This window comes from Micropterus salmoides, unplaced genomic scaffold, assembly GCF_014851395.1.
Source record: "Micropterus salmoides isolate LMB-PRFRI ecotype aquatic unplaced genomic scaffold, ASM1485139v1 Ms_hic_scaffold_20, whole genome shotgun sequence".
NCBI classification, from domain to species: Eukaryota; Metazoa; Chordata; class Actinopteri; order Centrarchiformes; family Centrarchidae; genus Micropterus; species Micropterus salmoides.
The window spans coordinates 6,892,890-6,964,978 of record NW_024041151.1 but is presented as its reverse complement, the minus strand read 5'-3'; the positions used below and the strand labels follow the sequence as shown (position 1 = coordinate 6,964,978).

At 39.5% G+C, this 72,089-nt stretch overlaps 3 protein-coding genes across 6 annotated transcripts; 2 read left to right on the top strand and 1 right to left on the bottom strand.

The window, feature by feature from the left end:
• The first annotated feature begins 21,724 nt into the window (after positions 1–21,724).
• Positions 21,725–44,121, top strand: LOC119914995 (ceramide transfer protein). Of its 3 annotated transcripts, none has more exons than XM_038734538.1 (18): positions 21,725–22,428; positions 24,235–24,369; positions 32,814–32,930; positions 35,569–35,676; positions 35,840–35,978; positions 37,064–37,141; positions 37,471–37,628; positions 37,870–37,962; positions 38,045–38,131; positions 38,301–38,393; positions 38,565–38,636; positions 39,793–39,888; positions 40,145–40,277; positions 40,375–40,445; positions 40,578–40,706; positions 40,829–40,958; positions 41,975–42,111; positions 42,204–44,121. In XM_038734538.1, exons 1-17 carry the CDS (start codon positions 22,318–22,320, stop codon positions 42,100–42,102), a joined length of 1,878 nt encoding a protein of 625 aa, XP_038590466.1. In that variant the 5' UTR covers positions 21,725–22,317; the 3' UTR covers positions 42,103–42,111; positions 42,204–44,121. The 3 variants fall into 3 exon arrangements, with proteins under 3 accessions (XP_038590466.1, XP_038590465.1, XP_038590464.1); XM_038734536.1 differs by lacking the exon at positions 38,565–38,636 and adding an exon at positions 33,096–33,161 and having other exon boundaries at positions 21,727–22,428; XM_038734537.1 differs by lacking the exon at positions 38,565–38,636 and having other exon boundaries at positions 21,726–22,428.
• Positions 44,122–44,176: 55 nt separating this feature from the next.
• LOC119914994 (3-hydroxy-3-methylglutaryl-coenzyme A reductase-like) lies at positions 44,177–54,725 on the bottom strand. Of its 2 annotated transcripts, none has more exons than XM_038734535.1 (20): positions 54,572–54,725; positions 53,940–54,122; positions 53,723–53,834; positions 53,508–53,595; positions 53,126–53,210; positions 52,898–53,003; positions 52,710–52,816; positions 52,469–52,588; positions 52,177–52,310; positions 51,877–52,079; positions 50,707–50,861; positions 50,394–50,588; positions 49,832–49,990; positions 49,588–49,745; positions 49,364–49,469; positions 49,029–49,199; positions 48,701–48,841; positions 47,322–47,480; positions 46,596–46,750; positions 44,177–45,349 (listed from the first exon to the last, which is right to left on the bottom strand). In XM_038734535.1, exons 2-20 carry the CDS (start codon positions 54,099–54,101, stop codon positions 45,235–45,237), a joined length of 2,631 nt encoding a protein of 876 aa, XP_038590463.1. In that variant the 5' UTR covers positions 54,102–54,122; positions 54,572–54,725; the 3' UTR covers positions 44,177–45,234. The 2 variants fall into 2 exon arrangements, with proteins under 2 accessions (XP_038590463.1, XP_038590462.1); XM_038734534.1 differs by having other exon boundaries at positions 50,707–50,864; positions 54,572–54,724.
• Positions 54,726–64,777: 10,052 nt separating this feature from the next.
• LOC119914778 (beta-1,3-galactosyl-O-glycosyl-glycoprotein beta-1,6-N-acetylglucosaminyltransferase 4-like) lies at positions 64,778–68,400 on the top strand. Its single transcript, XM_038734295.1, has 3 exons — positions 64,778–65,181; positions 65,325–65,387; positions 66,443–68,400. The coding sequence occupies exon 3, from the start codon at positions 66,444–66,446 to the stop codon at positions 67,746–67,748; it is 1,305 nt and encodes a 434-aa protein (XP_038590223.1). The 5' UTR covers positions 64,778–65,181; positions 65,325–65,387; position 66,443; the 3' UTR covers positions 67,749–68,400.
• The last annotated feature ends 3,689 nt before the right edge of the window (positions 68,401–72,089 follow it).

Here is a 72,089-nt window from a genome sequence, read left to right as displayed (position 1 = left end):
ATATAACAGCAGCAAAATATGCACTGAAGCTCACAGAAAAGACCTCACATGTAATGTAGTGTATTCCCTGTCATGATGTGAGTTACTCTCTCTCTCTCCCTCTCTCTCTCTCTCTCTCCCTCTCTCTCTCTCAGCCACCTATACACACACACAAGGGTGTAGGAGGTGGACCATGGCATCCTATATTGTACTCCATAATTTGTCATCTTCTATTAAGATAGAGGATAATAGATGGATACTGACAGTGATGTTAATTGCTTTCCCCCTCCTTGTCAGCCAGAGGTTGAGTGGAGAGACAGTAGGAGAGGAAAGAAAGAAAGAAAGTACTTCCATATTTTCCCATATCCAGACACATCTGATTACACTTTCATACTAACTGTATGGAGAGCAGTAAGTAAAGTCTGGGATGGCCTCCATTAGTAACCCAATGCAATCTCTCATTCAACCTTCAACCTTTGTTTCATCAGTCTTTCTGGAAGCGCATACTTGAGGTTTACTTTCCAAACCGGCATCCACTGCATGACAGTAACAGCTGCCAGGTTGTCAACCATTGTGAGATGGCGCTGCACGTGCTTTGGTGTGTTTACTCACGTGCAGGCACTTGTTTTAAAGACAATGACTGTGGGGTGAAATGTTACTCCATATATTACGAGGACTGAGGTTACAGGACAGAGCGCTTTGACAGTCTGGTCTTCTGCCATCACCACATCTGGACCGATTAAAGTTTTTTAAAAAATTAAGCAAGTTCATGGGGTTTAGTATTTATATGTTAAAACCGATGAGAATCAACCGAGAGGTTTGTTAATCCTCTTGAAAAAGTTAAAAGTATACACAATAGAATTCAAATTTGTGTTTGATTTTAAATGCTGTTCCCTCACCTCACATTATTACACCTTAATCTGTAAACTGATCATACTCACTTCACAAATACAATAGCTTCAGTTAATACGATTACTGAATGTCTATGGTAACTGAATAGTCTGTTCAACAATTCAATATAATCAATTTTATGGCTAGATATTATTCCAGAAAGCTTGGTCAAGAAGGCTGCACACCTCAGGGTGAAATATGGAGCGCAGAGTGACAGCAGCACTATGAGGTATTGACCACTCCTCACAGGACGTCATGTTTGATATGTTGACAATGAGATGATACAAGAGAACCTAGGGTGAAGGTTAAAGAAGAGACTACAAATATTGATCAGTGATAGCATGGTAAACAATGTGGGGGCAGGAAACAGAGTAATATATAACATCAGGTGGGGAAGCAAGTAGAGAGCGGAGGCAATTGTTAATCCATTACTTACATTTTCCTGTCAGCCACCACCTTTTTAAAGAGGTTACAGTGGTGGTGTGTGAGTATCATAAATGGACACATGTTTGGTTGCACGCAGGTGTGTGTTTGTCTGTGTGTGTGTGTGGTGTGAGTTTCTATGCATAATTTAATCAATGCACTGAGGCCAGTGTTACAGTGCAGTGCTCTTCCAGAAATAACTTTATATGACAAGGCTAATCCTATTACAATGCCACTCAGACCCTCTTCTAACAACCTCACGGTCTGACAATGTCATATGGCACCAGCTTAGAGGAAGAAGAGGCCAAAAGAAATCTGCAGTTATATTTTGCTAGCATCGCTGACCAATTTCCTGGAGAGTGTGGACGATATTTTACTGCTGTCATCGTGGCTCAGCAAGAGCTACATGTAAAAACAGTCATCTCTGAAGAAGACAGTGCCAGTATATGATCACTGGGATCATTACCATTCATTACAATTCATACCATTCTCACTGTCCCTGGAGGAATCAATCACTGAAAATGTGATCTGAGAGATGACAGAATAAATACATCAAAGATGAAATTTACACTGTTCATAATACAGTTTACAATGATAACGGGCAAATTTACATGAAGGAATACATGGAGTGAGTGAAAAGTGAAATTAAAAGGCCATATTTCTCCTGTATTTCCAAATGTTCAACATGTTGTTCACACTCATTTAGTGAACCTCATCAGAATTTATCAGAATGGAACAATTATCTGTTTATTCAACCACCAGTTTGAGCTTGGACAAAAACACTGGTTTGATTTTTCACTTTCCACAGTCCAATTTTCACCAAATGCAAAAGGGAAGCATCTTTGAAATGCCTTTATTATGATTTATCAACAGGAATGAAATGCTCACCTGTGGGTTTGAATATGTGATCCTGGAATAAAAATCCTATACTCTGCAAGATATGCTTTAATGTGATTTAGAGCTTTAACATTCCTGCAGGTCTATCAGGAACACTCCTTTTATTTATTGCAGACCATATGGCAGTGACTGTGCTGGCAGTGAAGACACCCACACACAACAGGAAGTGGGTCATATCTCTGCAGTAATTCTCAAATCATGATTAAAGAATGCTTAGCTGTTGGACACATTACGCAGTGTTCTCTGCTCCTTTTTGTGTTTCATTCTGTTTTCAGGATGAAAATATTTCTACTAAAAGAAAGTGTGGGCAGAGGTCACTGAGGTAGTTAGAAAGTAGAAGTTAGAAGGCAATAACCTGGGAGTGTCCTTAAATGCTGGAGGGTGTGTTCAGGCCAGAAATGGAATGGATACGTGATCTACAGTATGTGCACAAGTAGCAGCTGGGCTATTCAGACTAGAAGTGCATTTCTACATGATCCACTAGTCAATGCACGATACTCCAAGAAAGCTGTATTTACAATGTCCTTCAACAGCTGAGGCAACACCATCCCATGTCTTGTCTTTTTATTGTCTTTAAATTAAGGATTTTGTCATGTAACTAATCTGATTTATAAACTCCAACACCTGTTTCCGAGAAGTGGTCTACGAAAGGAAGTATAATTTCTTTTCAACAATGTCACAGTTTTAGCAATAGTCAGAATGTACAGTGAATATACTGTATACATTAATTTTTGACAACTGCATTCATGATTCACATTTTGAAACCTGAAAATGTTGGCTGTTCAGTCATTCATTTATTCATACCGATGTCAGCATGTACCGTTCAAAGAATTCAAAGTTCTGCAGAAAATTGCAGAGGGAGCCAGTTGTGGTTATACTTTAGGACAAGGTAAAAAGCAAGGGACGGAAAGGAAAAGAGGAAGAAACTAAATCATGGCACATGGTTGGATTAAGCTTTTATGAGACTCAGAAATGCACAGCCAGACATGTGGATGATGGGAGAGAGATGGAAATATTGTGAGCTGTCTTTTTTCATTCATTTTCATTTTCTGTCATCATCTCTTTACTGACATTGATCAGAGTTGATCTGCATTACACTGAGGATCCCCCTTTCAAAAAATGAGGCGGCTTTCCCTCCCACACTAGCAAGTCTGATACAACTATAAACCATCCTATGACTCACAGCTGGGAATTCCTCGGATGGTGAATATGGCTGCTGTAGCATATCCTTGACTCAGCGCTTTCATCTGGATAGAGCTGACAGCTTAAAGGCATAAATGAATTCCTCTCTACAGTACTTCCATAACAAGCAGCCACTACTTTGAGCAATGCAGGAGGAAGAGAGGATACTGTTGCTAGTTTGTCAAATCCATCAGGGCTACTTTTGTTATAGTCAATGATACAGATACAGATAATGTGCTGCCAGACACACTGCAGCCATTAATGGCCCAGCACAATTTAGCAGACCTCTAGTTTCTGTAGAGTATGTGAGACACTAAAAGTAGCATCATTTTCAACTCTATAGAATATTTTTGATCCCCCCAGTTGTATCCAGTAGGTCCTAGAAATGTCTGCCACAAACTCTAAAACAAAATGTCCAAATGAACACAGTTGGATCCTACCATAAAATAACCAGTTCTGCAGCTTTGCGAGTCATGATCCACTTAACCATTTCACATCTCATTCCAACTTAGACATTTTATCTATCTATTTTCTCTGAAATCAGGTTAGAGTTAGCATCCCTCAGCTCATTAGGCTTCTTTGGTTTTGTTTTGGGGTTTTTTTAAGCAAAAAAGCTCTGATGAACTCACTAGCAGATAGACAACGACATTAGCAGCTAAAGAGTCTAAGAGTTGGTTGAGACCAATAGAGGAGCTAAAATGAGAGTGGTTATCATAATGTATTATCCCTTAGATGAGAAGCAAAAAATCTACAGATATCTTTAACCAGTCCAGTTGCCCTTGAATTAATCCTTCTTGGACAACAATGATGATTGAGAATCTACACAGACTTACAGTCCCCTCCAAAAGTATTGGAACGGTAAGGCAAATTCCTTTGTTTTTGTTGTTCACTGAAGACATTTGGGTTTAAGATCTAAAGATGAGTATGAGACATCTAGATGTGTTAAACAACTCAGGACATATCACCCTTTGTTTGAACCCACCCATTTTTCAAGTGAGCAAAAGTATTGGAACATGTGGCTGTGACTTTTAGGTTGATTGTCCAAACATTAAATATCTCTGCATGACTAGTCTAAGTTTTCATCCTTGGTTCAAACCTATAAAGACTGCATTTCCTGTTAAAGAGGATAAACCAACATGAAGACCAGAGAGCTGTCTATGGGAGAAAAGCAAGACATTGTCAAGCTGAGAAAAGAAGGAAAATCGACCAGAGCCATTGGACAAAATTTGGGCATAGCAAGCACAACAATTTGGAAAGTCCTGAAAAAGAAAGAAACTACTGGTGTACTGAGCAACAGACGTCCAACAGGACAGCCTGACAGAAATATTGTGAGAGCTGTGAAGAAAACCCCCAAAACATCAGTAAGTGACATCACCAACAACCTCTACAGTACAGGGGTGAAGGTATCACAATCCACTGTTGGAAGAAGACTCAGAGAGCAGAAAAAAAATCTTGTGGCCACACCACAAGATGCAAACCACTCATCAGCAGGAAGAATCAGAAGGCCAGATTGAAATTTGCAAAGAAGTACAGAGATGAGCTGCAAAAGATCTGCAACACAATCTTATGGACTGATGAGACCAAGATTAATCTCTAGCAAAGTGATGGAAAGGCCAAAGGGTGGAAAAAGAAAGGAACTGCTTATGATCTGAAGCACACAAGCTCATCTGTGAAGCATGCTGGAGGTAATGTCATGGCTTGGATGTGCATGGCTACTTCTGGAACAGGCTCATTAATATTTATTGATGATGTAACTGATGATGGTCGCGGCAGAATGAATTCAGAAGTGGACAGAAACATTTTGTCTGCCAATTTACGGAGAAATGCATTGAAACTAATCGGGAAGAAGTTTATCATGCAGCAGGAAAATGACCCAAAGCACACTGCCAACAAAACAAAGGACTTCATCAGGGGGGAAAAGTGGAAGGTTTTAGACTGGCCAAGTCAGTCACCTGACCTTAACCCAATAGAGTTGCATTTCACGTCCTTAAGAGGAGACTGAAGGGAGAAACACTCCGAAACAAACAAGAAGCTGCGATAAAAGCCTGGAATAGCATCACAAATGAAGGATGCAAAAGTTTGGTGATGTCGATGGGTCGCAGACTTCAGGCAGTAATTGCAAGCAAGGGTTATGCCACCAAATATTAAATGTTATTTACTTTTAAATTATTTGTTCCTTTACTTTTGCTCACCTAAGAATGCTGTGGTCTAATACAAACAGTGATATGTCCTAAGTTGTTTAACACATCTAACTCTTGTCTCATACTCATCTTTTAATCTTAAACCCAAATGTCTCCAGTGAACAACAAAAACAAAAGAATTTGCCTTACCGTTCCAATACTTTTGGAGGGGACTGTATCATTGTCATGTTTATGACTTGTTCCGCTGGTGTGCATAATTGAAAACCATAATTTATAATTCAAGGAAGGTAAGCACCTTGCTTGCTTACCTTCTTAAAATGAATAAATATAATACATAAATGTTTTGTCTTTTATCCTAACATGCAAAACATCATGTAGAAAGCTGTCAATTATATACTGAAACATTCAGATGTCTCACTGTTGTCTCACTGAGTACCTAATCTAATTTATAACCAACTTCAATTTTCCATTTAGGAAACAATTTTTGAGTCGTATTTTTTAAAATACAAACATATTAGAAAGACAGTACAAAATCATCTCATTCATAGCAACAATTAGGCAAAACATTGTTCCTAGAAATTAAATGTAATGCCATTAGCAATGATTATCAATGTTTTAGAGTGGAGTGGCTATTGGTCAGAAAAGGACAATGTGGGCATTGTTGCTCTGTGCTGCTCTGTGACTCCAGAGACATACTAGAGAATAGTAATACACAGATATCCCAAAACCAGCTTATAAACAGTAACTGGATTTATGGTTTTATGACCATTCTGGTAACAATCCAGCACTGTGTGATGAAAGTGTCAGCTTCTGCGCCTGAGGCTATTTGTCTTGGGCCTCTATATAATTTAATTAAGATTAGAACTGAAAAGGTCTATCTGCAGACTGAAGAAAAGCCTGTACAGCATATCTTAGTATCTCCAAGCTTGTATTGAGTGAGCATAGCAAACAGTCAGAGACATGTACATATACGTATATACATATATACATATATATATATGTATATATATATATATATATATATATACATACTGTACATACGCTGAACATGCATCATTAAGTAACGGAAGCTGTGGGGTTTTAAATTACTCTGTCTTCTTTAATTTTTTTCTGTATTACAGCGCATGCAATGCAAATGCAGACATCATTTTCAGTAACTCCAACTAAGAAGTCCTCCTCTCGGCTTCTAAACTGTCAGCCGCCCTCTAAAGGTTAAGAGGCATCTCCAGTACACACTCCTGTGACTGATTCAATCAATGTCGATGGGAGAGAATTAGTATGCAAGTCATGTTGGGCATAAAAGCATTAATGAGAGGAGTCAAAGCTAAGATTATTGTTATATTACATTTCTTTTTTCATTTGGTTTCCTTCAAGACCAGTGTGCTGTCAAGACTTGCACACAGGCATCTTAACCACTGTTATTTATTAATATTCACGGCCTGTTTCATCCCCAGAGACAGCAACAGTGGTAAGAACACTGCATTTCTGGGAAAAGTCTTCTAGCAGAATATAGAATGAGTGAGGGACATCTAGCTCACACCTTCAACAGTGCTCCATCGTATTTATGCAGTACTCCCCCTGTGAGCTAAAGCAGCCTCGTAAATAATTATTTACGTGACCCACATGTATGTGACCTTTCACCTCAAACTAAAATTAACTTTACAAATCAATCGTCTGTTTGACAACTTGGGAAATATGCTAATTTCCTATCAGAGTTAGATGAGAATATCAATACCACTCTCATATTTGTCTGCTAAATATAAGGTAGACAGGAGATGGTTAGCTAAGCTTGTTAGAGAGACTGTAAGCATGGGGAAACTGCTAGCCTGTCAAAAGGTAAATCGGTCTAGTGGCATCTCCAAAGCTGACTAATTAACTGTGATATTATAAGTCAATAGACCTGTTTTCACACTAGTTATAAAAATGCCAATGCCAATTTTGCCAAAGGGGTACTGATAGTGTGTATCATGACTCACTTGCACTGACTGCAAGAACGGAATAGAGCACTGTTAATGTTAGTCTCTATACAAACAAACTAAAATATGGGGCAGTGTAGAATTATAATTATAACTGTTCAGCACATTGGGCAGAAGCAGAGTCATTATTGACAGTGACCCTGAAATAGTACAAAAGCAGCCTCAGCAGAATAACAGCAAAAATAAGAAATATATATTTTTTCTACATGTGCTGTAAATGAGTTATTAGATCAGCAGCAGTGATTACAGTGTTATCAGTGAGCAAGTTGAAATCAAAGCACTTAAATATATATTTTTTGTCAGAGTAAAAATAAACAAACCGTTGATATTAACAGAGACAGAAAAGGAGGAACATTATATCTGAGGACAGAGCAGCAGTGTAGCCTACTGGTTGTTTATTTATAGTTCTGTAAAATGTTTTTTTTTTTTATATAGACTTTGAAAGTTCATGCATTTTAGCAAAACAGACTTCTTTTTTATCTCAGAAATAACTGAAGCCTTTTCTAGTCATTAAAAATGGTCTAATGTCTTGGCTTCTCACTCAGTTCAGGACAAGTGAAGCTGTTCTGAAGACAGAAGGTGGCCCTACATCTCCTGTGTAAGTGAACAGTTTGAATCAGCTTTGCCTGCTTGAAGTTTTTTTGCAACGATATCCATAGAGAGTTTTATTCTTAATACTATTAATTACTTGTTTAATGAAATGTATGGGGTTGATTGTTCTTATGTAGTTTGTATGATGCTGTGGTAATATTGTTGTTACACATTCATGCCAATAAATCTAATTTGAATTGAATTGGATTTAATTGAATTATTCTATTATTCTCAGCTGTTGTACTGCTTGTTGTGTGCTGCTCTGCCGTGTATGTGGGGAGCCATTCTCACTCATGCGGATGACGACTGTAATTTGGCTAGAAAGAGAAACTGCTGAGTTGGCAAAGCCTGCCTGTCTTGGGAAGGTCAAAGCTTTCCTGTGTCGCTGACAAATGAGCTGTATTTCAGGCTGCCGCTCTCCAGCGTTCTGCTCTGTTGTCTTCAAAACAGGTATGGAGGGAGGACACACACACAAATGTTTTTCCTCCCTCCCCACTGCTTCATTCAGTGTACTGAAACATAAAAACTCTTCTTGAAAGTTGAGTTTAATGCAGAAATTGTTATAGTGTATGTTTGCATAAAAAAGAGACCACACATTTATAAACATTATATAGGCAAATTTTCAGTGCTTCATTGCTGGCACTTTGTAATCACTGATTTTGAAAAGTTAAATTATTATTAAACCTATGGACACTATATATTAAGACACATATATAATAGCTCTACTGCTCTTCTTCTACGTTTTAACTGATATACTTCACTCTTACACCATTAGAAATGTTTGTATGTAGGGCAGGTCACTTTAGTTTCAACAAGGGACAAAAACAATGGACAAATGCACTCAGCTCTTTTTACACAATCTTAACTCTCCGTAAATACTAAATTATCATTCAATGCCTCACTGAGCTTGGGTGTAGTACCCCCAATGAGTCATAGTGTGCAGGATATTTTTCTTACTACTATATGAATTGTTGGATTTCTGTAAATAACATCATAGAGTATGGTCTAGACGTGCTGTTTTATGAAAAGTGCTGTGACATAACTGTTGTTGTGATTTGGCGCTATATAAATAAAATTGAACTGAATTGAATTGATTTGATGAAACATTGACTGGATATGATATTATGCACCTTCAAATGGAGAGCAACAAACAAACTGGCCATAATATAAATAAAAAAAAATTAAAGAGCCTCAGAGCCACGGTCACAGTATGACTGTCATCCACAATAACATTTGATAAACAAACAATTTGCATTACAGTAATAGCATCGCCAGCTTACAAGCATGTTTTGAATGCACAGATTGGGACACGTTTTATAGTTCCTACACTGATTTAAATGAACTTACACAAACAGTGTCCTCTTAAACATCTTTCTGTGTAGACAGTAATATTCCCTGTATAAACATCACGGTATTCCCCAACAACAAACCATGAGTCAGCTATAATCATGTATAAGGATAAAGTGGAACACAAGTATAGTAGGCCTAGTGGGGATCTTCGTGCAGCTTGGAGGGGAATCAAAGCAATGTCCTCAGTTACTCAGGGAAGCAGCGATAGCAGGAAACCTATAAAAATTTGTGGGAAACATTTCCATTTTGGAAAACATGACTTCTCTGTAAATATTTCTTGTTTGAGAGAGTCTCTATTTTCTCATAACGATGTCACCATCAGTTGACCGTATGAAAAAGGTCAACAGCAGGAAGGCCCCTGGACCTGATCTTGTCCGTGGGCGGACACTGCTCTATTGTGCTGACCAGCTGATCTTCCAAATGTCACAGTGTTGTAATTCCCACAATCTGGAAATCTTTCAAAGTCATTCCAGTTCCTAAGATCAACAAACCAGGGCTACTAAATGATTTTAGGCCTGTTGATTTAACATCACATTACGAGAAATTTGTTAAAAACCCGGTGCTATCATCGGTAGAGGGAAGGTTTGATCCCCTGCTATTTGTCTATCTAGCGGGGGGGGGAGTAGAGGATGCGAAGCATTTTATCCTGAAAAGTCTATATAAGCATTTAGATAAACCAGAATCCCATGCTAGGCTTCTGTTTGCAGACTTTTCTTCTGCATTTAACATATGCAACCACATATTTTAATAGACAAGCTGCTGTGTGATTTTAACTTGCCTTATGGATTTTAAATTTCTTAACTGGTAGAGAGCAAAGGGTCTTTATAAATGGTCATTTTTCAGACCCCTTATTCCTCTCTACAGGATCACCTTCAAGGGTGCGTACTTTCATCCCTTCTTTTTATTATGTTCACAAATGGCTGCAGAAGCACCCAGGAGAGCAGCTATTTGGTGAAGTTTTCCAGTGACACTGTGTTGTTGTCACTCCTCCAAGTTCCAGTTTCTGACCACTGGAATGCTCTGACCGACTTTATCTCATGGTGTGATAACTATTTCCTAGACTTAAATGTATCTAAAACCAAAGAATTAATTATTGACTTTGGGCGTAAATAGAGATGCTGTTTCAGAGAGCATCATACATAATGAAAAGGTGGAAATTGTCTCATCATATAAATACTATTTTTGATGGCCATCTTAAGTTTGATACAAACAGTGCCTCCATTGTCTTTTATTGAGAGTCTTTCTTTTATCTGTTGGTTCCACAATCTGACAAGTAAAGACATGAACAGCCTTAATGCCTTCTGTGACCAACAAATAGTCCAGTAAGTAGGCTATCTCAGCCTCTCCGGGATATGCTCTGGGAGGTGAATTCTCTCTGTTGCCTTCTGGGCGTCGTTATGCACTACCTGCGTGTAAGACGAACCGCCACTCCAAGTCTTTTATCCCTTCGGCGATCAGACTTTTAAACTCCCTATAGGGTTCTTTGGGGTTTTAAATGTGCACATACTGGCTGCTTGTATGTTGTGAATGTTGTGTGTGTTTTATGTTATGTAGCCTACTGTTGCAAACATGCTGCTTTTAACTAATTGCCACTAGCAGGATTAACAAAGTTGACTGAATTGAATTCAGTAGTAAAGTGGTGTGTAAGGACTTGAGGCTAGTCCAACCCTGGCTCTGTCTCTGCCTCCTGGAGCTGGGACGGCTCTCTCGCTCTATTGTGATGTTGGCCATGGATGATGACACTGTGGTGGATGTTGGTACCTGCAGAGGACTGTGGGGAGGTGAGAAAATGCCAGCTCTGTCTTTATAAAGGCCTTTTGCAAGCTGGCACAGTCAAGGATCATCTTAATTTAAGGACCTGAGTGGTGTTGGTCCGTACATATTTATTTATAAAATATTCATAAAATAAATTATAAAACAATATTCATAAAAAGAGTCACCCAATGAGGTCAAACTGTGGGTCAAATTAGCTTAGCAAAAATATAGCATGTAACTTTTCATTTTTATATTTTGGTTTTAGTGTGGACTGATGAAATATAGCATGAGATTCAGGTGATGTTTGGAGGATTTTTTTTTTTTTACCTTCAGACAGAGTTAGGCTAGGCTAGGGTGTCAAAATATTTGAACTGAATATGATTTGTTTTACTTGATGGCTAGAAATGTTTTATAATATTTTTTAGCCTTTTGAATTTAGCACGTTCACAGTGCACTTAGCTTTGACTTCATTTAGCTGTAAATTACTCCAAAAAAGCAGGCAGTATGTGGAAATGGTAAATGACAGGAGGTAAATAAGAGCCTCAGTCTTGCATTGATTTATCATTCTCCTCGTATTAAACAGTTTAAAGAGTGGAATACTTTTCAGGCTTATTTTGGTAGGTGTGAAAGGGTCTTCCCTTTATGAAGCTTTACACAGTTCAGGGGCTTAATGTATCCTGTTTCATTCTGTAAATCAATTATGGAAATAGCTTAGCAAGCGTAGCATGACAAGACACATTAATGGGCGACTGCAGGTGTGAATCAGAGAGTGTGTGTGAGTGTGTCTGTGTGTCATGGTCTGTCATTAACATTAATAACAAACTTCACAAGCTTACACTAATATTCATTTAATATCAAGGATAGACGGAATTGAATGTGTACCACAAGACAGCACTCCCTTTAGGTATTTCTTCCTGACAATTAAAAAACTTGAATTACTTTTTTGTTGTCATTTTTAATAAAAAAAAAGCATCATTATTGGTTTTCTGTAATATTTTATATAAACAGGTGTCTAACTAAAGCTTAGTGGCTAAGTAAAGCTTTAGTTAACTAAAGCCAACTAAAGCTGACTGTAAAAACACAATGAAAATTTTGTATATAACAAAAATGCTGTGGAAGTGGAAGTTGTGCTGTACCATAATGTCACAGAACATAAGTAAATGTGAGCTAACTTCAAGCATAACCATCTTTGCTCACACTAAATCGTATAGACTTAACAAGAAAGCTTTGCCTACTGGTCTTGTTGTTTCTAATACTGCACTTCTTCATCATGTCAAACAGGCAAAAAAAAGATGAGAAAGAGAAGTGAAAACTTAACCAAAATACCACACTGCCTTCTACTGGTCATACTGGAAACAGAAGGGTCCTGGAGGTTTCCTCCCTGAGAAGCAGTCTTACTAGAGAGTATGAAGTTAATCATGGAGCCACCACTGTTGCCAACTTTGTCACTATGAAATAAGGGACAAAAGGTGGCCTGCTGTAGTAGCACTGGTATGGTTTTGTGTGAATATACAGTGTGTTGTTTTAAACAATTTTTCAACATGATGGATGGTGAATCTCTTAATTAAATATTTGGTAGGTTTAATAATAGTTTACAGCAGGTACCTTTAACACAGTCCTTTAATGTAGGTTACAAGAGGTTTTTCCCTTCATGTAGGCTACAGACAAACTAAAAAGAACATAGCTGCTGGTGATGTGTTTTATTTCCAGTTAATGCTTTTTCAGGCAGGTCAGAACTTGATGAATAGGCTACTATTTGCAGTTTCATCACTATCTTAATAAAAGTCAAATAACTTGCACCGCACTCCATCAAACACAGAAATATATTTCATGCAGACTGGAAACATTTTCCCGTTTCCCTTGTTTGAGCCGTCGGTGGCAACAGAGTAAAACACAGGCTCACCTTCAGTCGGGGATAGATTATTAAGGATATCCCGCACAGTGTTTGGTCTTAAAACATATAAAACATTCATTGTGATTATCTCAGCTTTCGTTCTTACCAAATGCATCTTCTTCACAACATTTGATTCATGAAACAACGCACTATTTAGCTTAACATGACTGTTGGTGCTGTTGTAGCTGAGTCCATGTTTGACGGTGTGATACAGGTACGAGGCTTCACCTTCCACAGCAGCTGCATTTAACGTTACTCAGCGTAGGCTATACTGAGGCGCGTGAGGGGGGGGCTGTGATTGGATGATGACAGGTGACCATTGTCAAGTGTCGTGATCAACACTGCTGCTGTTGCTGTTATAGCTATTAGTCAGTGGTTAGATCAGCGTAGTAGGACAAGAGAGGTCACGTATGGGACAAATCAATTAGGCCTGATGTGACATCCCGGCTAATAAGGGACAGTTGGCAACCCTACCACTGTCCAATTTACAGAACAAATAGCACACCAACAGTAAAGCATGCCAATCCAGTTGCTAGCTGTCTGTCTCTCTGTCTGTCTATCTATCTATCTGCACAAGCAGTGAAAACCATGAGCTGGGATGTCTGCATTTGTGTTACAGTTCATCAGTTACATTATCAATTAGTGTTATACAGCATCTCTGTTGAATAATCTTATCCCCTAAAACATCTAGGCACACATTCATTGCAAAAGTCAATACATGTAGAACAGTTGATTGACTTTCTTCGCAAGTATGCAGCTAAACAAAATATTGTTTTGTACGAACCAAGGTGCATTAACAAAGCAAGAATAAACAAAATAAACAACAACAAAAGCAACACAGCCGTTAGACGTTTCACCTGATACACAAAATACCATACACAGTAAACAGTAACAATACACAGTGAGCAGTGAATGTTGCACATCGCCAGCAGATAGATAGATAGATAGATAGATAGATAGATAGATAGATAGATAGATAGATTGATAGATTGATTGATTGATTGATTCTGTGGGTTTCCCTGTAGGTTTATCATATTTTCTTTACATGTCTATTAGACTTTCTTTTCTAAATGTCTCCTGAATTGATGAAGATATCCTTTGTCATGTGGATGAGACATGTTCATGATGTGACAGGTGTTTCCCATGTTTACATTTCTAATTTTGTAATTCTTTCCGTTGCACTATGCAGTGCTGTAAAACAGTCTTGTCTTTTTCTTTTCTGTATCACAATTACATGCTCTCTCAACAAATTACAGTGCAAACAGTAAAGGCAAAACTGTGAATCCTGTCCTATCTCTTGCAATGTGTTACTTTGTACTGTTGAAATTGATATGCCTACTGAAAAGGTGCAGCCTCATCATTGTCATCAAAACCTTAGCCATAGTGCACATCAGAAAATCCTATACTGCACATGGCTAAACATTTTGATTATCTTATTTGTAAACAATATGACATAAGGACTTGTCATTCTGATGGCACTGACATGTTAACTGACATTAGGTTTAGCTGATGCTTTTATCAAAAGCGACTTACATTTGCTATTGATGTCAAAGGTTGCACGCCTCTGGAGCAACTAGGGGTTAAGTGTCTTGCTCAGGGACATCACCACTCCACACACATAAAGATTTACTTTTCATCGCCTATCAGGGACACCACCTGCTGCATTCCAGATACGCTAAAGATTTTGAGCAAGTCACATGCTTTTGCAGGTTATGTTTCGAGAAATGAAAATGTTTTTGCAAATGTTAAGGATGATTCGAGAAATGTACCACAGCTACTGACACAAACTGTTATGTGTGGATAATCAAAGACCACTTTTCAAGGTATCACATCAAGAAGAGTTACAAGAGTTTCAGCATCAAGAGCTTTAAAACACAAGCTATTAAACTTGATAACTGTTGAAGAAATCTTGTGAGCCAGGTTTAGGCGTGATGAAGACGTTTCGGAGAGTGATGAAGACTTAACATGGCATGGCTTATTGAGCCAAAGAGATACAGTGTCAGCATACAACATGTGAACACATTGAATGTTATCTGAAGGATGCCATCTTTGGGTCCCTTTTGTGTTTCTGTCTTCCCCCTAGTTCCTGTAGGTTTCCCTACTAGTTAATCTTTAGCTGGCCTTAACCTAGAACAACAAATCTATCTGATATTTTTTCTCCAATGCTACCTCATATTAAAATCTACACTCCACAAGTTGTACTCTAATCTGTGGAGCCTGTAAATTCTTGTAAACATTCTTGTAGGACCTAACCTTTCCAGATTCCCAGAGAACACCTATATTTGCTAGCCTGACGCCTGCGCTACTGCCTCTACCATCAGTCTAACTGTTGCCTCACTATAATAATATAATAACTAGAACTGGAAGGCCAGTGAGCAGATGTAGGGTCAGGTAATGACTCCAACCTAGACCTGTCTTACCTTTCCCTGTTATAGCAATTAACCGCCCTAAGAATATTACAGTACAATAACTACTATATTTTTGCCAGTGGTCATGTGAGCAATTGATTAATCAGAACAAAACCTAAATAAAAAACAAATCTTGTCAGTTTTATTTATATTCTCACCAGTCACAAATTTTCCTTTAATGTGCTTTACAATCCGTACAGTGCACGTCGTCCTCTGTCCTTTGACCACCATCTACCATCCATTCTGTTAAGGAAAAACCCCAAGAAAGAAAAATTTAAAAACCTGAGCAGCAGAGGAGGGATCCATCTTCCAAAAAGTAGATTAACTAATTCATATGTTTAGAAAACACTGAATTTGTCTAACAAAAAGAGTAGTTTGTATTTATTTGACTGCATCTCTTCAGACTTGACCTGACCATGTTGAGCAGGTGTGTGTTTAAACAGATCCCATTCTGCTTCTGAGGAGGAAATTGGAGCCACTCAAGGCAAATATTTCTCATCTGTCTAGACAACAGAATGTAGCGAGGACAATAAACTGGCTAGACCACATCCATAATGCATGAGTCTGCACTGATCTATCTAGATGGACACACTGACATTTCTAAATGTTCTTGTATCTCAGCCAAAACCAATGCAGCCGCTTATTTATTTATACAGTTTATATCTTTATTCTTACCTCACAGTGATCCATGGACAGTCGTGCATTTAATTGAAAAGTTCATCTCAGTCCACATATGAACTTTTGCGAACCCAAAGACATTTGACTACAGAACCTATACCAGCTTGAGAGCAATTGTGTTGACAGTGTATAACAAATAGGAAATAAACCTCAAGCTTACAGGACGTGTAAGACGCAACTTGTATAAAGAAGCTGAAAGTACAAAGTGCTTACAGTATGAAAGGTTGGGAATTTATTTTTTACAGGACATGTAAGACGCAACTTGTATAAAGAAACTGAAAGTACAAAGTGCTTACAGTATGAAAGGTTGGGAATTTATTTTTTACAGGACATGTAAGACGCAACTTGTATAAAGAAGCTGAAAGTACAAAGTGCTTACAGTATGAAAGGTTGGGAATTTATTTTTTACAGGACGTGTAAGACGCAACTTGTATAAAGAAGCTGAAAGTACAAAGTGCTTACAGTATGAAAGGTTGGGAATTTATTTTTTACAGGACATGTAAGACGCAACTTGTATAAAGAAGCTGAAAGTACAAAGTGCTTACAGTATGAAAGGTTGGGAATTTATTTTTTACAGGACATGTAAGACGCAACTTGTATAAAGAAGCTGAAAGTACAAAGTGCTTACAGTATGAAAGGTTGGGGATTTATTTTTTATTGCAGCAGGATAAAGTTTCTCACTGTATGCTCTGGCCTCGGCCAATTGAGGGTGCTATTTCCTATTTTCTGTCACTTCTTTCAAGCATTTAGTTTCAAAGGAGCTATGTGAATCAATGTAACATTACCATTGTTACTGTTGTTACATAATAATGGACACTTATTTGCTGTAATCGCAGCGTTTGTTGATTGCTTTGCAACTATTATCGCAAGTGTGGTAAAATTTTACAACTCTTAAAACAAATCTCCAAACTCGTCACATGTGTAACACAGCCTATCTTTTATTCAAAACTTGCCATTGTGCATTCATTTGGATTGTCAACATGTCTCACCGCACAACCATTGATTCAAAATATAAGTTTCTCCTGAAATGTCATGAGAACACACTGTATGATTTAATCACCAAAACACAACATAATGATATATTTTCAGTTTAGTCATTTTAACAGTGAATCCAACAACAAACAATGCAAGACACATGTTTCAAATCACCTTAGAAGTGCCGAAAGTAATACACAGTATACTGTAAAAGACAGATCACACAGTTTTTACATGAGGCAATACACTTCCCCAACACTTAGAGAAACTATCATTTCCATGATATCTATCCTAAATGTAATCAAGTTGTGATCAATGAAGACATCCTCTACAATCACTGATGTAAGAACAAACCTTTACTGCATTTTACAGTATTGCAACATATCGGCTTCTTGAACATTTGAACATATCTGATCAAATGTAACAAATGCTATAACAATAATTATGGATGGTAATCATGTAGTCTATTTCACAGTATTGTATTGTACATGCTGTTATCATTGCAGTGGTCTATTTGTTACAGCACTAGTACTGTAAGCTACCAACACTAAGGTTGTAGGTTTGAATCCCACTAAGGTCACAGACAGTAAAAAGATCACGCCTTATGTTGGTGATTCTGAAGTTTTGAATCTGAACATAGTATCAGGCAAAATAAACAACAATACATACATGCAAATGTTTCATCGATGATCAATTAGGAACAATGTAGACAGTAGAAGGTATTTTACAAAAGAGAAGAAAATCTTTTCTAAAGTTGTACATTTACTTTGTATGAACATAGTGTACTTCAATGTTTTTTTGATTATCTGTTGTTTTTGTACTAAGAGTGGCAAAATATTACCACATACTTGTGAGAATAGTACCAGAACAGACTGTAAGGGCTGAATTTAGAAGAAATCACACTGGGATTAGACTTAGAGGCTGTTTTGTGAACTTACAGTTAAACTACAAAACTACAAAACAATATCATGAGGCGTTCAACTTTAACTGCACCTGAAAAAATAACTATAACAACAAAAAACATTAAAATTAAATATTTTACTATTACAGTGTACATGTAAGAAATACAGGAGGTTTACAAAATGCTTTGCTGTGAAACTGGGTAGCGTTTGGTGCCCTCCAATGAAGCCACACATGTGCAGAATACAGACACACATGCAGCCTGTAAACATTTTAATACTTCCTCCTGGTCTTCTTGGTTTCCGGGCGACTCTTTCCAAGTCATCTAGTAAGGGTTGTCATGGTTTCAGGATTAGATACACAGCTGTTGCACCTTGATCAGATAAAACCACACACACACACACACACAACTTTGTCTATGTATTGTTTTATTTTTACCCTGTTTACTGATTTTATTGCTTCAAGTATGGGAGCTGCGAACTTAATCTCATTGTACTTGTGCAATGAGATTAAAGATATTCTGTTCTATTATTGTCTACAGTGTGTTTCTAACAGCACCAGCCACCACCAGAGGGCACAGCAAACTGCAGGTCACAATCTGGTCCAACCTTTGCTGAGGTTTCTTATGCAAGGCTTTTCCTGAGACTGCCTCCCTGACATTACTGCTCGGCAGTCACGTCCACATGCAGCTAGGGGAGAATAGCCCGTCACTAATAAACATCTTTTAAAGACCCACCCCTCTGAGACTCAAGTTTTAAACAGCAAATGTGTTTAATTAAAGAAACTCATGCTTTCCCTGAACCTACACTATTGTGCCATGATATCCCTGTCCATAAGGAAATTACCAAAATAAGGTAAAATAATCTATCCTGGTGGGCCAGCTGCTTCCTTCCCTTTTACCTACTTGGACCTGCTGATCCATGAGGAATATGGGATTCGAAAGAGGATGTGATTTAATCACATTACTGCTTGATCAGCCCTGCCTGAGTCATAGTCCTTGACTTCTGGCTTCTAAATGAATCACAGAACCATGGGGACAATTTGAATGTCACCGTGATTTAATCATGCTTGAATCCTATCCAGTCAAACAACAGGTTACACACAAGCCTTTCCCCAGGCAGTACCACCATGTTGCTTAGTGACTGTCAGGATTTTCAGGGACTTAATGTGAAATGAAGGGGATTGGCTTCGGAGCTAAACCAGAGCTGATTTCACTACGAAGTCTGAGAGATAAGGGCCTAACCTTGTTTGTTTTACCCACCTTATAATGTACCTCCCTCTCCTGTACAGTGTGTTTATCACATCTGATTACTGTAAGAGCCTGAAAATAAATGCTTTGAAGAAGGAAATAATCTGTCGAACAGACAATATTTCCAGAAACCCCTAATACAAGTGCTGGATACATTTTCTATTAAGTATAATTTAGATTAGGGAGTTCACTTTATGGTGGTGGCTACAGCTTTCAAAAACCTGTTAACTGAGCTATGAGAAATCTCCACTTCCTGCCAGTCCAACTTTTCCTTTTAATGGAAGAGAAGAGTTGGATTGTGCAGCTAATAGATATCTTGTGGTTTCTTCATCTCCATGTCTCATGATTTCATGGAACTGCATCAGACTCACGAAACCCATGACATGGCTAAAACCTCTTCTCTCCTCTCCTGTAACTCACTGAAACACATGATGTTTGAATTTCGGGAGACGGTGTGTGTGTGTGTGTGTGTGTGTGTGTGTGTGTGTGTGTGTGTGTGAGAGAGAGAGGGAGAGAGAGAGAGAGAGAGAGGTGTGTGTGTGTGTTTGTGCATGTGCTAAATAACACAAGGATTATCACATGACTCACATGGTTGACATAAGTAAAGGCCTGGTACAGGATTATCAAGGGAGGAAAAGAGACAGAGAGTGGAAATGTTCTTCATGAATGAATGTGTAATGTCACTTGGTATTAGGATGTATTCTACTTAGGTATTATAATAACTCCATTGAGATAATAAACAGTGAAACAACATAAAAAATAGAGAAAAAATAGGTCTGTAATATTTGTTCATTCCAATTTATGTGTGCATGGATAATATATCTGCCTCATATTGTTGTATTATTAGAAACTTTATAATTTGACCTCACATTACGCTAATGTTTGAATGGACCGGCCTCATAACTTGCTGATCCGACTGCAGCCTTTGCTGTTATTAAAATACCTCAGGAGACTCACAGGGGTGCTGCTAGGGCTCTACAGGCACCTCATTAAGAAGTTTAATCTTACCATGATTTAATTCACCAAAAATACTCCCACCAGTGTAAAGAAAATCCATTACAGTAATTCACTCTTCCTTTGGACGAAGTTGTTTCAAACTGTGGTGCATCAGTTTCACTAGTTGACACAAACCTTAAGGCAGGTCCTGCATTATTTCATTTCTTGTCAAAAATGTACATGGTGACAAGGTTATTCCTAAATTATAGGTCTGGAATGTATTTGTGTTTAAAGACATTATCACTGACAAAGGGGTATTAACAAATTATTTATACAGCATTTTCAAAATAAAAAGCTTTAGTGTTTATATGGTTGAACCAGGTTTAAAACATAAAATACACAACAATAATATGAGATAAAAACAACAATAAGACTAAGAAGAAATAAAACAGTGTGCTTGATATGGCTGGGCAATAAAACAGTAATTATCACAATAAAATCTAAGTATCTATTTAAAAAAAAAGTTCAATAAATGTTCAAGTATTTGGAATCAAACAAATTAGCACTTAAATTTTCTATTAAGATATAAATGTTTTTGAGGAAAAGGAACTGAAAAAAAGATTTTATTTAATTTTACTCATGCATATTTGTTCAACAAAGATTTTATCAAAATTGTTTTGAATGTTCTACCACAGATTTGACATCAAGTGTTTGTCTTGTTTTGCAATATAACTGAGAGCTAATCCACAAAGTGCTTTAACTGTAGGCCTAATCAGTTAATTCTTTAAATATATTTTTAAACGTACCGGTAACCAAAGATGATGGGCCTAGTGGCTGGTTATTTTGCCCATAAAATAGAAATTAATATTTACATGAGAGTATAAAAAGATTGTTTTTGTTTGTTTTTTGGTAGATAAACATATAACTAATTTGAGTTCAGGGATTCCCTTCCAGTGTGTTAAAGCTACATTAGGTTAATAGTTACACCTTCAGTAATCTGGAGCATCACACTTGTTACAGCACGTTTATCCCCCTAGTATTATACTATTTTTGCACTGAGTCTATTTCTAGGGGAGGGGGAGGAGCCTGGGTCCAGCTGCTGTTATTTTTGCCCAGGGTATGTTGTGCAGACATTTGTGTTTGTGCTGATCCTGTGCAAACGGTGTTAGCATAATGGTCAAATGTCCAGTGTTACTGTAAATGATGCTTTGACAACACCACACAAGGTCCTGGAAAACATACTAGGGATACTGGTACAGCTATGCTTTACAACCTGTTGTAATGTGACAAATAAATCTACCTTGAACATTGTTAACTTTGTAAATAACAACACTGCAAGCTTTTGTTGACCTCCTGTTGTGTTTTTCTTCGCTAAACAGACTTCAGTAATGCGGCGCATCACACTTGTTACAGGGTTAACCCCCTAGCACTGAGTCTGAAGGAGGGGGGAGGAGCATAGGAGTGGATTTGGTGACGTCACCGAGCCAGCGCCCCTGCGCACCACCGAAGTTGGAACACGCGCTCGCCCACAGGGAAGAAGAAGGACCTCCAGACGTCAGTTGATCATGGCGTTGAGCTGGAGAGCAGTCGTCAGTCTACAGAGGAAAACAACTGCCGCCACGGCCACAGCGTGTCTCTGAAAGTCAGCGACGTATTACAGAGCACATTAATCTGCGTCTCATCTTTTTTCTGCTGCCGCTTCAGGGACTCAACGTAACGTTACGCCGAAGAAAAGGGAAGCTGCGGAGCGGAGTTGACAGCTACCGACGTTACAGGCTTAACTAATGTTTACCTGGACTATTTGACCACGATATGTCTCAACCCTCTTCAGCCAACTAACAGTAACGGAAGCGGTGTGAGCTAGCAATCGATCCTGTCAAGCACTCGGGCTATTTGGGTTAACTCCTCGTGCACTCAGACCTATTAGCAAGTCGATAATAACACAACATGATTCAGTGAGCCGTTGGTCCTTATTTGCTGATTGTTAGTCAGCTCAGCTAATAGCTTAAACCTAACTCACCTAAGGGGTGTCAGTCATATGCATATATAAGTTTATATTGTTTTTATACTCTGCTTGTAAAGCGTTAAGGAAATGTCAGATAACCAGAGCTGGAACTCCTCCGGTTCCGAGGAAGATGTGGAGCCTAAAGAGGAGCCTGGACCTCTTGTTGGTATCGTCGACTTGAGCGGAGTCCTCAGTAAAGTAAGTCACGTTTTTATTAAACTGAAAAAGTTTACCTAGCTCTGTTATGCTTTAAGCACTGCCAAGTGCTTAAAGCATAACTGCCAGGGAGGCGTCTGTCTACATATCACGTTAAAATTAGGCAATCTGGTAATTTGTGACAAATCATGGCATGTCTTTATTAGGGGAGGGAAGGACAAACCTGAACCTTTTACCGTCAACATTGCCTCATACCTGATCTGCAATGAGACCTGTAATCCCTACTGATGCAAGAGGGAAAACCCATAATGAAATTGAATAGCTTACATTAGCCCAAAGACCATCTACATTTTTATTAAATTAATTTACTGTGCTAATGGATGAAGGAAAGTGTATAGCTCATTCCAGGTTTATACATGCGACAATGAAATATCTGTATTTTAATGTTGTTCCAGATTGGATCACAGTTATGAATATGTTTTCACAATATTGTTATCATAACATGAAATGATTAGGTCAGCTTGTACTAGTACAAGTAAACAATGCTTATTAAATGAGCGTAGTTTGTAAATAACAACACTGCAAGCTGTTGTTGACCTCCTGTTTTGTTTTTCTTGGCTAAACAGACACTTAAGTGTATTGGTAGACATAGTCTTGGTAACCTATTTGGACAAATGCTTCTGTGCCTCACTTGTGCAAGACTTTGTTTTGGGCAGGTTGACCACAGTTTTAATTAGTTAAGCTGCTGGCACACCAGTGTGGTATTAATCTCACTGTACACTGGTCTCTAAACAGATTGCATGCTGACCTGCTAACCAAGCATATTTTGAGATTAAGCAGATCCGCATTCAGATAAGCTCACCTGTTCAATCATACTAAGCCCCATACGCGTCATCGGTGTTATGAGGATTATTGAGTCTACACCTCACATAAAATCCCACCTGTGTGTGGTTCTGCAAGCATATCAGATTAGGTAGATTCATTTTATTTTTGTAATATACATTAAATTGAAAATTATAACTACTCTCCAGTTTAACAATCCAACAGTCCTTTAAGGAAGACTTTGTTGTTGTTGATTCAAATCAGCGATGATTGTTGAGGCTGTGTCGTTTTTATATATATATATATATATATATATATATATATATATATATATATATATATATATATATATATATAAAAATATGTTTATTTAACAATAATAAGCCAAATCAATAGTTACTCCAAATTAACATTATTAATGTATGAGGTATGAAGTCTGTGGTTTCAGTAGTGTCTGTGCAGGATGATGGTTGCATGGGTGTATGTGTGAAGGTGTTGTAGCATGCAAACGAAACAAATACCACAACGCAACAGTCGAACCAAAGAAAACCAAACCAAATGGAAAACCAGGGAGCCGGCCGCAGGGAGGTCTGACCTGGTCTTGACAGCAGCCCCTTGCCGAATGAGAAAACAGTCCCAAATACTCTACAGGGCAATTAGCCCAGGTGCCCAGAGCCACTGCAATCAGCCCCTCCTCCTCCGAAAGAGAGAGAGAGAGAGAGAGACAGAGACCACACTCATGGGTCATGAGTGTGGTCACAGGACTGGACACCTTTTAATATGAAACTACAATGAAATGCAACCTCTTAACATACCATTTGAATCAACTTAAAGTACAATGACAACTGAACATTTTAAGGTGGTATTTATTGCAAACATGGACTATTACATTGTAGAGGTGTTTTTTGAAGAGATAACCTCCGTTATGAATTGGTATATAAATAAAATTCCGTTGAATGTTTATTTTTCATGTCCCTCTACATACAAAGGTATTGATAAAAGTGCTATTTTTTATTTTTTTTTCAGTGGACAAATTACATCCATGGATGGCAGGACCGTTGGGTGGTCCTGAAGAACAACACACTGAGCTACTACAAGTCTCAGGATGAGACTGAGTATGGCTGTCGGGGTTCCCTCTGCCTTAGCAAAGCTGTCATTACTGTGAGTACTATGGAGATTCTTTACTATAAAGCAGCACTCTTCTCCTTTCTGTCAGCAGTGCTTTTATATGGCACAATCTTTTAACCGTAAGCGAGATAACATGCTTGACATAAGTTCTGTGTTCTTGAAAGCAGACTTTTCGTTTGTGCAATACTGGCCTTTTCAAAATGTCTTACAAGAATGAACGCAATTGTTTGTGTAAGAGGGCTACATCTGCTAAGAGAGAGGAACGTCAGTCTCGCTATTTAAGCCACCAAACAGTAAAACTTACTGTGGCAGACACATCCACTGCTGTTCGCGACCTGAGAGGATACTCTGTGTTTATTTTAATTGCAAATGTTGCCACAAGCTAGCCCTGTGTTTTTTCCTTTGCCCACAGCTTCAGCTGATTTTCTGCAGACTGTGTTGCTCTTGTTTTACCTGTCATTACAAAAAAAAGCCATTTTGGTTGCATGTCCAACACAACAAATGATATAAAACATTGCTTATGAATATGCAGAACTGACTGACAGCTGTACTAAAACGTTTTGTGCAGACTTGACCTTCTCTTTATTTTGATTGACTAGCTGTAAAAAGTATGGGCTTATCAACGTAGTCTGATTTTGCTATTCAGAGTTGACATAACTTTGTAAACCTTTTAATAATCAGGTCAGCAATTTGGGGAAATAAGATTAAATAAATTAAACAAATCCACTAAGGAATAACTGTTACTATCAGCTGAACTCACTGGTAAATCTGTCTGTAAATAGTCGGTGTAGCCATTGACAGTTTTATCTTTTTGTTGTTAGTCGTGATCCAAAAGAATTGTGCCATCAACCTTCTCTGATTTGGCCATAAAGACCGACTTGCATTGCAAATACACGATTGTATAACATTCACTGAATTTCACCTTTGGCTGTGCTTTTTTCCACATTGCATGCTTTGTGTAAATCTCAAACAATAACCACGTGTTGCAAATAATGCAAATTATTTGCTTCTTGTAGAAAACAGGTTTTAGTTGTGTGCACTGCATTTTGTTTGGCTTGCTTGTGGAAACAACTCCACTTAAACGATGGACATTTCATCAAACTGAAATCCCACAGGAACTCAGAAGAGCTTTCAGCAGAAGCAAAAACGAGGTTTCAGTATTTCTCATCAAAGTGTCTCCATTTGTTTCAGTGCTGTCTTAACCCTGTGATATAAAATAATGTTTCAATTTTACCTTACCAAAGTTTTTCAGCTTCCATTTTATTAACGCAAAGCCATGATTTTCTAATGCTGTAATTTACCGTTCTAATCAACATGAAACCCATCACATTAGGGGCACATACGGTAAGGAGAAATCTGAAGGAGCATATGTTGATTTTTCAGTTTCTCCTTCCATGGACTTTCTACCCACTGCCCTCTCATTCTCCATTAGCCTCTTACATAGTTTTGAAACCTTTGGCATGTGATATACTAGATATGATTCAGATGTCAGACATTCACCACATATTTGTCTTAAATTCATAAAGGAAAGACTCTGCTCTTTCCTGGATCGATGTGGACGCCTAAGGCTTGACTCACTAATGACAATTCTAATCAGATGAGGAACTTCACCCTGGAGTTTCTCAAACTTGCTCTTCAATAGCAGGTGATAATCTATTTTTACAAACAACTCCTGATTATGTCCCAAGTTATGCTTTAGGGTAACTGGTCTGTCAGGTGACTGTTCTCAGCTCAGTCTGTGTCTCTCTCCAAACACTAACCAGGGAAATGAATAAGCTCCGGTTCCCAGCCAGCATAAAGCAAGCTTTGCTATTAGCTGTATTTGTTCAGCTTCATCAATTCCCAGCCTATGTAAATATTAACCTCCCTGTGGTGCTGTACGGTGGCCATTTTTCATTCCAATGGAAATATGCCTCAGAAGTCGGGCACATAAATAATAAAACGTTATAGCTGGTGATGGTCATGCACAGTAATTGCTTTTTTTATTTTTTTTTTTTGAAAAGAAATATTTTTATCTTTTTCACCAGTATTTCTCTTTGATTTCTCCATCTTGTCGTCTCCCCTCATGGCTCTAACATTAACTATTATAACTTTTATGAGTTAAGCGCAAAAGGGAATGGAGTGTGGCTAAAAAAATGTGTGTTTGTACTAAGATCTGCTTCCATGCATTGTATCCGCTTGTTATGGACCGTCTTTGCATTTACACCATAGTAAATGTTTACACTTTTGAGGTTTCCTACTTTGCTGTTTTCAGTTTGGCCCAGAGTTAGATAACTTGGGTGAGAGGCTATTGATACCATGAACCTGAATAATAAATAATAAGGATAAAAGATCTCCAACATTAGACTCTTAATCGTTTTGTCCATGAAATGTCAGACAATAGTGACCATGCCTGTTATCTGTTTTCCTAGAGCTCAAGGTGCCGTCTTCCAATGTCTTGTTTTGTCCAATCAACAGCTGAAAACCCAAAGGGGTTACTTTAATATATGACACAGGAAAGCAATTCATTGTCATATTTGAGAAGCTGCAACCAGCAAATATTTGGCATTTTTGCTTAAATGAACAAAGCCATTATTTGATTATCAAAATTGTTGCTTTCTATCAATCAACCAATCAATTCATCGTTGCTGCTCTGTGCTTACAGTGTGCATATACTGTATGTATAAAGGTCAGATGGAAGGAAGTCAGTGGTCCAAGTTGCACCATGAGACATTCATAGATTTCAGATCGGACACTAAAGTTGAGAAACTTGAAAACGGGTGATTACTTCATTGCAAAACAAACAGAGCAGGTGCTCAGAAGCATTTCTCAAAAGAGTAAATCCAAACAGTCTAATAACCCAAGATTGAGACAAACTGAATATGACTCCTGCAGCTGATGCTGATGGCCCACTGTTCTCTCCGGTGTTATGTTTCTTATAGTTGGTCTTGTGTCCTGAAATTCAGCGACTGGTTTTAATCATACCCAGCATAAACACAAGCATTCTTCGTTGGTAGAGCATTTTGGGACAGACAATATATTACCCACAAGAACAGTTTATAATATAATGCAATCAAATGGACCTCCGCTCTAAACTACTGCCTGAACATCTGTTTGATAGAGTCTCAACTTAAGTATTTATTTAAGAGCTGCTAGATTGGATTGCATTGTTCATTCCATTGTGTTCACCACCTGTCTTCACGCTAGTGTAGGTAGGTTATAACCTCCCCTTTTTGTGCTCACAGCCACCTTCATTACTAGGGAACTTGATGACACTGTGCACAGAGAACTAATGTTACAGACACATTGCATTAGTACGAGCCAGGTTTGAATAGTAAATTACCTATTAAGTAAACAGGTTGTCCAGTAAGTCAACAATATCCTTATAAATAAATAGAAACTTTTACTAGCTAACTTTTTAAATACAGTTGTAGTATCTGCTCATATTACCAATTATCTCCCGATGTTCTTTTTATTTAACCTTTATTTAACCATGGGAAAAGATCCATTGAGATAAAATGTATTTTTCAAGGGTGCCCTGGCCAAGAAAGGGAGCAGGACAGCAAGTACAAACAAGACAGTACAAACATAAAACAACAAACAAATCACAATCAGAACATTTACCCTTTTACCTATATACAAATGCAATAGTCGCAACTCACAATCAAACCAGTACATTCAAACTTCAATGAGCAGTTAAAATACATCTTATTCAAAAACAGTTACAGTTACTTTGATCTTTAAAAACGTATGTAATCAAGGATTTGAACTTCCCAAAACCAGTACCGCCAGCCAGAGGGCCCTTTGCAAGGAGTTCCAAGTTAATGGTGCACAGTATGAGAAGGCAGTTTTACCCAATACTGAAGTCACCCTGGAAACCTTTAAAAGCAGCAGCCTGCTGGACCAGGTGTGATGACTACTGACCACAAAGCTGAGGAGGCTATTAATGGAATGTGGTAATTTCCAAATAAGTGCCTTATAAATAAAGTTACACAAATGTATCTGTCTCCGCATAGCTAATGATGGCCAATCCACCATATCATATAATCTGCAGTGATGTGTGCGCGATTTAGCAAGTGTAACGCTGCATGGTATGCAGAATCAAGTTCCTTTAACAATGATGAAGCCGCATGATGTACAGAACAGTTTAACATCTAATGAGTGTTATGTTACTGTAACATAACCATCCATTGTTTTCTCCTTGAGTGTATGGTTTTCTACACTTTATTTATTCATTTAGCTAACGCTTTTATTCAAAGCGACTTACAATTGCTATACATGTCAGAGGTCGCACACAATGGTGGAATTGATTGATCCTTAATGGAGCTTCTGCCTGTTTTGCATTTTGAAGACAGCGAGGTTGGTAAAGGCTCTTAGATAAGTCTCTGTATTTACAGTGTGTGTATATAGTACTTTAGAATTACTACGGATTTCCGTGTAGCATTACTGTATACTCATTCACTATGCATTAGTTCCAGATTTCGATTCCTCTCTTGAGGCTGCTATACCACTTAAGTATGATGCCGCTCTTGTTCCTCTGTTTCACATCTGACAAAGGTGTAGTGTATAATCCTTGTTATCATACAAGGAGAATTCTGACTAAAATATTAATACATAATACGTGGTAATGGAGCAGTGGATAAGACGCATGCCATTAGTGTGAAAAAACAAGGAATTAGTGAATAACATATGTAGTAGGATTGTTTTGAGTTCTTCAAGGCTGTGGTATTTGGATGCAATGATTTGCCTTTTTCCTAACCATAACTGTCACAATGAACCACGCAAGTTGGCTAAAGAGAGGAAAGGGAAGAGACAGAGGGGGGAAAAGCTCAAGGTTCAGGCTCAGGTTGAATAGACTGTTGCGAGTGACGTCAGTCTTTGTGGAAATTGAAAAGTGTCTTCAGCTAGGAAATGAGACTCTTCCTCATTGCATGTGACTTCCTCTATGTTGGACATTCCCAAGTCTGTAGGTGTGTGTATGTGTATGCATTTCAGAGAGTGTTGTTCTTACTGCCTTTCCTTTCTCTTGCTTTCACTCTGATGACTTGGTGAGTCAGTGTTTCCTCCAAAGGGGCCACGGGGATCCCATTTTGGTGTCCAGAGTCTACAGAAAGATGTTCCTGGCACCGGAGCGTAGCACAAATGAACTGCTGTATTTTTGTCTGAATCTCCTCTGCAGAGGCCATAATTATGAAAGAAATGCACAAATGAGTAAAAATGTTCAGTTAGGTCTGGCGATGCTTTTTAGGGTTTCCCAGTGTTTGCATTGGTTTCTTCCTCCTTCTTTTTTTTTTTTTTTTTTTTTTTAGGTGAATATCATAAGCTTTTTTTAAGAGGAGCCTCCCATCCATTCAGTTCTGGAAATTGTGACTGCAGACACGTACTGCAGCCCAGAACGGGTTGGAAGGGAGAGAACAGACGGAGACTCTTTTTGAAGCTGAGTAGGAAGTTTATGTTTCAAGAGAATAGAGACAGAATAAAGCTGTTTTGTCTCATCATTTTGATTTTGGCATTGATATTACTTGCTACAAAGCAATACAGAGGGGAAAAACTTGTGTGTTAAATTATTTCATAAACTTCTCTTTCTCCCCTCTCTGTCCTGTTCTCCCCCAAAATGCTCTATTTCAAGACCATACAGTTGAAAATCCAAAACAAACAGATATGGGTCCCTAGAAGCAAAGTCCGATGATCTGAATATGGGATATAATTATGGCTGGGCCCCACAAAAAGTGGGGACACTAGAACTAGTTGCCGGTGGAAGATGACAACAAAATCCAGAAATGGATTAACAAAACAAAAACTTCTCTGTTGTGTGTCTGCTCTTATATCAAGACTTTGTTACACACACATTGGGCTCCTTAAGCATCGCATGGACACCAGTGTACCCTAATGTTGCTGCTGAGAAAATGCATCTCCTCATGGTCACAGTCTACTTTTTGTCCCATATAGATTTTAAAATGTTGCAGCATTGTGGGCGCACAGCTTTCAGGGCACAAAAAGATAATTGAAATATTGATCTGTCCTGGGATCCAGAGTGCTTTGCTGCAATCATTTCCAAAATATCCATCCATTGATTTCTTTATACCTGCCTGTCCTGTCCTGTGCACGGTCACAGGAGGCTGGAAAGTATCCCAGCACGCACTCTGCAACAGAAATTCTCTAGCTCTTCACAACAACTTTGTACTTCATTTCTCTGAGTTTCTCTAGTTCATCAACGTACACCACATGCACACGCAGACAGACCGCTTGCCTTTTCACATAGAGCCCAGGCTGAGATCATCGTCAGCAGGTCAAGTCATCTTGTAAAGTGCAAGGCTGCTAGGATGACCTTCCCGTGATGGATTGTTGTTTACTGTAGCCTTGGATCCCAGTAACCTTCCCAGACCCAGTGCAGGCTTTCATTCCTCAACCCTGCTTACCAGTCAGTATACCCATGACCCCGTAGTGCAGGGGTGATCAAGAGAAACCCATTTTTTTAATACTTCCCTAGTAACCGAATAACACTGCAATCCCGTCTACCAACCAAACACTCGGCACAATGTGTGCAGGGACTCTAGCATTCTCTGTAATTTAGTGCAGTATAGTGATATGTGCGTGGGTAAATATGATTTTATTTCTCAAATGTTGTGGTCGTTTTTTTTTATTTTCCTTCCTGCTTGTGTAGATTTTAGATTCTGATCCATCTGTAACAGTTGTGTTGAAAAGAAACTCAGCAGAAAAACTCTGTATACATTTTTTTTTTTGGGGGGGATTTTAATTCAGATGGCAGATTTGAGCTGGTAGTTGTAGTCCAGTCAGACTCGGTGGGTTGTTGAGGGGATATCATGGAACTATTCAGTGTGATCCTGTTGGGAGTTGTGTGGTACTCTTTTGTCTTCCCCATAACAGATGGAGAGTTAAAGATGCATCACCCTTGTTTCCTTCCTTCCTTGCTTGGGCCTCCTCCTCTCATCCTTCTCTGCCACTGGTGTTGATCTTAAAGCTCGTGCTGCCACTAACTTAAATGAGCATCTGGTTTTGAAAGCTCTCAGCATTCAGCCTCATGCTGTGCATTATTGACACGGAGCATCTGGCCTTGGCCTCAGTGCCGTCCAGGTGTCAGGCAGCACAGCCAAGTCAGACTCCTCCAATGAAACCTCTTTAAAGACACCATAGTGGGCCATTTATTACTCTGCCAACTCACTGAAGTAATACAATCTTCGGTAATGGTTTGGGCTCAGGCAGACTCCGGGCACTTGCATTGGATGATATTGGATTACGAGCTTGCATTTGTTAATGATCATATGTGGCTGTTTTATTATAGCTTGTCTCAGTGAATGTAAAATTAGGATGTAGTGTTAATCTTGTATGGATAAAATAATGCTGATAGACAGGAATAATCAATAAAGTGTAATTATAATACTTTAACCATATTGATCCACTAGCCCAAAGAAATTTAATTAGTGGCTATAGTGGTTCTTGTAATATCGCAGGCTCTTGGCCCTACATAATAGATTATTTCACTTATTGCACATTACAAATATGCTAAGACAGGGATCCCAGATGTGTTTATAGTATTGTGGCCAACAGGAATGAGGATCTGCTGCAGTCTGCTCAATCTGTCTTTTCCAGTTCTTGGTCCTTCCCCAGCTATGCTATGAACAAGCCAGACCTTCACTCAAATATCAGCCTGTTCTTCCACTGATCACACCTTGAGAGTGAGATTGCATTGGGACTCACTATTGAGGTGTCCTTTCAGAAGGCCAGATGCATTTTATAGATAGTACACAGGTAACATTGCTGTCACCACTTCTCCCTCCACCTCCACCCTCTCCCAGCACACACACCGACACACATACAGTCCCTGGTTGCTGACCATGCATGCGCAGCAGTTTTACAGTGCTGACCGTACACTGGGGGGTTATTAGGAATATGCTCCATCCTGCAAGCTGCCTTAAAAAGCCAGTTATCTGCCATTTCTTCTCCTATGGGATGCTGTCTGAAAATGGAGCTGTTATGCCTCTGGTACTCTCTTCTTTGTCTTCTGTCTCCGTTAGATGTAGAGATAGGCCTACATAGAAGAAACTTAACTCATCACTGTGGCTGTGCCATGTTCCCAGTTGTTAAAGCCATCTGAGAAACAGATTGTCGCCTACCCTGTAACGCACAGGGGAGAGATTAGCAGTTTGCTATTTCAGTGCCGTTTAATAGCTATTTACATGGATGGCCGCCTCACATATGCCTCCCTCTGCTCTTCCTGAGCGGGAAAGAGATTTGCTTTTCCTCTTGCTATGAAAAGAACATGACAACGAGCTTAGAAATGTGTGTGACAGCATTAACTGAGAGCTCAAGCCAGCTGGGTGCCCATACTGGCCTCATTTCATAGATGCTCCCTCGGCTGCTATCTGATGACGACAGGGGATTTGATTATAATGACCGATTATTTAAAGGATCAACCACAGCATGCACACTGACTAACCTGTGTCCTTATTTCCTTTTTCTGTGTGTATATCTTTTAGCCTCATGAGTTTGATGAGTGCCGGCTGGACATAAGCGTAAATGACAGCGTGTGGTACTTAAGAGCACAAGACCCAGAGCACAGACACCAGTGGATTGACTCCATTGAGCTGCACAGGGTAAGTCATGCACACTCTAACACAGCTCACAATAAACTGCTGGCATCAAAAGAAACCAAGTCCTTGTCACATGTACAACAAAAACAGTCTCATCTTATACAAGGTTGGATTTGTGAATGTGTGTGGTTTTTATTGTGTGTGTGTGTGTGTGTGTTTTTCTATCAGAGTATCAGAGAGGGGAGGAGAGAGAAGGGAGGAGTCCAGGGAACAATAATCATCCCTCAACCACTGGTGCGTTTGTTGGCAAGTCTGTAGGATTCTAGGACTTACTGATTGCTTCACTTGTCTTTATGACAGTACACTGTAGTAGCATGTTTGTGATAACCTGTTCACCTGTCTTTATTTAGGCCATTAAAAATTTTTGCTCAGACATGTATGCTGCATGGATAGTTTTTATCCTAGATGGTTCACAATTGGTAAGTTATCTTAACCTTGGACTCAGGGTTAGGATAATCTCATTTAACACACAGAACTCTGAAAAGGCAACGCAAGAGTCGCTGAGAAAGATGTGTGAAGCACAGCCAACAGATAACCCTGTTTTTAATGACTTTCTAGGGACAGCCCTGAAACGTTGAGGTTAACCTGCTTGGGGCAGAGTCAGTTGGCCCATAGTCGTGGCATTCTTGCTTTGTGTATTGCCTAAAATATAAGTACAATGTGGATTTACACAGGGCTGAAATACAAGTTCTTTTAAGTGCTTTGTGAAAAGCCTTGCAGTTCAGGGAGAGCACAAGGAACACCCGTAGTATTTAGTTAGTGTTAAGGACAAAGGAAGCAGGTTACAACCCCACTGTTGACTGCTGAGAGGAGACAATAGAGGCAGACAAGACGTGATTTCTGAGTGCACAACATCAACAAAAAGTTTTTTTATACTGCTTTTGTATGTTTGGAAATCTTAATCTACGGCAGACATGAAGTAATCCAAAGTGGAGCCATAGTTACGTGCTCACTCCTGGTCCGTAGTTTGGGAAATACCTCCCTCTTCTCTCCTCACTCGCCCCAGCATCAGGCAGCCACCATGACTCAGACCGAGCAGGTGGGAGTCAGCACACCAGGCCACAGTCCCACCCACAATGAGTCACCACTGAAAGCTCCTCTTCCTAGAAGGCCCTGTTTCCTTTTCTAACTTACATTACTCACAGCACTCTGCAGCCCAGCGTCTCCAGGGAGACACAACACACTACAGCTAACACTCAAGTCTTCTTAGAGACACAGAAACATCTAAACATGAAAACAACACTTGTTTCTAGGATAACATCTATATTAAAGTAAGCTGTGCATGTTGTATATTTTAAATGTGCAGTCAGAGCCATATGACATAGATATTGGTAATGTAAGCTCATCTTTAAAGGCAATTGGCACAAAAAGTATAGCTTTGTTTCTTGGGCAGAGGTCTTTTTCTGCTCAGGGTAGCTTTTTTTTTTAATCAGCACAAAGCTTTATATCTCCTACTGTCTAAAGTCAGCAGTGTGTGTCCACTAGGGCTCTAATCACCCAACACATAAACACATTAACACTTATACAGTTGCTTAGTATTTGCCAAGCGGCATGCACCTTAAGAACGTGCATAGGTATTACTGCGCAATTGAGATTGTTGACAGGAGATACAGCAGCTGATAAATGTTACCTTTACTCCTGTTTTGTTTTGTTTTGTATTTTCAAATTTTATCAAATGGCATAGCTGCAAAATATATGTCATCAAACAGATTAAGCAGTTGTCATGCGAACAGTTAAATAGTGTTATCTGTGCTGATGAAGTCAGTGGGGTAGCAGTATGTTAGCTAAAGGACAAGTGGCTGTGACTCAAATCCATGCGAAGACAGGCGGAGTTACTTCTGGTCGTTGACCGACAGTTACCCCAGCCTCTGACAAATGCCTGTCACAACCATTTACATTTCATGCCTCCTGGTGGTTGAAGTTGGAAGTGTCTTTTAAAGGGAAAGACATCTTTATTACTCCTTCCTGCCAGAATCTGTCTGTGTCGTTGAAGCCATCTAAATTGAATATGTAACAGGAAACCAGTCAGGTTTACAGGAAGTCAGTTGATGTTTCAGTTACGTTGCCATGATCACTGAATCTGTCATGTGCTGCTGTTGAGGTCACCGTATCCTGTCAGAATATTGTTTTGAAGGCTTTCATTTTATAATTGTATAATTTTATGTAACACAGAAATCATTTTAAATTCATAATTTACATCTGCTCACTGTATGTAGTACTTCATGTAAAGAGAGAGTCATTTTAATTAAACATGTGATGTTTAAAACACTGGAATAGATGTGACAGAACAGAAAGCTGCATGTTGGAAACATGTCTGGTCAAATGGACAACTAGAACAGAGATTACTTGGATCAGTTTAAGTGAAGGATTAGTATTAGTTCATCTTTTGTTTTGTGATTTCTGGGTTTGTTTAATAAGTCACTGCTGAATTATGGCAGGTTTTTTTTTTTGTTTGTTTTGTTTTTTTGTCAAGAGCCTAGCTCTTTCTCTAGTGCATGATCTTTTGTTTTGATTAAATATTTGTTTTTAATGAATAATTATCATGTATTTTATTAAGTTAAAGCTACTTTGTGACAACATCACTATCTTGTTTCCTCATTGCCATGTCTGTTTTTCTCCACACCCGTGCATTTCTTCATAGGCTGATTCTGGATATGGCTCAGAGTCCAGTCTGCGGAGACATGGCTCCATGCTGTCTCTCACATCAGCCACCAGCGGCTACTCTGCCACCTCCACATCCTCCTTCAAGGTGAGTTTTCTGGTAAATGTTCAGTTATTTTTTCGGGGGGGGGGTATTTGTAGGCACACACAGCCTGCTTTTTTGTCAGCACATGCGTACTGGACTGACTGCATTGTGGTCAGTGGAAATATAAACAAAGGCGTGACCACTCTGTTGCTTTTTGTTTCTTTAGAAGGGTCACAGCCTGAGAGAGAAGCTGGCAGAGATGGAGACCTTCAGAGATATCTTGTGCAGGCAGGTGGACACGCTTCAGAAATACTTTGATGTCTGTGCGGACGCCGTGTCTAAGGATGAGCTGCAGAGGGATAAAAGTAAGACGCCTACACCTTTCTTTCGTTACTCGGTAGGGATGTGATATTTTGATGGATGGGTAGATTTTGGAAAGAAGTGAAGATTATTTAATTGTGAAAATGCAACTTTCCTTCTGCTTTCATATTATTTTAGGGCTTAACCTACTACTGAATTAATGAATTGGTACATCAATTGAAAATTAGTCAGCAACCATTTTTATAATTGCTTATGTCATTTTTCAAGCGTAAATGCCAAACATACACTTGTTCCAGTTTTTCAAACATGAAAATTTGGTGCTTTTCTTTGTCATATATGATAGCAAACTGCACATCTTTTTTTCTTGGACTGCTTGTCCAATGGAACTATTTGAAGACTGCACATGCAGGAAATTAGATTAAGTATTTGACTGCCACATTTTATGGACAAAACAATTAAGTAATAAATCAAGAAACTAACCAACAGATTATTTGATAATGAAAATAATTGTCAAAGTTTTGTCACATATCCATAGCATTAGGTAAACAATGTGTAGACATAATAGAAAAAAGAAGGAACATTCTGGGAACCAAAAATGAGAATTGTTTACAAAAATATGTTTCTTACATGACACTGGTTTGTCTAAGAGAATCTTTAGCTTCCATATTTCATATATAGATAGTGAAAATATTTGGAGTTTAGAAGAAACGTTTACTGAGTCTCGCATGAAATGTGTTTGTGTGTGGGACTCAGAAAGCAGTTCTTATGCAGGCCCCCCTCACCCTCACCCCATCTTGGCTGGCTGAACATTTGCTCATGGCAGCCTGCGCTGGGCGCCTGTGGATGACCGCAGTGAATGAAGCCCTGTTTTTGTTCTCTAACCTCCCTCTCTCTACAGTCCTCTCTCTCTCTCTCTCTTTTCTCTCTCACCCTCTGTCTATTCTAAAGATGAAACCAGACCATTGTCATGTTGTCCAGCACAGCAGAGGTCTGTCAGTCTGATGGTGTGCTGTGCTGTAGCTTAAGTTGTGAATGGGTCACAATGCGGTGCCCTGCCCTGGCACCCTGGATGACTCTGAATGCTTGAAAAGGTGTGTAGCAGCTAGCTTACTTAATTTCTTTTTTTCAGTCGTGGAGGATGATGAAGATGACTTCCCCAATACCCGGACAGATGGAGACTTTCTGCATAACAGCAGCAAAGAAAAATGTGAGTATTGCAGAAACTTAAACCCCTGAAGTGCTTACTGTGACAAAAAATAGTGTTCCTGTACAACCTTTGTTGTTGTAAGAAGGTGATTGAGAAAGTATTTTTCAGCACCTTTTTAAAATCTTTGTGTTCCTCATAGTTGACATATACTTATGTCAACTATGTATATGTCAACTATCTTTCTAATGAGTAATCTTGCTGTTATGTTCACTGACATGAAATAATTTAAAAAAAGTTTAGGAATTAACCCCATACTTGGTCATTGGTCTGTACAGATTTGGTGTTACAAGAAGCATTTGTTTTAGTCGGCATGCTCCTCTTTTGTGCAGTGTTCCTGTCCTTGAGTCCCAAGGGAATCAATGGCATAGACTTTAAGGGTGAGGCCATCACATTCAAGGCCACCACTGCTGGGATCTTGGCCACTCTGTCCCACTGCATTGACCTCATGGTGAAGAGAGAAGACAGCTGGCAAAAGAGACTGGACAAGGTGTGTAACATTTGGATTGGATTAGCCATGTTGCATCTACTTGCTTGAAAGAAAGAACATAGACAATAGTTATTGTGCCTCTTCATTTATCTACAGTAGTGAAGTAGCCATCTGCAAAACAAAAAAATGCTGCAGGAGAGAGAGTTATTGTAGGATTTGATGCTAGATCAGCATGCATATCTTTCCTACTTCCTCTCCACAATTGCGATTGTTTTATTATTCTGGATTCCTGTGTTTGTAGGAGATGGAGAAGAGGCGAAGAATAGAGGAAGGCTATAAATCAGCACTCAATGAGTTGAAGAAAAAGTCTCACTTTGGAGGTCCAGATTATGAGGTGAAGTAGTTCACCATTAATGCAGCACAAATTTTGGGTTGTGCACTTTTGAAGTAACGTTCCTTCTCTACTTCATTGGCAGGAGGGTCCAAACAGTCTCATAAATGAGGATGAATTTTTTGATGCAGTGGAAGCTGCTCTTGACAGACAGGACAAAATAGAAGAACAGGTGAGCAAAAGATCAAATGCAATATTTACTTATAGAAAACGTTAACTGCTGTGATGTGGTGTTAAATAAAAGCAATGACATGCCTTAAAGGTAGTATGTTTAAAATACTTCAATTTAATATTTTTTTTCTTAAGTTCTTCATTTAAATTCTGTATTTGTTTGTGTCTAGTCTCAAACTGAGAAGACAAGAATACAGAGATGCAGCCCAGTCCCCCCTGGAGATGTGTATTCCAGCGCTGGCACACACAGATTCTCTGACAAGGTTGTCCAATCCACTCCTTTAAACTGTACTGTCATCATTTCACCTGTTCCTCCTTCATTTCTTCCAGCTCCTCATTTCACACTTCTTTCATTTTTACATCTCACATCCTTCTGTGTAACTTTGTACCTTCATATTTGTCAATCATCCCCTCGGGTCTCCTCTTCACTGTAGCCTCATAGTCAGTCCTCCCCTGCTCTGATAGTTATGGCCCCTCCTCACGATGTCCACAGATTCAGTGCAGAGGTAACTCACTGCCACGGCTTAGCCAGTCACCCTCCCTCTGTGTTTCACCTGTCTAGACTAAACACCATGTTTGCACGGCTGTTAACTGCGTAAGCTTTATCGTGAATACACAGGAAGAGTCTTGAATGACTCATAGTAGCAGCATGAAGCATGAGCTCCCATTATATCTGTGTGTGTGTGTGTGTGTGAGAGAAATAATAATTGTTCATGTTGAAAGACAATGTGCCACCAGGTCAGTTGTGTAACAAAAAGTTTACCCCCCTGAAGTCGCAGAACGTATCTAATATCCGTGATAATGCAGCACATAAATATGGTTCCAAAATTGCTTTAACTGATACATATATACGATATAGGCCTTTTTGGTACATTGAAGCTTTGTGTCCTCCTTCATTCATTTTTCTAATTTGATTTTGTTAGTTATAGTCCACAGAAACTAGACATTTTAGTCTTGATTTTGGTCAGTGAAATTTCACTGAAATTTCAGAAAAATTCAGTTGTCATTTCCGATTTCTGGCTGTTTGAACAGAGCAGCTGCTGAAATTAAAGTTTAGCATGTTACGTCCACATCTGCGGCCCTTGATAACTTTCCGTTAAAGTTAGCTAACGTTTTTTCTAAATGTCGTGGTGGTCTGCATGTGTTGGTGGTTTCTCCAAGCTGCTTTGTTGAAGCCTCTTGTCTAAATCCAGTGGGATTGGAGATGCATATACTGTATATACAGTATACTGTATATGTAAATACATTGTTACTTTTGGCTTCCAACATCATGACAACACATGAAATTACTGAGAAACAAGATGCTGCTTATTAGTGAAACAGGTTAAGCAGCAAAACAACAACAACAGATTTTTTTGTATCATTCCATACATGCATGCAGGTCGTTGAATAAGACCCAACATTTATCATTTTATATGTCCATTCATCCATCTTTCACTTTATTGTTTTGATAAAATATTATAACACCATTCGTGATTTAAAAAAAACTTTTTTATGTCTTTATTTAGGTTTAGTCTAGTTTTTGGCGTGAAAAATCTTGTCTGCAATATTTTTTGTTCATTTCTGTTCATAAAATTAACACCGATCCTCAGAGGATCTTTTCAAGTAGTCATCACATCATCAATCTCACATCCTCTGCCTGTCCTTGGCCTTGTGTTATAGGTGGAGGAGATGGTGCAGAATCACATGACCTACTCCCTGCAGGATGTTGGTGGAGACGCCAACTGGCAGCTGGTTGTAGAAGAGGGAGAAATGAAGGTTCGAGGAGGATTTTTCAAAATGTCATTCCGATTTCTGTAACTGTAAATCACATAGAGCATTTTTATATGTAATACTTTCACTGAGACACACAGTAAATCTTGAATCAATGTTTTTAAAGGATCGAGTACATTTAATTTGTTCTTAAAATAACATTTATCTGGAGTTTACTATTGGATTACTGTTTTTTCTTTAACATCAGTCCGAGCCTAAAGATTATAAAATGATTTCACTTAAATTTGGCATGCGTGTGCAGGTGTACAGGAGAGAGGTGGAAGAAAATGGGATTGTTTTGGACCCGCTGAAGGCCACCCATTCTGTAAAGGGGGTGACTGGTCACGAGATCTGCCATTACTTTTGGGACACTACCTACCGCAACGACTGGGAGAGTAAGTCTTTAAACTCAAAGTCAGTACATGTTTAAAACAAATTGTTATGATTAAGAAACTTTCATTTTAATACACCCATGTTCTCTGCTTCTTTTAGCCACCATTGAAAACTTCAATGTTGTGGAGACACTGTCAGACAATGCAACAATTGTTTATCAAACGCACAAGGTAAGCTGCAAGATCACAAACAAAATCCCCACACCTGATCTGACAATGGAATGGATCTGCTTGTTTTAATCACCTTTTCTTATTGTTCTGTTGAATCTGAAATGATAAAAGAAAAATGAATCTGTGTTGCAGCGGGTGTGGCCTGCATCTCAGAGGGACGTGTTGTACCTGTCTGCCATGAGAAAGGTTCTGGCCAACAATGAGAATGACCCAGACACCTGGTTGGTCTGCAATTTCTCTGTGGATCACGACGATGCACAGGTTAGCCATTAAGCCCATTCAGATACATTTTAGGTGTCAGACACCATGCGAGGAATTTATTGAGATTCTAAATAATAACCATGCTGCTGCTTTTCTTAATTCTCTGTCTTGTTGTCCCACAGCTAACCAGCAAGTGTGTCCGTGCCAAAATCAACATCGGCATGATCTGTCAGACCCTGGTCAGCCCCCCAGAGGGAGATAAAGAGATCAGCAGAGACAACATCCTGTGTAAAATCACCTACGTCGCCAATGGTGTGTGCATCTGTTCTTTTGGGTTCAGTTGACATTCATTTTCATGGTATCTGCAGGTCTTGGAAAGTTTTGAAAAGTCTTGGAAGATTCACCAACGTGTGTCTGCACACTTGCCTTCCTCAGAGTGTCTTGTTTGGTTTATTGCTTTGGGTCAAGACACCCTGAGGAAGGCAAATGTGTTGATATGTGTTGGTGTATTTGTATAATGTAGTAGCTCGTATTTATTAAGGGCTTTTTGTTTTTAACCATCCACTTCACTTCCTGGAATTATGATGTATGCCAACACCCTAGCCATGTATGGGGGCATATTATTTTCCTCTTTAAAATTGATCTTATGTATTTATAGTATATAAAAACTCATTTAGACATATTATGATGTGCTTGTTAAAGGTTCAGTGTGTAATATTTCTGAGGATCTATCGACAGAAATGCAATATAAGATCCATAACTGTGTTTTCAGTGGTGTGTAAAGACCTTACATAATAAACCGTTATATTTGTATCACCTTAGAATAAGCCATTTATATCTACGTCCCCCCTTCCATGAACGTCGCCACGTTGCATCGTCATGTTTCTACAGTAGCTGAAAACGGACAAACAGCGCTACAGAGCGCGTTTCGTCACGAAGTTCTTCTTGTTCTACTTCTGGTAGAATTCAGGCAGTGCAGACACTCATCACTATGTTGAATACGTACGTTAGAAGAAGTAGTAATAATACACTGCAGGGGTCTGCAAATAAGTTTTGCATCAGAGCAATATTTTCAACCATCAGATGGTGATTGAGAATATAAGACACAATATTGACTTGCATCAACATGTTGTTCGGTTAGTTTAGTTTGTAAGGATTCGCAACCCAAGGGTTGATGGTTCAATCCCACCTGGATAGGGAGCAGTGGTAGACTGGACAGTTGGTTGCAATTCACAACCCTCACCACTAGATGCCATTAAATCTTACACTGAACCTTTTAAAGCAAACTTTCTTGCTCAGTAAAGTTGGTTTCCTGTGTCTGTATGCAGTGAATCCAGGGGGCTGGGCTCCTGCCTCCGTGCTCAGGGCCGTGGCTAAGAGGGAGTACCCGAAGTTCCTCAAACGCTTCACCTCCTACGTCCAGGAAAAAACTGCTGGCAAACCCATCTTATTCTGAGGCTCACAGGTAAAACAGGAGTTCACTAATCCAGTTTTATGTGTTCATCTCTTTAGTCAGTAGAAAATAACAACATGAAGCTTCTGCATCTTTTTTTTCAGTGTTGAGACATGAGGACAGAACTGCACGTGAGGCTTTGAGGACGTACTATCTGGTGCTCTGCTGCCGTTCCTCATAGTTATTTCTTCCTTCCCAGTTCTTAGCTACAAGTTAGTTCCACTAGGGGAGGAAGGGTCAAAATGGTGCCCTCTGGTGGCTGCATTCCAACATTTGCTGGACAACCCTTGGCCTGAGAGACATTCAGATGAAAATTAGTGAAAATATATCCTGTTTTGTTTTCCTACTACATTATGGTTTAATTAATACTACTAACTTTCTAAATATAAAATACTAAATTGCTGTTATTCATAAGGAAGATATTTTTCATTGTCAATTAAATAAAACGGTAAGAGTTTGTGTCCTGAGATGAATGCATCCAGCAGTGGGCCCAGTCTACCTTCCCTCCCCATGAAAGTTCTTGCAGCAGCTCCTGATGCCACAGTTGACTCCATCGTTCATGCTCACGTAGAAGACTGACTTGTAAGAGTAGCAAACATGTCAGGTACAGATATATTAATATATAAATGTATGTATGTTCTATAAGAGGTTTGTAAAAAGAAACAGATCTTTGCTAATAGACTGAAATATTTTATTCTTGCCATTTATAGCTCATTGTGCTAGTTAGAAAAACATCATTGATTGACATGAGATGAATATTTGTATTAAGTCCAGAGGGCTGTCATCAACTCATGACCCCTATGATAAGGGACTTGACCTTTCTGACTCCGTCGCTCTCATGAAAACACCTCTCGTTGGTGCTGATGGAGGGACAACCCGAGAGAAGTGTGTCATATATTTAATGTACATTATTTGCTTGGCTTTATATTTGTGTTATTGTACATGTTGTAGTGTCATAGCACATATTTTGAATGTTTAATGAATTGTAAATAGTGTCACTAAAATTTCTCTGAAGGTCTGAAAATTGTTGGACTACAGTCAAGCCCAAATGCCTTAGTGTTACAGAAAAGTATAGTTTAAGATGGAATAAAGGGTGCTGTTAGTGCACCTATGAAATCACTAGAAAGTGCCTCATGGCTAAATTCCCCTTATTATGCTCTCTTCTCCCCTAAAATTGGTCCTGCAATATATTCACTGAATGAACAAACAAGGGCTCCCACAGAGGGCTAGCAGGATACTTTTTTCTAAGTGCTAGTATTATGAAGACTTAAGATTCATTTCAGTTTAAGACTTGCCGCCACAACCTTTCTGTCAGTGTGCCTGGTATTCGTTACATACATGTGCTGTGTACTGGCAGTTAAAGTGCTGAAACCATTCTGTTGATGTAGGTAAGTTAGGTCTCTGTATCACGTATCATCTGTCTAAAAGTGTTGCTGATCAAGGGCAGGGCTGCAAAGTCCAGAGTTTAGGATCTACTCTGTTTAAGGACTTAAGTTGTTTTTTCTAGGAATGTTGTAATTGCAATTCCTTGTTTTATTTGCTAACATTTCCTAAAACCGTAACCCTGAACTTTGCAGTTTTACAGGTGACGCAGGACGTTTGAGGCATGCATAATTTGGTTTAAGAACTAAATACATTTTAGTATGACTTCCACCTATGGACAGCACAAAATGTTGGGTCATAGCAATGATGATAGATTTATAGCTATTTTATCAGTCACCACTCTTGAGCCTTTGGTCTTTTTAGAGCTTATAAGCAGAGGGATGTGGATGACAGTGAAGCCAGATGATACTCTGCCTCTGAGCTAAGTGGAAAGAAGCTGGGCTGAGACCCATTCACATAAAGCAGACATTTCTAAAACTATTTTTTTGTTAGCAAAACTGAATGTAAGTAGATACATTTTGTGTAAATAATTTGTTCATACTAATGCAGTGGGGTCATCTTATAAAATGTACTGTTGACAGTGTCGCATCTGATCTGCACTGTTTTTAAAAAGTGAAATAAATAAGTTTATCCACAGTCTTCAACGTTTGGAGCCATTTATTCACATTAAAAAATGACCAATGAGACGACGACAGAGTGTGTAGTGTTGTTTATTTTTTTTAAATAATACAATCTTGAAATTGCTTAAAATTTTATCTAGAGCATGCTATGGCTCAACATCTCCATGACATACATACATAAATAATGTAAGGCCACTTCTGAGCTTCATTACTTTCAATACAAGGCCCTGGAGTACCCATAGCCAGTGATGCCTTAAAACTCATCCATTGCTTCCATCATGCCAATCAATCCTCCAATCATTCCGCACATACAGTGTACCATAAAGGTTTATTAAATGAGTTAATATGGCTTTAATGTGTCTTAGTTGCGGTTTAGAGTCTAAACAAGTCACTCAGGCCGGCATTTTCTTTCCCAGAATCAGCAGCCACAGTCATTCTACAGTATACAGTAGCATCTTCATTCAGGAAGGCGTGTGCAAGTAATATCCTCCAACACTGATTTGAGTACAACATACATTCAGGCAGAAAGTTGGCATTTTAAACTTGAGCAAATGTCACCTACAGCATTAAATTTCACATTACAGCATTGCTGTCCCAAGCAAGCGTTTGGCAAGTGCAAAGAGAAAAACAGATGTTACAGCTGTCTGAGTATCTCACTTCATGCAGTTTACATGGAAAACCATACAAGCATTAATGTGGATGTTTTGTCTTTCCATCGAATGATGGGAAAATCAATTTGCTGTTGGCCTAACCACTCTTAAGAGGCACAGAATGCTTGTTCAAGACTTTGTGCAGCATGGTGAATGTTACAAACCCAAACCCCATCAATAATTCAGAGTAGTCTTAAAGATCAGTTGCAACAACAGTGAAGGCTTTCCAAAACACTACTGTCAGTGTTCAGTTGCAGACAAATGGCACGAATAAGTAACCCCGTCATCACATTTCAACCCAAAATGTCATGCAATCTTTCAGGCGATACACAAAGCAAGCACACATCAGCTGTGCTCTTCAGCATGTGTTGGCTCTGGTTAACAGCCGGTTACTCTTTAATGTCTTTGATGTCCACAAACCACAGAACTCCCTTCAAAACCACGTCATCTGGAGAAGATTCAAACTTCTCAGTTTTCTTACGTTAGCTGGAGAGCTCATTTGGTCTGGCTGACTCTGAGGATGGACCGTCAACATTTGATGTCACACATTTGTATCCAGACTTTGATGCAGGTTTTTCTGACAGGTCTGGTTTAGATCTGTGCGAGAAACAGAACGGAGTCAGCCATCACGAGGGGGGGGAAAAAAATGATTTATACACCACAAAAGAACCTGGCCCTGTTTCAGAAAGCAGGATTAGTGAAAATTCAGAGTACGTTAAGCCCGTGATGAGGGAAATTCTGGGTTTTCTGTTTCAGAGCAAGAGATCAGATAAACCCTAGATCAAGTTTCATTCATACTGTCAATATCTCCTCTTAACAAGACAGTAGCTCCCCTAATGGATAATGCGAAATAAATTTCTATAGGCTACAAGTGTTTATGCTTTAATGAATTACCTTCATGATAAGAGTTCATCCCGACTGATCCTGTCAGAGTGTCGGGAGATTGAAATAATCAATGACATTATGCCGCTGTATCTAGTGCGTCTTTCTTAATGGGGAGACTCCCCATTAACTCCCCACCCTGCTATTAAATCACAATTTTTATGACAAAGACCCACCCGATCCGCGGATATAACTCTGCACATCACTAGAACCCATAAGCATATCCTACACCTTATCAGAATAATGCGCCCATTAAATAGCAGTTTAAGTAACTCAAAAGTTGTGTAAAGCATTACAGTAACTAGTCATCTATAATGTATTACATTTTGGAAGTAACTTGCCCAACACTGTTGAACATAACCACTTTTATGTTTTTCTGTCATCGATGTAAGGACAGAGTTATCTCAGCACATCGTAGATTAATCCTCATCACAAAATAAAGTTTACAGGCTACACTGTCCTCCTTTATAACACTGGCCATGTCTGTCCAGACTCATTTAAATAGTGAATACTTGTACATCTATTATCTACTAATTGCCCAGTAGGAGAATTCCAGCGCTTTCTCACTCATTAAGGAAATCCCAGTCTGGTAAACTATGAATGAGCAACGCTGTATAAAATGTAATATTGTTAACGTATTGACTCCTTCCTCCACTCCTGCGTTTTAACATAAATAGCCTATCGTGGTCCATGTTGGCACGCATTCATATTTAAAGCTCCACCCGATTAAAATGAAGGCTCTGCTCTTTATTTACATGTTGCCATGGTGAATCGTAGTATCTGAGCTCCACTAATTTTCATCCCCACACACACACACACACTTCCATCTGGTTCAACATACTCTGAACTAATTCTGATCTCCTGTTCTGGAACCGAAAAACTCGGGAGTTTCACATCTCAGTCAGCTCAGAGTTTATCAAACCTGCTGTCTGAAACAGGGCCCATGAGTCAAATATCTAACCTGTTGTGGGTCATGTGGCTCTTGACGAGGTGTCCAGCAGCTAGAGCGGCCATCAGGGAGAGCTCTCCTGCCAGCACGGTGGCACAAACCACGCGGGCCAGCTGGCGGGCGTTGTCACCTGGCTCGTTGGAACTGGTTCCTTTGACACCAAGCATCTAAAGGCATAAATGAATCCAGCTATTGTGTTATAGTTTTACATAAGCAAATTATAAGAGACAGATCGTTTCCTTGTAAACAAATAAGATATGTTTCCCTTTCACATTATAATGGTTTGATGATCAGCCACTTAAATGAATGCAAATCTCATCAGACTATATTCAGGTCCAGCAAGTTTATGTTCCTTTATGTGTCAGCAGTCTTAAAAAGCTTTTCTGATTCATCAAACAGTCCCTGCAGGGTCATCACCCTCCACCCCTCCAGCTCTCTACTCACTGTTACGTCTGCAGTGGTTAAAAACTTCACCAGGTCTAAATCCCAAAATTGCTTTTTTTGTCAGTTAAAATATATCGTTATTTGTTTAGGCCATCCTGCTGATGTACTTTCAATTAATTTATTAATTGAAAAACCTCGAACACGAGGATGCACAACCACCATGAAATGAACTTTTTAGAGTTTAGAGACTTGGTGGAAAAAAATTAATTTAAATAAATAAACATAACACAATCAAATAAAACTATCTCGTCCACATGTAAAACGTGTAATAAAATAAAGTATGTGCCGCATTACCTGAAGACAGGCCTGCTGCGGCGGCAGGTTGGTGCCTCCTCCCACAGTGCCCAGCTCTATGGAGGGCATGGTGCAGCTGATGTACAGGTCATCTTTTTCTGGACCAGCAGCCTCCATCTGAGTGATGCAGTTGGAGCTCCCCACTGTCTGAGCCGGGTCCTGAAACAGTACAGCAGTGTCAGTAAGTGTGGTGATAAACCGATAAATGTTTTGGGCTACGCCGAAGACCGACAAAGTGTCACACAGGTGCATTTTGATTTTTCAGGGATGTAAAATCTTGATTCTGTTAACCTGTTTTTTTATATTCATTATCTACTATTATCAAATGTGTTATATCTGCATCGAACAACCCATATTACCTACACAGGCTGTAGATACACAACCACTGATTTTAGCCCAGACTATACATTATTATAGTTTATAGTCAAATTTTATTTGGATCACCTTTCAACTTAAGAAAAAGAAAGTTTTGAAAACAAACTGCAAGTGTTGGGCATATCCGATCCATATAACGTTACAGCATCCACTGCCGCATGTCTACTGTTAAAAACCGCCAGGTCCCTGCAGTCGCTCCACTGCGGTATGTTTACGTTTGCCTTGTGTGGAATGCCTCACCTAACACAGCCCAGGGCTCGTCTCCTCCTCGATTAGTACATCCAAAAGCACAACAACCATCCAGCATTTCCAGCAACTCAAAGTAAAAGTATATCACTTGCTTATTGGTTGGCAGGCAGCAGAAAATAACGTCTTTTTGCCCTCCATGGGAACATTTTCCTTGGAATGTGACGTCACGTGAAAACTATGAATACATCACATTGGTCTCCTTTCGTCCATTACTTTTTTGTTGTTGTTTGCTATGCCGCTCTGCAGTCATACATCATGCTGCATGTTGGCCGTGACCTTTTGGACCTTTTTGAAACTGAATCAGTCCAACTGGCGAGTTTCATCATTGATTGCTATTTAGCCCTTAACACAGGGATCATGTGGGCTGATATATAGACTTAGGTTGGTAACTTCAAAAAATGTACTGCATAACATGATTTTTTAAATATTCAGAATTTCCATTTCAGGCTCTCATACCACACATTTCTGCTTCTCACACACTTTGAAGAGTAGAACTTTCTACTCTGTGAAATCACTCTAATGTCTCTAATCAAAATTCAGATTTTGTATAACAGGTACCTCTTTGGTATTTTGAGCATGCATTGGAGTCGTTGTATATAGCCCAAGTACTGTGTTGATACCAGAAGTCACTATTGTGTTAAACCTGGAATATGTGCGGTTATTTTTGTCTTTATTCTGAATCATCTGGATTATTTTGCAAAATTGTCTGTAAAATTAAGTATTTAAAGTGTTAAACATGTTGATCATTTCATTACCTGTCCACAGGCGATGTAGAGGGCTGCTACAATGTTGGCAGCATGAGCATTAAAGCCCCCGACACTGCCAGCCATGGCCGAGCCCACTAAGTTCTTGTTGATGTTCAGCTCCACCAGAGCGGCTGTACTGCTTTTCAACACCTACAGATGCATTAATGTGTTGTTTTAGTCAGAAATATCTGATTTTACAAACCAAAATAACCAGCAGCAACAAAAACTGTGGAAATTAAATAAGTAAATAAACTGTGACTTGATCCCTGACATATCACTGGTTTAAGCAAGGCCGCTTCAAATACAATCAGAAGAGTTGGGTGTTAGTTGTCTTTACCTCCCTGACCACATTGGCAGGGATGGTGGCCTCACACACAACAGATTTTCCCCGGCCCATGATCCAGTTTATGGCAGCAGACTTCTTGTCTGTGCAGTAGTTCCCACTGACGGACAGCACATCCACGTCTGGATACTGCTGCTGGAGTCTGTGAAGAGCCTTCTCGGTCCCCTGGAAAAACACAGCACACACAGACACTTCAGTATTTACAGTACTGGAGATACAAGATAACGTTGTACAGATAACAGTAAACAGAGTAAACAGACTAGAGACAGGAACAAAAGTAGCATTAAATTTGCATTGACTGCTGACTGCTACACAAGATATGGTCATACCTTGGAAAGCATGTTCATGCCCATAGCATCTCCTGTCTGAGACTGGAAGCGAATGTACAAGTTCTTCCCAGCTAAGGTCACAAACAGCTTCTCCAGACGAGCAAACCTACCAAGAGCAAAAATTCATGTATGATCTGAAGGTCCATTTTACAGACGTGACTAAAGGAAACAGAAATACCATCCATCATTCTATGAGTGTTTTCTGTCACCGTGTTTCTACTGACCTGCTGGTCTGGTCGAAAGCCTCTTTGATCGTGCCGAACCCGTCAGAGGTCTCGAGCCAGCCTTTGACCTCTGCAGCACGGCACGCCGAGGGCAGCCTCACCACAGGACCCCTGGTCATACTGTCAGCGAGGATCCTGCTGCGACAACCCTTGCTCAGCTGGACACGAAAAAACAGAGTCAGCGCACACACACACACACACACACACACACACCCCCACACACACCTAGAGACCCCTCACTTACAGAAAGCGCCCTGCATCCTCTGTTAGCGCTGGCTACCAGGCAGCCCTCTGTGGTCGCCATAGGAATGTAAAACTGCTTGTCATCCAACAGAAGAGGACCAGCCACTCCCACTGGCACTGGCACGTAGCCAATGACATTCTCACAGCAAGTTCCCATGACCTAGTAGGCAAGAACACAAATGAATATTAATACACCGTGGTTATACGCCTCCACCAACCAGTCAAGTTGCAGTTTACATCCATGTCTGTCCAGACTCATTTAAACAGTGAATACTTGTACATCTATTATCATAGATCATTTCATTTGTGCCAAATATGAAGAAATTCCCTCAACGTGTTCCTGAGATATTGTGTAAAGGGACAGTGCACATGCAAGAACATTCCAGATTAGCATCAAAGTAAATAAGGCAGATTTAGCCAGAGGGCAAATTTTTATCTGTAGTTCCTGGCAGGTTCGCAAGAATACGACAGCGTGGAGGCATGAAAAAAGCTTCAACAACACAGACACCATAAAAACACAATAAATAAGCTACACACTTAACAGATACACCTGATGCCAATACCTTAGAATAGTCGTAGTCCTTATAAGGCAGACAAGCCAAGGCAGAGCTAACAGGCAGTTTGGGTGACAGCATTTCCCTCCGGATTGCAACGCCCCTCTCTGGAGTCTCAAGGACGACTTCCAGTTTGTAGTTCTGGATGTTACGTGAGGTTACCAGATTCATCACCTCTTTATCACTAAGACAATGGGCACCTCTCTAAAAAACAACAAGAGCAAACCAGTGATTTCCTAAAACATCAGACAAATAAAAAAGAAATAAGAGATTTCTTCTGCTTTGTACCCACAGAAGATTTCTATCTGTTCTGGCAGCTTACCTGAGGATCTGAGAGGATGGCCACACATTCCTCCAGGGTCCGGGGCTCTGAATTACAGCTGCTTTGAGGAACACAAGGTGTCGGAGCAGGAGACTCCTCAAAACATGAAACACAGGGGCCGTTCTCCACCGAGGCTGCTGGAGGCTGAATCGCCTCTGCTGTAGAGGAATCGAGAGGGACAAACACATATTAAGCAACAAAGCAGTTAATTCAGAGATTCTTTTTTACATTCAAAGCTTCTATTGGAGGTTTTCAAATGAAGCTTCATGTGTCATATTTTTTGACATTACCCTAAAAAAAAATTTGAAGCAAGAGAGACAGCATCAGTGGTTGAGTAAGCTACAGAGTGAATGAACATGGGGAGTGGTGTTTGCGAGAACAAAGCAGCGAATCAGAGAAATAAAACCGAAACAATCCTACACAGTCACCACTGGAATCTATTTCTACAAATAGTATAATACTGATAATATTAGTCTACCCTAATCTTTCACCAACTGTGCAGACATACCGGGGTTTAAACAGAATGAATAGATATGCATATGTGTTTGTTTTTTTTAAATCAGTGAGTAGGGCTGGACAATAAAACAATAATTATCACAATATATTTTTTTCAATAAAAATATAACAAATGTTCAATAAATATTCAATAAATGTTTGATTTTATACACTTGAATCTACAACAAATTAGGACTAATTTTTTTTTATTATATTTGTTTATTCTGTTGAGGAAAAAGGACTGAAAAAGCTTTTACTTAATTCTACTCATGCATATTTGTTGACAAAGATTTTATCTTAATTGTTTTGTATGTTCTACCTCAGATTTGTGAAGTGATCCACTGTTTGGCCTCAAGTGTTGATCATAAAGAAGAGAGTTTAAACCACAATTAACCATCAGGGTTCTTCAACTTTCACTCAGGAGCAAAAATCAGCCTATAAACTCGACAGATAACGATTTGATACTTATGATAATTATTGATATTGAAAGATATGAAACTTTTTATTGTGATAACATTTTGGGCCATATCGTCCAGCCTTACCAGTGAGCACAGACATCATAAAGCTGACAGGGCCAATTATGTGTCACACCATTCTCTCTGAACGCCATGTCAGCCTCATGGGAAAGTTTAGACTCTGAGACAGCTGGGGTGGTAGGGTTAGTTGCTAATATACCGTTCATGGTCTTCTGGGGTTTCAGGGCCAGAAAGTCCCTCCTGCAGCAGTCCCCCACCCCCCTGGACTTCTGATTCGGAGCAGAGCTGATAATGTGACTCCTCAGGGACAGGGAAGACTCGGTCTCTGTTTGCTCAAAGAAGACGTACTTCACAGCCAGGAGCAGGGCAAGACCAAGAGTTATCACCTGTTCCAGGTCCATACTGGTAGAAGGCGAGACAAAGTCATTCACCAGAGGGTTACTGCTATGGAGCCAATAACAGGCAAATATATTTATGGAATATGCAGTCTTCCCTTTACCTGGAGAGCTTCAGAGGCAACATGGTACCATCAGATTCAAGTCTTTTAGCTATGGGCCCCTCCACCGTGCGATTTGAACCTGGATGCTCAGCTGCCAATCGAGAGTGAGCATGAACCAAGGCAAGGCCCAGAGACTGATGAAGATACCATGAAATAGACACCCCAGTTAGACTTTACATTTTTTATAATTCTTATTTTCACACCACCTTTGTTTTAAAACGGTGTATACAGTTGACTTATAAACTTTCAAATGTATTGTTGACATCTGTGGTGGCTGAATTTGGTTTCTCACCATGATTATTTTAACCCTCTGGGTCACAGGATTTGGTTTGTTGTCCTCTTCTTCAGCCAGCACACGGGCAAAGTGGCTCAGTTGCCAGATTGGACGGCCTTCACGACTTTCCCTGGACAGCTATACAAAACACATACACGCGTGCATTAACAAACACAGAAATTAATCATGAGATGCATGGAACTAATTTCCACATGCTGTCGAGACTATAATTCTACCAAATCTTCCATCTCATCCTTACCTCCAGGACCAGGGAGACACAGGCCGGGAAGAAGGTCATGAAGACAAAGTAATTGGCCAGAACAGACATGCAGCCAAAACAACACATGATCTCTAATTGAGGCACACCTGGAAAACAACAGAAAATAATACTTCTTTAATTTTCCACTCCACACTTTAAGATACAAACATTGCTGTAGTATTCCTTACCTGACATGGTGCCAACCCCAATGACCAGACACTCAACCAGAGCATCCAGTGTGAAGCTGGGGCCTAGGATAGCCATGCCTTGGGATATGTTCTCCCTCACCTCCTCCTATACACAAGAGCCATGGCACAAGTCAGCGACACTTCAAATGCATTCTTCAGTTGAATGAACAGATCTTACTTTAGTTACAGTTCACAAAAAAAACAATTGTCCAATAAAACCGATATTACCTGAGAGTTTGAGCTGAGGGCAAATTTGGCCAATGCACAAGCTTTGGACAGGTCAATGAGCAGGAGAAAGAACGGCAGGGCTTCACTGTAGGGATACAAGACAAACGTCTATCAGGGAAAGACTTTATCTACACTGCTGTTCTCCACTGCTAAGCTTTAAGACTCTTCTAGTGATTTTTTTTAATCCACCATACAAGTTGTCTTTTGCTGATCGACTGTACACACTGTGGTAACTGAGATAAGGTGACAGGACAGTCAAACACTTGCAATCTCAAGCATAAGGTAAGACTCCAACTGCTATTATAAAACTGGTAAATTTGTATTACTCAATGATCCGTTTGCTCAACAATATGTATATGTTAGCGCATTTGGGAAAACTTACTTAAGACCTGTCAGCTCTTTCCCAAAGAAGTGGATGACCACTGTACTAAAGACAAAGCTGGAAAACACTGTGAATAACCCTGCAATACCTGTAGGAAGAGAAAAAAAACTGAATGTTAACAGATTGAATATTTACTGCGTGCGGCATCGTCTTAGTAAAGCTGGGCATCATTACAGTTCAGTGCTGAACAAGCTACAACATCCTATCATACTGACCCAGTATATATTTGGATCCCAGTTGTCGCAGACTCTTAAACTGGAAATAGATGTAAATGATGGCCATGCAGCGTGTGACTGTTAGGATGATTATGTCACTGCTGTGGATCTTCTATGAGAAAACAGGCACAGACATGTCTTCTTGTTAACACTACCTGCACACTTCCCTTTCTTTGCTCTACCACACTCACACCAGCCTCCTCTCAGCCAGACTCACCTCTTTGACCTTGGGACACTCATTCCAGCTGCAAATCTGGCTGCTGGCTGCCAGGTTGTTCATAGACATGAGGCAGACGTTGAGAACGAGGGTGCCCACTATTACCTCCCACGGGTGGGAGGCCACGAGTAGGCCATGGAGCCTGAACAGACGAGCCAACATGGTCTCTGGTCGCAGCCTCACCTGTATTAAAAAAAAAGGATGAGAACATCATGCTCACAGAACGAGGCGAGGTGAGATCCACTTCATATGCATGAGCATGGCAAAGCCTCACGACTGTCTGCGCGTTTATCTGACAGCTGCAAAGACCACAATACAGCTTCGTTTTCTTGACGGCCAGCTATCATTATAGTGAAAGTTCAAACTCCGCACACTCACTCGGACGATATCTGCGTTTCATACGTAGCTCACGGTTATTATATTATATGTACGCTGACTGTTAACGTTTTTGTTGGTTAGCATTAACTTGTTAGCTACATCTTTAGCAGTAACCGACAGAGGATACACTTAACATCGGTTGGCTTTAGCTACATTAGCTCTTACACTCGGACTAACAACCAAGGTCATTTCGTCCCTCCCTGTTTTAACACTCTTATAGTTACTGTCTAATAAAACATGTTAAATCCACATACTTCCAAATGTAAGTTTCGCGGTGGTCAGACAGTCCTTTCCATTATAATACTGCCCCTTCCATAAATCGCTTAGCTCCTAAGTACTTCCTGCAGGTAACGAAACAACATGGCGGTGCGGAATACACTTAAAATACGCAACGGACGGGGCGTGGTCTTCTTCTTCTTCTTCTTCTTCTTCTGGCTTTCCGGCAGACTAGATGCCTTCCGGCACATTGCTGCTCCTCACAGTTCAGCCTCAGTATCATTTCAAGGCGCCACCATTCTCAGAGGGGTAATCCTGTTGCAGATATAGCCCAGAACTGGTTGTCATGAGGATTCAGAAGGTCTCTCAGTGTCACTGTCTGTCCTCCAAGGCCTCATAGCGCAGAACATAGCTGTTTGTTTTCATTCCATATGTACATGTTTAACACGCTGCTGTTGTTGTTTGCAGGTTCTACAGAGTCCATCCTCATGTTTGCCCATCTTTGCCAGATCCCATGCAAGTCATAATTAGTTTCTTCCCACAAGCCATCACTCTGATGAACAGCTGATTTCTGCCTCAGAGTATCAGGAACAATCTCTGTGCAATAACCCAGTAACTCTGTCTCTAATCAGTCACCTGTTTACTCGTTACCACTTATTATTTATTCATTATTTTCTATTTCAGAGCTGTTCATATTGTCATTTTGTATATTGTATATACTGAATACCAAATCCACCTACCACATGTAAATAACACCTGCACATAATAGTTATTTATTTCAGCATCCTTTGCACTGTGCTCCATCACACTGTGTACATGAGTACATGTATGCATGTATGTGTACCTTTATATCTCATCCACCTCCAACATCTTCATAATAATGATAATAATTTTACTCCTGCTTCCTTTTTACTCTGCTCATTGCAATATTGTCTCAATCTGTCTATATTGTTTTTGTTTAGTGTGCGTATATATGTGTTCTTTATAGCCTACTGTTGCCTGTGTGTGATTTTAATATTGTTTTATTGTATTGTAAGTTAGCACATCCTTAGCAATGTACAATCATGTGAAAATATTAGGAATGCTAGAAAATACTAGTCTCTATTCATTCAACTTACACTGTAAATTTCCAGCTAAACTTACCCTTATTGCTGCTGACCCTTTTCTTTCTGTCTCTCTTTCTCTCTCTCTTTCTCTCTCTCTCTCAAGCCATTCACCGGTCCTGTGCAGAGTTTTGCGTGCATGCCGTGCTGCCAACAACTGCATGCACGTCGCGGTTCCTCGCGGGTCTATTTCAAGGAGCCGGCTATTTAAAAACGATATAATATTCTTTTTGTGGTTCACCAACGGTGATAAGTTATCCGAAAGTCCAGCAAGCTGAGGCTCTGTTTCTTCAGCAAGTGTTACCTCTTCCACCACTACATACACGCTACGCCTACACATGCGCACTGACGACCCAGGGTTAGGATTACAATTTTCGATTTATTCACGCACTTTAAAAACATTTATTGAAAGTTTTTTTCTTTTTACATGTTGGGAGAAAACTGGTAGTTCTATGTAAAATCAGATGTTGAGCACCCCCATATCTCCAAAATGGCATGATCCTTGTTTCGCTGCGAAGCTTCCACGGTGAGATTGACAGTCGAATCAGACTCCGCCCATCGAAGCATCCAATCTTCGACTATTGGGGGTCTAGAAAATACCTTTGTACAGTCTATGGAAAATCCTAGAGAAAATAAGTAGGCCTACTTCATAATAAATGTATTAATTCTAATGGCAAAATTACACATTCATAAGTGTAAATTCTGCAGTTTAAAACCTAACTTCGTACTTTTCTCCATGAGGTTGTGCATTATGTCAATTTAATTTCTGAATCCAACAACAAAAAGGCTGTGAAAATTGTCGACATATCGTACTCATTTAATATCTTTATATAATATAGACTACCCCTGGCAAAGTTTTTGTTGTTATTATTGGTGTCTTATATATTTATATACTGTCATCTATACCTCTCTATGTCACATGTAAACTGTATTCCTCTAGTTGCAATAAAGTTTTTTTTTAAAAGACATTCAGTTTAATTCAGTTTGTTTATATAGCGCCAATTCATAACGAATGTCATCTCATTGCACTTTTCATATAGAACAGGTCTAGACTGTACTCTGTTTAATATTATTTACAGAGACACAACAGTTCCCACTAGGGTTGTCACCTTCAATACAGAAAAAATAGGGACTCCCCGGCAACAACAGGCCCGATGGTGTGCCAGTGGTGGTAGCCTATATCATAACTTAAAACATGTTTTCAGGAAAGTATTAAGATTGACACCCATGGACATTATAATAAGCTATCTGCTTTTGAAATCAGTGTGAACGGATGAACTCTCTCTATCACAACAGACTAGTGGTCATATTGTCATAGCTGAATACACAGCTACGACAATAATAGACATGTGTGACAGTGAGACCACAAAAAATAGGATGTGAACTTTATTTTATTAACTTATTAAATCAACATGTCCATAATTTATGAACTATAAATAGGCTAAAACAAATGCTTTGATATGATTTGATTGAAAAGACTTTTGCAAAGGATTTTCCATGAACATCACAAACATCAGTGGACCAGAAGTAGTAGGCCTTGTGTGCAGTATTGGAGCATGTTAGGCCTACTTCCTTTTATAAATGTTTTCTTGTCAGAAGTACACTATTCGTGTGGCAGCATTGAGTAGCTGTTAGTCATTCAAGCTGCTACAGTAAAACTATGAACAGGAAATACTCCACAGTTCCACAGAGCACCTGTTCTTGCTGAGAAATTCCTAATGAACTTGAGTAATTGTAAAGGGTGGTGTGAACACTTTAATACTATCCAAACAATGAAAACACCCATAATGGGCTAGTTGTTTATATTATTCACATAGGCACTATATTGATAATTAAATGTGTATTAAATAGCCTGTATCTCACTCTTATCTCTTATTAAATTAATGCTTTTGTGTCTGACAGTAGGCTATACATATATAATGTCGGCATGTGATTCATTTACATTGTCACAATATTTCTTAAAAAATAGGCAGCGTGTGAAATCCAGAGTAATCAATCAGAAAATTAGTAGGCACTTTGGCTTGATAGCCTAGCCTACTCATCAAGTAGGGCAGGCTATTTGATTTCTCCCACTCTCGTCATCGGTACTTTTGCATCCGCTGTAATTTCAGAGGGGACACGGGGGGATTCTCGAGCAGCCTCCACCGTTGTTTCAGCTTGACTCCTTGCCTAGACACCCGCCCTTGACTCCGATAGGCCCTGAACCTGACGTTAGCCTATTAATCAAACCATCCATCAAGTATGACCCAATCAAAGGTAGAAAAGGAGGGGCGAGTTCAACCTCAAAACGTTTAGGACCGGTTTGCAATATGCAATATGTTTCCTTGCAATGTTGCAACAGGCTTCGAGGTAGGCCTATGTTTTCTCCCGTTTGGTGGCCATGTCTCAGGTGTTAGCCTACCCAATCAGCTGTGACAAGTTTGTAAACACAACAGTGTTAAGAATGCCCAAGAAGTCTTCACAGAGTGCGGGTGGGATGATTTGCAGGTGATGCTGCGTTAAAGACAACTCGGAAGTAAGATACAAACAGAGTCCCGTATTGATTCAAAACGGGACACGCTATTTAGTTCTCAAATACGGGACGATTCCATATTTTAATGGACAGGGGCAACCCTGCGCGAGAACCTGGCTTCACAGGCAAGGAAAATTTTCCTTTTAAGAGCTATTCAAGGAAGGTTAAAGTCAAGGGCAAATGGACTTCGTTGAAGATAGGCTACTCAAAAACATTTTGCCCCTCATCCAAGACACTTTTTCAGTTCTGACTGACTGGCCAACGAACCTTTGGGCCGGTGAAACATAAATTATTTATAACTGTTAGCCCATAAAGCACGGACAGCGGCCCATTGGGTAATTTTCTATACTAGACACTGGGCTGGCCCAATCACATCTCTTACTGGCCTCCATCCCCTCCCCCTTGGCCATCTGTTTCTTGCTTGCGGGTCAAAAAAATATTATCAGATGGATGAATGCGCAAAAATAACAAATGAAAATTCCTGAGACTCATTGCCAGATTATTCATAAACTTCTCGTGGTTGAGTACTTCAGGCCAACTTTGGCTCTTGCGTATTTAGTTGGCTTCGAGTGAGTTCTCTGTCTGGACTAGGACTAACATTTTTGTGTTTTTTTCAAGATACCTGCACCTGTTACCCGGAGGATCTTTTGGAAAGCTGCCCAGGACGTTCTGTCCCTGCTCACACCTCGCCCTTTTCCATGCTGTTCTACTAGTTACTCAGTTCTTTGTGAATAAAACTCTTGACTTTAACCCGCCTCGAGTGTTCTGTGTCCGCACCCCAGCCCACAGTCCCACAATACATCTGCAAAACACCTGCAAGGCAAAGTAAATAGATAACAAACATCTGCGTTGCCCCAAAAAAGTAACTTAAGATTGATTCCTGCATTATATTCTGTAATATTTTTATATTCTGATTTGTCAATATCGCTCAATATAAATAAAGACATTTTTACCATAAATTAGAAAATATCTCCAGAATGCATGAAATTAAGTGTTTAATGGTCAAAATCCCCCAGATGTTTCGTTACACCCCTAATCTTGGCCCTTAAATGTCCCCACCTCTTTTCAACACAAAGTGATGCCCTTGGTTAGGGTGTGTGCCATGCCATAGTGACAATGATGATGATGATGATTAGTTCAATTAATAGTGAGACTGTATAAGCTATTTGACATTGTTTTTGTAGCTAGCAGTTTCCTAATGCAGTCTTAACTTTGGCTAACTGTCCTAATGGCTGAGATGAGGTTATTTTGTCCCACGCTGCTGTGAAAATGACTTGTACGCTACTTGTACTTGTGTACTCCATAGCCGCCTCTGATCACCAGTGACTCAGTAAATGAGTGTGAGTGAGTACACTGATTCAGTTGCACTGGTACACTTCTCCACGGCACATAGGCCTACCACTCAGCTGGTTTGGGGGAATACTACAGGAGGTACACATTTAATATGGAAAGATGGTGTATTGGTGAGGGGTGTACGGCCAATTTTGGTGGGCCGCCTGCGCCAAAAATGCCTGGGCTGATTTTCTTTTCCCAGTCCAGCCCTGACCAACACTACGGGGTATGAGGAAAAGAAGATCAAATACAACAACAATGTGATTCCATACGTGTCTGGAGCATCAGAGATACTCAACAAAAGACTAACAGTGGTCCACTCTAAAGACAGCACACCCAAACACATCTAGTGTAGCTGTCCAATGCAGTGAGGAATGCACAGACCTGTATATTGGGAAACTACACAAACGAATGGCTCAACACAGAAGGGCCAACTCCTCAAGTCAAGACTCAGCAGTTTACCTACATCTGAAGCATTTAGGACATTTACACCTGGTTTAAGTAGCCATCGCCAATGCTGTGCTTTCATTCGTTCCCAGAAACAAAACAAACATTCATGTTTGGCCTCAGGTGAGGATGCCCAACATGGTCGACTCCAATGACTATAACAACTGTTTTTACAACCTCCAGGAGCACAAACGAACCAGAGGTATCGATTATCATGACAACGACCCCACAGGAACTAAACATTTTCTTCAACCAGGTCCAAATGCCTTTCATTTTAACCTTACTTGGATAACAATGTCCTATGAGAGAGAAAGAGATTTTTTTTAAACTTACTGTTTAATTTAATTTAATTAATTTGATGAACTGTATAAATTAAACTGTTAATTTTTTATTTTCCTTGAAGCTTTGGTTATGCTGTTTTATTGACAGTCATGCCAATAAAGCAAAATTGAAATTGAATTGAGAGACGCAACTCAATATCCACAGAAAATAAAAACAGTAACATAGGTGTCATTTACACTGGGGACGCTGAAGACATGTCCCCATCACTTTTTCAAAGCATAATTTGTTTTAAAAAACACTTGCTGTTAAATAACATTTGAAAATGCCTTTGGAAAGGTTTATTTGCACATTAAGAAAACATGCAATGCAATTAAAATATAGAAGAAACAAATGTGTCCCAAAAAAGTAACGTAACTTAAGTTAAAGAAAATTACCCAAAAACATGCAAGCAGCAATCAGTAACTTTAACAACTTTTTGACACAGTTTCTTTTTGGCCAAATTTTCTGTTCTCTCCCTTTGAACATGACAAAAGAGGAAGGAAGACTAAATCATGCCTACATATGTGTTGACACAGTAGGGATGATATTACATGAGAAGAGTTGATCTCCAGGAGAAACAGATCTGAAAGCAACACAGAATGCCTGAGAGCTGCACTGCATTATATTCTGTTATATTTATATATTTTGAAATGTCAAGTGCTACCTGAATTTTTACATAAACAAAAGAATTTCCACCATAAGTTGTTGCAGAAACTTTCACCAGAAAGCCGGAAATCAAGTGTTTAAAGATCAAAAGAGGATATCTTTAAAACACTGTTTAAGGATCTTTTTGTCTTGTACTTGTGAACCTTATTTTGCATATTGTGATGTCTTGCGATGTCTCTTCACACCACTAATCTGAGCCCCTATGAGCCCACCACTTTCCAGCACAAAGTGACGCCCTTGAGCATTGGTAAATAAAATTAATAATGGTACTGATAAAATAGTAATTTTAATTATTTTAATAGTAGAACTAGAAATAATTGTCTAAGCGGATGTTGTGCAGGAACCGGAGGACAGCAGGTGACTCGCAGCCACATATCCAGACTCCAGAGCCAGAAACACCTGTAGAAAGTGATAGGAGGAGAGAGGACAGAGACGAGATAGCACACGACCACAGGAGAGGGAAGACCTCAAGTTAGTAACATGTTGTTCAGTTAGATTAAAAAGGTTCTCTTTCTATCTAAATAAATAATACTAATAATAATAATAATAATAATCCTTATTTGTAGAGCACTTTTCAAAAACAAGTTACAAAGTGCTTTAACAAGTGTAAAGAATAATACAAAAAAAATAAATAAATCATGCAGCCTTCCTGCAGGTAGAATTTTTTATGGTCATGTATTTATATTCAGTCGTGCAAACCATGCCTATTTGTTTGCTGCAGTCAAATTATTCTGTGCTCTTAATCGTATAATATAATAACACACAAATGTGGAAATTTGCCTCTGTCTTGTACACCTGTGCTCAAACAGAGACATGCACTTCTTGGGTAAAGGGATGGGACGCTCGATACTGACGTGTGGACGTTGTGTCAAGATCCCGAAGCACAGACGTTTCGAAACACTGCTCCAAAGCGTGGTTCAAAACGTCAATGTCACGTGACCATAGTGAAGCGAGGCTTCGGTGCGTTTCACCCCTGTTTCGAGTTTCAAGTGGCACACCTGTCGCTTCTACGCTTGATTCACAGTGTTTGGAAGAAACTGCACATCACCTTTAAACTTATTTCACTGATTTGTTCCAAAGACACACAGTCATTTGAGCGACGTGCTGTAGTATATCCACACCTGTAGGCATATGATGCAAAGAAAATATTTATGTTTGCCAGTAATAAATGTTCCATGTGACCAAATTTTTCCAAGGCAGGTGATGTCAATAATGAAAAAAAACCGACTCAGCCCCAAAACAGCTGAATATTTCTGAATACAATTCTTGACATATAACAAATGAGTTACTGTATAATAGTGTAGATATTCACATTTATTATCATTATTAGCCTATATTCTTAGATTTGTATACATTATTATATTCTCTACTCACTAACTTCAACTACCTATTATTCCTATTCCTTTTTCTGTCCTGCCAGTATCTGCAACAAAGACTTCACCGTCGGAGATCAATAAATTATTCCGATTCTGAACATGAGGGGGGGGTAGTGGTTAAGACATATACCTTTGGTGTGTGACCTGGGTTCGATTCCCACTGTGATACATGTGTCCCTGAGCAAGACACTTTACCCCTAGTTGCTCCCAAGGTGCGCCCTCTGACACAGCAATTGGGATTTGCTTTTGAGAAAAGCATCGGCTAAATGAGTGACTACTTATGAAACAACACACAGATGTGTTTTATTTAAACACACGTTTATTGCAGTCCCCATCTGCTGTCTCTGAAAGCCTTTGTGTGTTTGTTGTATGGTGATTTCTCCGAAATCCTGTTGGTCATGTACTAATAAGACGTTTAGAATTGTAAACGCAGGTCAGTCATTGTTTCAATGAAACCATTGCCAAGATGTGTCGATATCAAAAGTGACCAGTAGGTGTCCCCGTGGAAACAATTCCAGCACAATTGCTTCAAACGTTTCAGTGTTTCACAAAGCCTCGCTTTGCCCATCACTAACAAATCCCTCCATTTATATAGGGTTTTCAATTCACACCCAAACTGCTTCAGCCCATCCTATTCTGACACAGGTTGATCTACTCCATAACATTACTACCTAGAAATCTCTTAACATTTGAAACTCAGTTACCAGTTCACTCTGCTCCAACTGACTAGAAAACAGGTCAGGGATATTTACACATTTATAATAACCGCCCTGCAATGGACTGGCGACCTGTCCAGGGTGTACCCTGCCTTGCGCCCGATGTCAGCTGGGATTGGCTCCAGCCCCACACCAAAGGAAGGAACCCTCTACGTTGTTTGGCCCGGTGATGTCATCCATGACCACCCTATTCCTATAAAACAGGAAATACTTAGGCCGGTCCTTCCCTAAACAACTGTCCTGCACGGTCGAACTGAACAAAGGAACAAACAATTTTAAGTATTAACACAGGAAAACAATGAACCCAGGTTTAAACTTGCAACCTAATAAAGTGGAACTGAAACTAACTTCTGACTGTGTGTTTACTTTAACTTATCATTTGCTTTACTGTAGACTGTAACATAATGCAAACACAAACAACCTGGGATAGTAGGCTAGGTGGTGCACTTTTACACAAGCTATGGTAAATTACAAAAAACAAAAACACTTGTAGAAACTAGGAGGTGTACTATAGATAATAACCTGTATGTGACAAGTGGTGAGCAAACCCACTTTGTCACGTCACCCCCCCCAGTCCGACATTGGCAGCAGTAACAGAACTTGCTGGCCTTCCTGGAAAACTCTCCTCCTAGAATCTTTGTCATAACTCTGCTTCTGTCGCTGTTCTGCTTCAGCCAGATTACTATTGGCAAACTCTTGGAACTGGTCCAGTTTGTCTCTTATCTTCAACACATTGAGAGCTCACTGCACTGCTGTTGTGGCATGGGACCCTCCCAGGCCTCCTTGAAGACATCCAGTGGACCCCTTACTGAGTGCCCAAACAGTAGGTGAACACCCAGTTGATGCTTGTAGGACTTCTCTGTATGCAAACAACAAGAATGGGAGCCACTGGTCCCAGTCTGATCCCAAATCATTCACAAACGTCCACTTGAGGGTTTTGTTAAAGCGCTCAACCAGACAATCTGTTTGTGGGTGGTAGGGGCTGGTCTTCACACCTTGAATTCCCAGCAAGTTGGTGCCTTGGTCTGTGATGATAGATAATAACCTGTATGGGACAAGTGGTGAGCAAACCCACTTTGTCACAGTGTTATTAGGTGTTTAGCTGTTAGATACCTGTCAGTTCAGTTTCATGTGAACCAGCTCTCACAGTGTCATTAGTGTGTGACTCATTATTTTATATGTTTGAAATATTATTCATATCTTATATCATATTTGTCACTAATTCTGCATTTCAGTTTTGCAGCTTTGTCTCTCTCACAAAGACACACTCACAGGTCCCGGTTATTCTAAGTACAACAATTAGCCTATGGTGTTGAATGCAGAGCCCGTTGTTGTTGACAGTATTTTAGTCATTTCAGTATTCAACATAATGTGATAGACTTTCATTTGTATATATACTTTCTTTCAGTTATAGAAATGAAACCATTCAACTACACTTCTGACTGAAAGAAAAGAGAATAGATGCTTTCAAGTGATTCAAACATACCGGTTATTCATTAACATCTACAAGTTTTGCTGGTTTATTTCCTGAACGTCTGCATCTTTAGAGGCTGAGTATCACCATAACTTTTTTTTATATTTTTACAGATTAAAAACGAGACTAGAAAACCTTTAACTTTATCCTGAGTGGCACAATTTCCATAAACCTTTGCAGTTCTTTCTTTTTCTTCTTTTAATGAATTCAGATGACCAGCCACGCGTTATTCATTAATCCCCTTTAATCAGCTGATGTGACATCTGTTTAGTGATAGGCTATCTGCAGCCTCTTTATCGCACATCTCACATTCACTTTTATAGCCTACAGTGTGCTAAGTGTAATAAAGTCTTGAGTAAACAGTGAGGGTAACAAAACTACACGGCATTTATGCAGCTTGTATCTGTAATTAGTGCAGTTAGTCCCACCCTAAGACCCAGCCTCTTTCCGCGTTATTTCTCCAGAGCGCAGCGCTGTCCTCTCCTCGCCACGGGGACAGAACACAGGGGGACATTCAGACCGTTTTCTAGGCTACGCTTCTTCTCGACCCTTTTTGTACTTTGAATAACCATGTGGCAAATTCATCCCTGGAATGCGATTAATGGAGAGCTTGTTCAGGTTGATACTGTCACTAGATGTCCAGTCGAATGTCATACGTGGAATGGGGCGGCGAAACTCCACTTTTATTTCTCCTAACATCGGTAAGTTGCTTCTCAAGTTTTTTGCTATGCAGAAAACGATTCATTATTATGTTACTTAAATGTCTGATCAGTTAAGCACAGAAACAGGGGAATAAAATGTTAATTTATCCTTTTTTCTTTCTATTTTTTTTTACAACTTTAAGAGAGTGACTTTGTGACACGGCTTGAAAGGCGTTCAGCAAACCGATACCAGCCCATGGAACAAGGTGAACGTGTGTTTAATAATTGCACAGTAGGCTATTTTTTAGTGGGTCACGCTTTAGATAACGCCCCCCAACATACAGCGTAATTCTTCCCACTTAATTTACAGTAGGCTAGCCTATAGGCCAATTGTTTTGCACTAACGATGTACCCGTACAGGCTACAGGTAGCCAACCTAGGCTACGTGTAGGTACAATTGCACAAGATGTTAAGTTAGGTAATAAGTGGATATTAATGGGGAAAAATAATTATTCAGCTATTCTGTCATTATGGGTAGGCCTACGGATTGTACTACTGAGCAACAAAGCTGAAATACGTCTGTAGCATTTTATCAATATGCTGTGATTTATTTCAGAATGACCATAAACTAACCCTATTTACCAACACTGGGTAGGGTACAGGCAGTATGCTAATCATTGTTATCATGGAGTACAGTAGAAAAGCATAAGATGATGTAAACTTGGGAGTCTAGTTTAAAATGTGACATGAAGAGTTTATGAGTCATTTTACAACTTTCATACTGAGGGCATCTCTTGGCTCTCAAACTGAGCTGACCTGATGCCTATACCACAAACATCTCTCTCTCTGTATAAAAAAAACTTTAGCTACCCTTAAAGAGAAATTACATTTGATTTTAATTACCCATTCTGATACGAGCATGGCCATCCTTGAGAGCTGCAGACAGGTCATGAACCCGCGTCCGCCATCGACCTATGCTGGTGAAGTGAGTAGGAGCTGAGACCGTGGAACCTTTGTTAAGTTTCCTGTCAGATTGTTGCTCAGCAGATCAAACTGTCCCCTTTATGACAGAATAGGTACCCGTTATTTAAAAAATTAAATTAAAAATTAAAAAGTCCACATGTTGTTATCCCATTATTCTTCACATCTTGTTACCTTGAACTGTTACAAAGTGCAAATGATTTATATCACATTACAGGCTGTAATCTAAATCACACACCAGTTTTCAGTTCTCATGTCTTTTTCTCACTTTCTGGGTGTTCCCATTACACTCAATAAGTCTGAGTTACATTTCCCTCTCATTCTGTTTCTCTCACTACAGAATGAAAACAAGGTACTTATTACAGAGACTCAGAAGAAAGCAGTTTATTCCTTCACTCCTGTCACTGCTGACTCTGTGTGTCCTGCTATTGGTCAGTGTGAAATACAGCTACATCACCAACTCTTTACTTCCGCCAGCAGCTTCAGATGACATTCAGACATTTCACAAATACAGTATTAACTGTTCGGCTATATATGACATGGACCCAGTGGAGGTGGGTAAGTCGCTGATCATCAGAAGGAAACAAATTGTGGAGGACAAGGATGAAAGTCTGGCTAACCTCACCTTAAACTGCCCATTATTCATCAAGTCCAGAGGTTATGATGATGTGTGCATGTCAGAGGAGGAGAATGACTTTCCTCTTGCTTATTCGCTGGTTGTTCATAAATCTGCATGGATGGTAGAGAGACTCATCAAAGCGTTGTACTCACCCAGTAATATCTACTGCATCCACTATGATCAGAAGTCTTCAGCTAAGTTCATCTCAGCTATGGAGGGATTAGCCCGCTGTTTACCCAATGTCTTCATCGCTTCCAAGCGAGAGTCTGTCTTCTATGCGAGCATCAGTCGACTGAAAGCTGATCTCAACTGTCTGTCTGACCTTTTGCAGTCAGAAGTCAAGTGGAAGTATGTCATCAACCTCTGTGGCCAAGATTTCCCCCTCAGGTCCAATATCGAGCTGGTGTCAGAACTTAAGAAGTTGAAAGGAGATAATATGTTGGAGACAAGCCGACCCTCTCAGTCTAAGAAACAGAGGTTCAGTTTTCACTATGAGCTGAGAGATGCCAACTTTGAATATCAAAAACTGCCCGTGAGAACAGGGCAGATAAAGACCCCACCACCACACAGTATTGAGATGTTCTCCGGCAATGCCTACTTTGTCTTGTCACGAGACTTTGTTAGGCACATGAACTCCTCAGTTGTGGTGAAAGATTTTCTGGCCTGGTCGGAGGACACCTACTCACCAGATGAACACTTCTGGGCCACACTTGTGCGACTGCCAGGTGTACCCGGGGCGGTGCCGAGATCCCGGCCTGACATCTCTGACCTTATGAGTAAAACCAGGTTGGTGAAGTGGCACTACCTGGAGGAGAACCTCTACCCACCTTGCACAGGGCAACACATTCGCAGCGTTTGTATTTTTGGTGCGGCGGAAATGCGTTGGTTACTCAACTATGGTCACTGGTTTGCCAATAAGTTTGACCCCAAAGTGGACCCCATTATCATTCAGTGCCTTGAGGAGAAGCTGGAGCAAAAACAAAAGTTATTCCAATCAGTGGCATCTTATAATTGTCATAAGGGTTAACCAAAATCTGCAGTGTACTGCAGAGCAGCAGTGAAAGTGGATTAGTGGATTTATCAATTTTGAGTAATATTTCAAGTGAAATGTCAAACCTTTTATATTTTTAGCTTCTCAAATGAGATGTTTTTTGTCTTACATGATTTGAAATGACTGTTGATTGAACAAAACAAAACAAAAACTTGTTATTATTTTGGGTTTTAAAATATGGTGAAGAAACAATTTCATACAGTTTTCTGTTGTTTTATAAACCAAACAATTAATGGATAATGAAAATAATTATTTGTACCCATGGACAATATGTAGTATTTGTTACAAAATACGGATTGATGATTGATGATAAAAGATGGCACATATATATATATATATATATTCTTTCATTCTGATGTTCAGAAGAATCATTTTAAAAGTTTAACTACTACACATTAAAAGTCTCTTTTACTGAAAATCAATTGAGTGTATGTGTTGAATACTGGACCTTGTGTAAGTTGATTACTGGACCATGACTGGCTCCAAAATACAGTCACAGGAAAAATTGTGTGAACTCTTTGGAATTACCTTGAATTCTGCATAAATTGGTCCTTACTTTTTATATATTTATATTTATGTTCATCGTATGTAAAAATGTACCTGGCAATAAAACTAATTCTGATTCTGATTCATAAAATGTGATCTGATCTTTATCTAAGTCACAACAATAGACAAAAACAGTCTGCACAGTCTACTAATAACACACACAAACAGTCATATGTTTTCGTGTTTTTATTGAACATACTGTGTAAACAGTCAGAGCAGGGTGGAAAAAGTATGTGAACCCTTGGATTTCATATCTGGTTGACCCTCCTTTGACAGCAATAACCTCAACCAAACGTTCCCTGTAGTTGCAGATCAGACCTGAACAACGTTCAGGAGGAATTTTGGACCATTCCCCTTTACAAAACTGTTTCAGTTCGGCAATATTTTTGGGATGTCTGGTGTGAATCGCTCTCCTGAGGCCATGCCACAGTATCGCAATCAGGTTGAGGTCATGACTCTGACTGGGCCACTCCAGAAGGTGTATTTTCTTCTGCTGATGCCATTCTGTTGTTGATTTACTTCTGTGCTTTGGGTCGTAGTCCTGTTGCATCACCATCTTCTGTTGAGCTTTAATTGGCGGACAGATGGTCTTACATTCTCCTGCAAAGTTTCTTGATAAACTTTATTTATTTGATCAAATTTATTTTTCCATCAGTCAGCCCTTCCAGGCCCTGAGGCATCTGTCCACAGAATATTTTGCCAGTAGTGCTGTGGAACATCCAGGTGCTCTTTTGCAAACTTCAGACCTGCAGCAATGTGTTGTTGTTGTTTTTTTAGACAGCAGTGGCTTCCTCTGTGGTGTCCTCCCATGGACTGTAATCATGTTCCTTGTTTGACATATTGTAGAGATGTTAGCATGTTCCAGAGAATTCTGTGAGTCTTCAGCTGACACTCTAGGATCCTTCTTAACCTCATTGAGCATTCTGCTTTGTGCTCCTGCAGTCATCTTTGCAGGAAGGCAACTCCTAGGGAGGGTAGCAACAGTGCTGAACTTTGTCCATTTATAAACAATTTGTCTTACCGTGGACTGATGAACATCAGGGCTTTAAGAGATACTTCTATAACCCTTTCCAGTTTCATGCAAGTCAACCATTAACCTTAACCTTAGGTCTTCTGCGTGCTCTTTTGTTTGAGGTTGAGGTTCATGGTTCACATGAATTGGTGCGTGTTTTTTTATAGGGCAGGGCACACAAGTGTGATGTGTTTATAGCTACCAACACCTACAATCTTGTCTCATTGATGCATTCGCTTTTGGAGTAGTAATTTGACTAGGTGTTCACATACTTTCACCACCTTGCACTGTTAATGATTACATGCATACTGTGTTCGTTAAAAACATGAAAACATAAAATAGTTTGTGTGGTATTAGTTCAAGCAGACTGTGTTTGTCTATTGTTGTGACTTAGATGAAGATCAGATCAGTCTGCAGCACTAGGCATATCTCTAATATTTAATTCACAGAGAAACTTTAAACTTTCAGCAGATGAATGTGAAAACAGCCTTCTAGTGTCAAACACTGCATATGCCTCATTCTGCCCAGTGAACCAATAAGTAAAAACACATTTGGAATCTGCAACATCAGACCATAAAAAGTCTAAAGGGGCTCTTTGACTGCACAACATGGAAACTTGTTTGTGCAGCTTAAGTCAACTTTTTCTGCATCCACTGAACACTCTCTGAATCTACAGAACAGAACAGCCTCTCGGGGCATGTACATCCTGATCATGTCAAGAACTCGAAGAATTTCTTTCTGACAAAAGATTCCTGTGTCCAGAAGGTGTGTAAGATCCAGGAATGATGAACTTGCCAAAATGTTTCCATTGTAGACGTACGATCTGTTACAATTTGTGCTGTACAGGATACTAATCTTCATTTTTTTATTGATAACATAACTGCAGCATGAAACCATTGATGCAACAAACGATTATTTTCATTGTTGACTAATCTGTTGAATAACCGATCAATTAATCAATTTGTTTTTTAGTCTATTAAATGTCATAAAATGGTGAAAAATGTTGATCAGTGTTTCCCTAAGCCAAGGATGGATTGTCCACAACCCAAAGATATTCAGTCATAAAGAAGTTAAGAAGCAAGAAAATATTTACATTACATTACTTTCACAAGCTGGAAAGAGAATTTAATTAATAGTTGAAGACTGAGGGATTAATCGTTGCAGCTCTACTTGAAATATTTAATCGTCCCCAATGATCTTCTCATCTGTTGTGTCTTATTTCTAGACACTGACTGACAAGTGTACAGCATACATTTTCTGCATGAGTGCTATTGCATACTTCTGCAAGTCAGATAACATAAAGAAATTTCATTATACACCCTTGTGTTGTAAAATGACCACTAAATTAACTCTTGGATTTTGGAGCTTTGTCTTTCCTCCTCACCAATACAAGCAGCTTAGTTACTGAACAGATGGAGTCCTGGGGGGGGGTTAGGTTTCAGTAAATTATTAATTTTAGGGCCTGTTCCGGCTTGTGTACGTGTGTGGTGGTGTGTCATGAGAACACTACGCCTCTGTGTACCCAACATGTTCTTGCTTTGACAAAGCGTGATAAATGTACCCTTCAGCATCTGTATGAAATGATTTTTAAGATGTGGTGTAAGTTGTGAAAGATTTAATTTTTGGATGTTTTTCCACTTCCAGGTGTCTTTGCGGCAGAGTTTAGGCAAATGGTAGACTTATTTTAAAATAGATTAAAAACATTTTTTTAAAATAGCTTTCAGTAATTGCTAATAATGACTTTTTAACTTATTGTAATGAATCAAAAAATACTTACAGTGTTTGATGATAAAATTAGACTTTTTTCATTTGTAGGTTTTGACAAAGAGTGACACAAGAGTTCTTGGTAATGGACTCCGGCTGTGACATTTTAGATGTTGCTTCTTTAAAGGCAGCACTTCCTCAGTTGACATTTAGATGGACCTCTCTCACAAAACCACACTGTTATGTCAGGGTTGCCCTTAACTGCTACAGCGTACTGCTGTCTGCTGGCGAACTGAAGTCTCATACATAACAACTTCTTATTCTGTGTCTTGTCTTAAACGCAGCAACAGTATATACCAAAAATATCACTATTTTCTTGTATGTTATAATATGTAACTTACACAACTAAGCTGTCTACTTGTCCTCATAGTGGAGCAAAGGTGATGAAATGTTTTGATGTTGAACTCTATGTTTGTTTCTTTAAATTTACATTACATTTATTCAAAGCTACTTACAATTGCTATACAAGCCTCTAGAGCAACTAGGGATTACGTGTCTTGCTCAGGGACACAATGGTGGAAGGATCCTAGCGTGGGAAGTGAACCCAGGTCTCTCACGCTAAAGGCGTGTGTTTTACATTGCGCCATCGCCCACCCCCTTGTCCAGATAATGTACATAGTTGAATTCTGGGTGTTAAACTTGCACTTCCTCTCTACTTTATCTTGCTCTGTAACAGCAGTTTTTTTATTGATAGCAATCAAATTTCTATTCTATCAACAGAAGTTGGTTTTCCTCATTCTTCTCTACTGTTGGTGAGCGATAAGGCCTTGATGCACGAGTTGCAATAAACAGTCTACTAGGCAATAAGATGTTTGATAAGCTGTTTGCCAGTCAGAGACTCAGAGATGCACAGACCATTGGTGGTGTAGAAAAGGAGAAAAGGTGAGTCATTCCAAAAGCCTTAAATAGTTCTTGGTGGCCTCTCACAAACCACGTGTCTCACAGGTGTCAAGTTTCTAGCTGAGCTGCATTGCTACGCTTTGAGCACAGGAGCA

Excerpts from the sequence above, each read along its gene's own strand:
- LOC119914995 (XM_038734538.1), top strand. The coding sequence starts at position 22,318 with ATGTCAGATAACCAGAGCTGGAACTCCTCCGGTTCCGAGGAAGATGTG. Across the intron at positions 32,931-35,568 it reads ACTCCATTGAGCTGCACAGG|GCTGATTCTGGATATGGCTC; the intron begins GTAAGTCATGCA and ends ATTTCTTCATAG. Across the intron at positions 37,963-38,044 it reads TTGGAGGTCCAGATTATGAG|GAGGGTCCAAACAGTCTCAT; the intron begins GTGAAGTAGTTC and ends CTTCATTGGCAG.
- LOC119914994 (XM_038734534.1), bottom strand. The coding sequence starts at position 54,101 with ATGTTGGCTCGTCTGTTCAGGCTCCATGGCCTACTCGTGGCCTCCCAC. Across the intron at positions 52,080-52,176 it reads TTGCCTCTGAAGCTCTCCAG|TATGGACCTGGAACAGGTGA; the intron begins GTAAAGGGAAGA and ends GCCTTCTACCAG. Across the intron at positions 46,751-47,321 it reads CGCAGCAGGCCTGTCTTCAG|ATGCTTGGTGTCAAAGGAAC; the intron begins GTAATGCGGCAC and ends TTATGCCTTTAG.
- LOC119914778 (XM_038734295.1), top strand. The coding sequence starts at position 66,444 with ATGAAAACAAGGTACTTATTACAGAGACTCAGAAGAAAGCAGTTTATT.